This window comes from Schistocerca cancellata, chromosome 3 (assembly GCF_023864275.1).
Source record: "Schistocerca cancellata isolate TAMUIC-IGC-003103 chromosome 3, iqSchCanc2.1, whole genome shotgun sequence".
Taxonomy (NCBI): Eukaryota; Metazoa; Arthropoda; class Insecta; order Orthoptera; family Acrididae; genus Schistocerca; species Schistocerca cancellata.
In genome coordinates this window covers 286,151,449-286,223,537 of record NC_064628.1, presented here as the reverse complement: position 1 = coordinate 286,223,537, position 72,089 = coordinate 286,151,449, and the positions used below count along the sequence as shown (strand labels likewise).

Below are 72,089 nucleotides of genomic sequence, written 5' to 3'. Positions count from 1 at the left end.
GTGATGGGACAGATGACTGATCCATCTAACAAGGGGTGTCCGAAAAGTGTCCCACCAATTTCAATGCATTTGTCAATGCATTGGAGTATGTGTTGTGTCGCACATCGAACATCATCTTGGAAGATTTTAATGCAGGCAACACCACAGTTGATGTGACCAAGTTCTTCATGTGTGTCCACCTTCATAGCATACACAGCCCCTTTAACCAACCCCATTAACAGAACTCTAATTGGGTTATTGGGTGATCTTTCAGGCTAGTTAATGGGTCCACCTTGGCAAATGTACCACTGAGGAAAAGTGTTATTCAGATACTGGGATATTTGTCTGGAACAATGAATTGGTGATCCATCATGTTGCAGGTACATTTGCCGTCATTGCTCTAATATCATGTCTTCCAAAAGTGTGGTAGGTCTATTAGGAAATGTGTGTACACTGCAGCTATCATGTGATTTAGCAGAAACATAGGCCCTATCACCAGGTCATCAACCATACTGCACCAGACCTTCACCGAGAACCTAACTTGGAATCTTGTTCCCTAGTGTCATGTGGGTTCTCCACTGGCCACGGATGAGAACTGCAAGTATTCATGTTACCATTGCCTTATCTGCAAATAAAGTTTTTTGCATGATGGTCTGTGCACAGACAACCAGTCACAAAATTTTTGTCTTCTTACTGAGTCACCGGCATGCAGATGTTCGCTGGGCTGCACAAGGAATGGGTACAAGCTCTTGAACTGTAATGTACGCCAAACTAGCACTTACAGAATATCGACCTGATGGTTAATGCACTGTGTGCTGGTGGCGGGACTCAAGTGTACCATTGCAATAATTTCTTCTCTATCCTCAACTGACTGGACGTCCACACGTTCTGATGTTACCTGTATGCTGGGTAGCGTTCCAGATTTATGTAACGTTTAAAAAACTCTGGGAAATACCCTGGCACAGGGGGTTCATCGGTCAGCGAAATGTCTCTGGTACCCTGTCACAGCTGCACGGTCACCACTATTACAGTACCTGTACACAAACATTAGGGCTGTGTATTCTATATGGGTGAACATTAGCAGCATGTTGGTATTCATGGACACAAACATTAGCAGCATGTTGGTATTCATGGACACAATGTATTTGTTAATTTAAACGACACTCAAGTATGACATGCACACAGCATTACAACTGCTCACTAATCCAACCCACGATTGCAAACTTAGTGTATGCAGCTGTTACCTTGGTGCAAACTCACAATGCTGCCATCTGTTGGAGAACCCCCACACCTCTTGTAGGATGGATCAGTCATCCATCCCACCATTATTCTGCCCATCATAGCGCCAACACAGTATTTCGATAAGTAATATTCACACCTGTCTTCATAATCATTCTTGAATGGGTTTAGTCTTTAATCCACTCTAGATACGTAATAGAATAACTTCACGAATTGTGTGATATTTTTCTTGAATCATATATATATATGGATAGCTGATGCCAGTAGGAATATATATATATATATATATATATATATATATATATATATATATATATATATATATATATATATGACGGGTTGATGCAAAACTTTTTGTATATATATTTACAGTCCCTTTGACTTTTCAGAGGTGTTGGTGTCACTAAACCCACCCAAAGATGTAAACGACCATGCATGAGCAGTGCCTATTAGATGGAGGGGTTCCAACAGCCGATCAGTTCCAGTCATTCCACCAGGAAGGAAGCACACAGCTCGTTTTGTCTGTAGTTCAACCATGCCTAGATGGCTCAACTTCACTCCCGACGTCCATGGCGAGGTCCATCTTTGCAAACACTACACTATGCAGCGCGATACAGATGGGCCCAACAACATGCAGAATGGACTGCTCTGGATTGGCATCACGTTCCCTTCACCGATGAATGTCGCATATGCCTTTAACCAGACAATCATCGGAGATGTCGTTGGAGGCAACCTGGTCAGGCTGAACACCTTAGACACACTGTCTAGCGAGTGCAGCAATGTGGTGGTTCCCTGCTGTTTTGGGGTGGCAGTATGTGGGGCCGACGTACGCCTCTGGTGGTCATGGAAGGCGCAGTTATGGCTGTACGATACGTGAATGCCATCCTCCAACCGATAGTGCAACCATATTGGCAGCATATTGGCAAGGCATTCGTCTTCATGGACGACAATTTGCGCCTCCATCGTCCACATCTTGTGAATGACTTCCTTCAGGATAACGACATCGCTCGACTAGAGTGGCTAGCATGTTCTCCAGACATGAACCCTATCGAACATGCCTGGGATAGATTGAAGAGGGCTGTTTACGGACGACGTGACCCACCAACCACTCCGAGGGATCTACGCCGAATCACCATTGAGGAATGGGACAATCTGGACCAACAGCGCCTTGATCAACTTGTGAAAAGTATGCCACAACGAATACAGGCTTGCATCGATGTAAGAGGACGTCCTACTGGGTGTTAGAGGTTCCAGTGTGTACAGCAGTCTGGACCACCATCTTTGAAGGTCTCGCTGTATGGTTGTACAACATGCAATGTGTGGTTTTCATGAGCAATAAACAAGGCGAACAGGACGGAAATGATGTTTATGTTGATCTCTATTCTAATTTTCTGTACAGGTTCCGGAACTCTCGGAACAGAGGTGATGCAAAACTGTTTGTGATGTGTATGTATGTATATGGTGTATCTGAAATGAATGTAGAAAATGAGAGGGCTGGTAGAACGGGTGATAACAAGCATATTTTGCATAACAGTCTATGTCTGCATCTCTTAGTATGCGCACTAGGTGTCATTGAAGAGTGTGGTGTACTGTGACGAGGGTAGGCACACAGCACGCCATCCGAGCTGACGTGGTAGCAGGTCTGCAGGGCAACGATTTCAGTGTGTTTTTGACATCAAGTTAAAAGGGACGTCAGGTTGAAGTTTTATGATCTGTATTCGGCAACGCTTTAGTCGACATAGTTTCAGATATTCCAGGTGGGACAACTCTGTGGGTTGTCTGCTCCTTACTAGGATTTGAACGCATTGCCTTTGTCTGTGCAAATGCCTGCTTGATAGGTGTTGCATAGAGGTCAGCACCTGTGCACTCTATGGAGTCTGGTTTGCCCTACATCAGTCTGTCATCAAACGGGAACACACTTGTGTTTGTTACTAAGTGGATCAGACAAGAAACTAAGTGCTGTTCTTGGGAGGAAATGGCAGACATGCACTATGCTGAGATACGTTTTCCACTGGCACGTTCTTGTACTGGCACATTTGTATTTAGGGCCTATGTCGAAACTCTATGTATTCATTTTTGGCTGCAGGTGTGAAGGCCTTGACAGATGTGGTCATCAATACAGAGAGTGTACACCAGTGCTTGAAGAGGAGGCGTTAGCACTACTGGAAAACACACACTCAACAAGCTCACAGTGTGTGGCTCGGGAAACGGGTGAAAGCTATTCCACAATTTAGCGTGTGTGGCATGAAGATGATTTGCTACCCAACTGCCTTCAGAAGGTTCAGTTCCTTAACCCAGACGATTTTCCACGTCGAATTGAATTCTGCCAGTGATTTTTGCAAAGGTGTGCCATTCAATCAGGCTTTCTGAACTGTGTACTTTTTATGCATAAGGCATCCTTTATATGAAAGAGTAAAATCAACATGTATGGACACAAGGAAACCCACATGCCTTCTTTGTTCATGGTCACTAAGATCGATTCACTGTCAGCATTTGGGCCAGCTTGGTAGACGGCAATCTGGTCGGTCCATACATGTTCCCCTGGCAACTGAATGCAAATAGATTATCTTTTTATGCGAAACACTGTCAGACTTGTTGGAATATGTTCCACTGAACGTGCGCCAGCGAATGCGGTATTAACACGATGGTGCACCTGTGCACTTCGCACATGCAGTGCAAATGCATTTGGATGAAACATCTGGTGAGAACTGGATAGAGCGTGGTGGGCTGGTGGCATGGTATGCACATTCCCCCAACGTGATGCCCAGTGATTGTTCTTCTGGGGTCACCTGAAATCTGTTGTCTGTGAAATCCTCATTGCGACTGACGAAGAGCTGATAGCTCGTATTATGGCAGCCTGCGATGCAATTTCCACTTTACCAGGAGTGTTCGAAAGAGTGCAACAGCCACCCCAGCGTCTTTGCACAGCGTGCATTCAAGCAGTAGGGCGTAATGTTGAGTACTTTTTGTAACTGTTTTCAAATAAAGATCTACAAAACTTCACCTCAATTTCTCATTTAGCTTGATGCCACAAATGCATTGAAAACGTTGCCCTGCAGACCTGCTACCATGATGGCTTGGATGGTATGCTGTGTGTCTCCTCTATGGTGGCGCACAACACTACGTCTACATCTACATACATACTCCGCAATCCACCATACGGTGCTTGGCGGAGGGTACCTCGTACCACAACTAGCATCTTCTCTCCCTGTTCCACTCCCAAACAGAACGAGGGAAAAATGACTGCCTATATGCCACTGTACGAGCCCTAATCTCTCTATCTTATCTTTGTGGTCTTTCCGCGAAATGTAAGTTGGCGGCAGTAAAACTGTACTGCAGTCAGCCTCAAATGCTGATTCTCTAAATTTCCTCAGTAGCGATTCACGAAAAGAACGCCTCCTTTCCTCTAGAGACTCCCACCCGAGTTCCTGAAGCATTTCCGTAACACTCACGTGATGATCAAACCTACCAGTAACAAATCTAGCAGCCCGCCTCTGAATTGCTTCTATGTCCTCCCACAATCCGACCTGACAGGGATCCCAAACGCTCGAGCATTACTCAAGAATAGGTCTTATTAGTGTTTTATAATCGGTCTCCTTTACAGATGAACCACATCTTCCCAGAATTCTACCAATGAACCGAAGACGACTATCCGTCTTCCCCACAACTGCCATTACATGCTTGTCCCACTTCATATCGCTCTGCAGTGTTACGACCAAATATTTAATCGACGTGACTGTGTCAAGCGCTCACTACTAATTGAGTATTCAAACATTACGGGATTCTTTTTCCTATTCATATGCATTAATTTACATTCATCTATATTTAGAGTTAGCTGCCATTCTTTACACCAATCACAAATCCTGTCCAAGTCATCTTGTATCCTTCTACAGTCACTCAACGACAACAACTTACCGTACACCACAGCATCATCAGCAAACAGCCGCACATTGCTATCCACCCTATCCAAAAGATCATTTATGTAGATAGAAAACAACAGCGGACCTACCACACTTCCCTGGGGCACTCCAGATGATACCCTCACCTCCGATAAACACTCACCATCGAGGACAACGTACTGGGTTCCATTACTTAAGAAGTCACTCACATATTTGGGAACCAATCCCATATGCTCGTACCTTAGTTAGGAGTCTGTAGTGGGGCACAGTGTCAAACGCTTTCCAGAAGTCAAGGAATATGGCATCCATCTGATACCCTTCATCCATGGTTCGCAAGATATCATCTGAAAAAAGGGCGAGTTGCGCTTCGCAGGAGCGAAACCAATGCTGATGCTTGGACAGCAACTTCCCTGTCTCAAGAAACTTCATTATATTCGAACTGAGAATATATTCGATAATCCTGCAACAAACCGATGTTAAGGATATTGGTCTGTAATTTTGAGGATCCGTCCTTCTGCCCTTCTTATATACAGGCGTCACCTGCGCTTTTTTACAGTCGCTTGGGACTTTACGTTGGGCAAGAGATTCGCGATAAATGCAAGCTAAGTAAGGAGCCAATGCAGTAGAGTACTCTCTGTAAAACTGAATTGGAATCCCATCAGGACCTGGCGATTTATTTATTTTCAACCCATTCAGCTGCTTCACAACCCCAGGGATGTCTATCACTATGTCCTCCATACGGGAATCTGTATGCGACTCAAATGGCGGTATGTTTGTACGATCCTCCTGCGTGAAAGATTTCTCAAATGCTAAATTTAAAATTTCAGCTTTCGTTTTGTCGTCTTCCGTTGCCAGGCCAGACTGATCAGTGAGTGACTGGATGGAAGCCTGTTCAATGATGCCTAGTGCCATTCACTACACATGGGTTGCTATGTGAAATATGCATATGACCTACTCTGCTAGCCCTCTCAGTTTCTACATTTATTTCATATACATCCTGTACATATATATATGCGTAAGATGGTGAACATTAATAAAACGGATAAACTGCAGGGTTGGTTCCTGACTGGAAATAGAAGAAAAAAAAGTCTTATGAACATATGTCAGAACTTCATCATTGGCACGGCAGATGGCGCTGATGAAAGACATGTCATGTGTTCTTTGTGTGTTGCAGGCTGTGTGATAGCTGCAGTGTACTGTAAGCAACAGAATTGTCTGGTATTCATGTTAGGAACAAGCTGAAATGGTGTTTGTGTACGGCCAAGCAGATGAAACTGGTCGAGAGGCAGCAAGCTATACCAAAACAAATACCCTCACAGACACCAACCATAGCACACAACATTTCAAGCCCTTTTTGGGCATTTGAGTGATCATGGCTCCTTTCAGACAGATGAACATGCAGGGAGGAGGTGGGCTGTACGTGCACCAGATCTGGAGAAATGGGTTCTGCAGGATATTGAGACAAACCCTGGTATAAGATCCAGGCACCAACATGGTGTAATCCAAAGTATGATTATGTGTACCTTTTATGGCAACTGCTATTATCCGTAACACTTGCAATGAGTATAATGTTTATTAGCAGCCTCCCTCTATGGGAAGGATTTTGTTGATGGTTTTTGCATCAGAACATCATAATTATGGGCTTTCTTTCATCAGTCCTTTTACCAATGAAGCAACTGTAATAGGATGACCGGAGTGGTGACGTGATCGGGGTTGTAGGGCATGGCTAGGTAAAAGAAAGTGGCTGTTTTTAGCAATATTCCATTTATTGTTGGTTCTTACAATCATTTTCCGGTAGCTCAGCCCCACCGCTCGTGTCGTGGTAGAGACGTGCTGATGCACGCAGTCCAGGGAACGCAACGCCGTGCTCGGTCAGTGGCTGTGCAGGTGGTAGGAGGTTAGCAGCACGAGGCCCGGCCCAGCGCGCCTCCTGCAGAGGCTGCGGCTCGTGACGACGCTGGGAGTCGCCGGTGCAGAAGCGGTCAACGCCCTCCACCGGCCGGTCCTCAGGGACAACGTCACTGATGACGACGATGTACAGCGATTGAACTCCCAATCGGTTGAACCGATGCTGATGCCCAACTCTGGTGCCCTTACATAGTGCAGACCGCTGCTGAATCCGCCGGTTACGCGGCGCCGTGTTTATTAGAACATTCTCAATGAGTTGGCTAACACAACCGTGCCACACGCGGCCCGTGCCTGCGTAATTCTGCTAATGCTGCGTTCTGGCTGTTGATGGCTGCCACGCACGTACACACATACCGACGCTCGTTGCAAACCTGTGTCATCTGCATAACGTGCCGGCCAGCCTTTGTCCGCCGTCTGCCGTGAGGCTGGCGCATCGCACACTGAAACACACTAAATCACAATTTCGCACCATATTTCCAAAAAATAATCCCTTGTCATCTACACAACCTTTACTACAACTGGCACCATAGATCTGCATAAGGGTCACCTGTGGGCTACAGAAACGTATTCGGAAATGGTTGAGGTGTCTCATCAGCATCAGCTGAGCATCCATGTGCGGGCAGGGATTCTTGGCGACCACATACTTTGACGTGTTATTATTCCGCAATGCCTCAATGGAGGAATGTACGTGAACTTCCAGTGAAATACTCTCGTTGGGCTGCTTGAGAATGTGCCTTTTGCAGTATGATAGGTTATGTGATTTCTGCATGACAAAGCACCACCCCAGTTCTACATTACTGTTCGCTGAAACCTCAACAACATCTTCCACAGACATAGGATACAAAGTTGAAGCCCTGTAGCCTGACCTGCTAGATAACCAGACTTAAACCCCCGGATTTTTATCTCTGCGGGCATCGGAAGAGTGTAGCATATATTGGACTGATTCCTGATGTGCAGATGCTTCGACAGCATGTTCACAACACCTTGGGCACTATTCAGAGATAGGCCAGAACATGTGAAAGAGCAGCTATTCATGATGCAACATGTGAACCCGTGTGTTACATCCCATGGAGGCAATTTTGAACATCTGTTGTGACATGTATCCGATGGAGCTCTGTATTGGTTTCTGGGACGATTGGTTATCGTTGTACGCACACTGTCTGTTACTGGACGCATGTTCATAGAGATTTCTTTCAGTCAGGAATCTGTCCCTGAGGCAATAGCACACATTTTCACGACATTCGGTACTTCAAAAGAAAGTTATGAAAATTATTACACTCAGGAAAACTGACCCACTGCAGACCATTGCTTATTGAATTAAAAATATTAACTGTAATAAACTTGTACATTTACATTGTTCTCTTGTCTACAAAGAATAAGTCATTAGGAAGCCAGCTGAGATGGGATTTTGGCCGAGCGGTTCTAGGCGCTATAGTCTGGAACCGCGCGACCGCTACGGTCGCAGGTTCGAATCCTGCCTCGGGCATGGATGTGTGTGATGTCTTTAGGTTAGTTAGGTTTAAGTAGTTCTAAGTTCTAGGGGACTGATGACCTCAGAAGTTAAGTCCCATAGTGCTCAGAGCCATTTGAACCATTTTTTTGAGATGGGATTTACACTCTCTTTACTAGAAATGATACATATATTGACATACCTTACTGTAACGTTTCTAAATCATAGACAGCTATGAAGTAGTAGGTATGAAAATGTTCAACAAAACGCCTCTAGAGTGGACAGAGGCTCCATTCGACTTATTAAAGCACAATGTGTACAGTAGGTTATCCATAAATTCTTTTTAGTCTGCTGATTAATTTTATGAATATGAAAATGTGACAGAATAGTGGTAACTGGTTGGAGAGTTGTAACCTTACTGTTCCATGCCTCACCAATAAATTTTCAGTCTCTTCATTAGTTTCAAAAGCTTCGAGAGGCGTAATATACACAATTTTTTTTTTTTTTTACTTACCTTCATTTTCTCGTTGTTGACTGCAGTATGTCTAGGGACAAATTCTTAAGGCTGCAATTTTGACTTTGTTGGTTCCAGTTAATTTTCTTATTTAATACTTGTTTTTTCGGTTTATATATCTTGTTTGTTGTTGTTGTAGGCGAGACAGACCAGTTGCCAGACGCCAATTCTGATGGGGACAATGACATGCCTTGATGTGTCACACAAAGGACCACTGAACTAGAGGAGGAGGAAAGGCGCTGTGGTCTAGCCCTATCAGATGATGATGATGATGACTTCTTTGAGGGTGTGGTGAATTCCCCCGGTGAAGTGTTAAAGCCTTGGAGCCAGAACGAAAAAAGTAATTACTCAGTCTGCTTCCAACCTTGTGATAGAATACTTCCTTTCACTGCGCCAGCAGCAGTAAGCAATGTACTTAACTATTATTTATTTTACCTCTTCTTCCACAGTGGTCGCGCCTCCACAGCCGCAACACAGTGCGGCGCACATACCAGTGGTGGCTAAACCTTCTTCCCCCCAAAAGCGGTGCCCAATAAGGCAGGCATCGCCTATAAGGGCACTGCTAGTCACCGCGAGGGAAGCCGCCGCCGCCCTGGCGAGCAATGTACCACCATCCCTCAAGCTACTGGGTCTGGTCTGCAGCAGCAACAGCATTGGGAACCACTACTGCAGCCTGGCTGTTCCCATCAGTCTGACCCAGTAGCACCGCAGTATCCTCCTCTGTTATCATCATCATCATCATCATCATCATATCAGCCTAATCAGAATCGGAGTAAACGCGAGGTATGTGTGCCTTGGTGCATACCGACTTGCCCCTCTCCAGCACCAACAACAACGGGGTGGAAGCAGAACAGCATTAACAGTAGTAGAGAAGATCCTGTGGCTAGTGGCAGTTCTCTCTCCCGTCCTTTTAGTGAAGGACATCAGGTCAGTGATACCGTACAGCAGTTAGAATACTCAGTGAGTGCAGACGCCTTTGAGGAGCTTATCTCGTTCACGAGGATTGAGAACCCAGCAGGAGAGTACCGTGACCCTGTTGTTTTCCTAAGGGCGTGCCTACCTGTCAGTGAAACGGAGCTTCTCAAAGTAGTCAATGATCTGCGGTATCCCGCTATTAAATGCAGTGCGGGGCTGTGCATCAAGCTATCGGCCCCCCGCCCCCAAGACTTGATCTGGTGTTGAAGTGACAACTCTTCATTACCTTTTGGGGGGGGGGGGGGGGGGAATGGCGTGATAACGGAGAGCTCGTCAATCGCCGAGTCGTTTTGTAAATCCACCTAGAATGCTACACTGGACCAGCTTTCACAGATGGAGGTCAGATGGTCAGCTAAAGCACTCAGCCAAATACTACACCTGGACATCCATACACATATCTATGATCCTGTAAATGGAGGGTCTAGCTATATCAAGGTACCTAAAGATATAGCTAACAAGAACGTCCCAGTATATACCAAGAAGGTAATAATATTCGTTTGTGTTATAACTTTGATGGTATCGAGTTCTCTATCAAGATCCAGAACATACCTAAATTTACTGCGCAGAATACGGAAATATCGGTTCATGTTTATGGCCTGGAGAAGAAAAGCAAGTCAGATGAGCAAGACAAGCACACTGTCGTCGGCCCCCTCCATTTCTCAAAATTTGTCAGTGAGCTTGAGTTGTATGTAAACAAGCTGCGCTCCTCTGAAGGTGATAATTACCACTATGTTTGGATCAAAGACATATCCTGACTCCTTTCCTCCCAACTATCAACTGATCATCGTGTAAAGCACATTTGCTTAAGGTGCCTGAATTATTTCTCCTCAGACAAGTTATTAGCGGCGCATCTAGTAGACTGTGCTTCCCAGGCCCTGGCATGTGTTGTTATACCTACTGAGGAAAATAAATGAAGTTTAAGAATCTTCACCACCAAGAGTGATGCCTGTTTGTAGTGTACACCGACTTTGAATGCCTCCTGGCTCCTTTGACCCACTGTGAAGGTGGCGTACCAAACTGTGTGGTCCTATGATTCCAGTCTTGTGTCAGGGATAACCCTGCAGTTTGGTTGCTGACTGAGCTCGAAAACCTTACATGGGAGGTTGATAAGCTTTACAGAAACAACGTTCCCATGATCAAATCGAAGGAGAATGTAGATTTGTATAGTGAGTGAAGTATCGTTGTAATTCTTCTGACGGTTGCAGCTCACCAAATGAGTCGAAATAGTAGACTATATCCGCATTTTTGATGACATATGACACCCAATGGGTGCGGGGCGACCAGCAACATCTAAATTCACAATACTACATTCACCAGTTTTCCACATAGTCTTCGGTAATGCATCTCACACAAACACACCACAGAATCTTGAAATGTTGAAATTTTTTCTGACAAACTTAAGAAGATCAGTATTTGTGAGTGGTCGATCTGGTAAGACCGCTAATGTTTTTTTTTTTTTTTAATTTATCAATAGATCAAACCCTTTCCTGTACGGTTTCAAGTACAGTACTTTTCCGATGGCTGCAGCTTCCATCATGTGGTTATGTCTTCTTGCCTCTTCTAACGGTGCTAGAGAGTTTTGCACGTTCTCGACCGTTCGAGCAATAGCTGCATAACCACCAGCGAGGGACCCTACTGTCGAGAGTGTGGACAGGGTTGGGATGAGGAATGGAAGAAAATAGCCAGATATCCTAGATATTGGTATAATTAGAGGTGTTTTTACTGATCTTCTTCTGCTTTTTCGCGCACTTTTCTGCTTCCGTGTGTTTTTAGCTGCAGACATCGCTGTCGGGATACAGTTCTTCAAACAGCTATGCTTCCCGCCCTTCTTCTTCTTGTTAGTGCACAGCGTGCAGCATTCATAACTCGCTTGAAATTCATCACTCCTATACCCAACTTAATTTTTCCACTCATGGTTTTATCAACTGCAAATGCTGCGATGTGTTGACCTATACCATATCCTTTCTTCTCCGTATCGCCTTAGCCTTATGATCTAAAATCCTATCTGCAATGTGACGATTTGAGAGTTCTTTATTTGCAGCGTATGCAGTGTCATGTTCCATCCACGCTTCGTCGAGCAGATTAACCCCCTTATCACTGCATGCCAAGCATTTCTGAAGCTTTGTTCCAGGTCCACAGTAGTTATATCCTGGAATGTGTAATTCCACTGGCAGTTTGTCTAGAATACCACCACTTCCTCTAATGTGTCTCCTAACATGCATGTTATACTGCTACAGTGGTTGTGGACTGCACTCTCCCCTTACATACCAAATCGTTAGCATCAATCCAGCTGTTTTGTGCTGCAGGAAAACCAAGCCATTTCACTAGTGCTATATTTCCTCGACGTCTTATGAGTCTCTCCACGAGAAACGCATCTGGTTCAGAACTCTTCTGCATTTCCTCAGTGTAGAAGCAACCAGGAATTTCTTTACCTTTACTATCCTTCAAGATGTAAGCTCTAGGATTCGTTCTTTGCACCTTTGAAACTGTAAATATCTCTGTTGACCAGTTCAGTAGGTATGGTTTCTCAAATGCTATATTGTGTTTTGAGATGCATACCAAATCACCTACATTAAATTTCTGACTGCGTGGATGCAGTATTTCAATGTGATATTACACCGTATCCACGAGTCCATTGTCACGAATGTCGAGTGGTCTCATTTTTATTGTGCTATGTTTGGTTCCATTATACTGAGCAATTATTTCTGAGAGAATATCTGTCCATTTGTATGAGCAGCATTCGACCTTTTATTGTTCTTTTCAGACGCTCCACGATACTTGCCTTCAGGTGACTGAATGTTGAGTAGTGATATATTCTGTACCGCTGCATCACGGTCTTGAAATACCTATTGCAAAACTCTCCACCATGATCGGTTTGGAAAGTTTTCTGGGCATCGATTCGTCCCTGTCTGTAACAAATGCTCAAACACATCCGTGACATTTCTACCCATTTTTGTTTTAACAGGTAATGCCCTTGGCATATTCGGAGAATGTATCAATATCCATTAAAATACACTCCTGGAAATTGAAATAAGAACACCGTGAATTCATTGTCCCAGGAAGGGGAAACTTTATTGATACATTCCTGGGGTCAGATACATCACATGATCACACTGACAGAACCACAGGCACATAGACACAGGCAACAGAGCATGCACAATGTCGGCACTAGTACAGTGTATATCCACCTTTCGCAGCAATGCAGGCTGCTATTCTCCCATGGAGACGATCGTAGAGATGCTGGATGTAGTCCTGTGGAACGGCTTGCCATGCCATTTCCACCTGGCGCCTCAGTTGGACCAGCGTTCGTGCTGGACGTGCAGACCGCGTGAGACGACGCTTCATCCAGTCCCAAACATGCTCAATGGGGGACAGATCCGGAGATCTTGCTGGCCAGGGTAGTTGACTTACACCTTCTAGAGCACGTTGGGTGGCACGGGATACATGCAGACGTGCATTGTCCTGTTGGAACAGCAAGTTCCCTTGCCGGTCTAGGAATGGTAGAACGACGGGTTCGATGACGGTTTGGATGTACCGTCCACTATTCAGTGTCCCCTCGACGATCACCAGTGGTGTACGGCCAGTGTAGGGGATCGCTCCCCACACCATGATGCCGGGTGTTGGCCCTGTGTGCCTCGGTCGTATGCAGTCCTGATTGTGGCGCTCACCTGCACGGCGCCAAACACGCATACGACCATCATTGGCACCAAGGCAGAAGCGACTCTCATCGCTGAAGACGACACGTCTCCATTCGTCCCTCCATTCACGCCTGTCGCGACACCACTGGAGGCGGGCTGCACGATGTTGGGGCGTGAGCGGAAGACGGCCTAACGGTGTGCGGGACCGTAGCCCAGCTTCATGGAGACGGTTGCGAATGGTCCTCGCCGATACCCCAGGAGCAACAGTGTCCCTAATTTGCTGGGAAGTGGCGGTGCGGTCCCGTACGGCACTGCGTAGGATCCTACGGTCTTGGCGTGCATCCGTCCGTCGCTGCGGTCCGGTCCCAGGTCGACGGGCACGTGCACCTTCCGCCGACCACTGGCGACAACATCGATGTACTGTGGAGACCTCACGCCCCACGTGTTGAGCAATTCGGCGGTACGTCCACCCGGCCTCCCGCATGCCCACTATACGCCCTCGCTCAAAGTCCGTCAACTGCACATACGGTTCACGTCCACGCTGTCGCGGCATGCTACCAGTGTTAAAGACTGCGATGGAGCTCCGTATGCCACGTCAAACTGGCTGACACTGACGGCGGCGGTGCACAAATGCTGCACAGCTAGCGCCATTCGACGGCCAACACCGCGGTTCCTGGTGTGTCCGCTGTGCCGTGCGTGTGATCATTGCTTGTACAGCCCTCTCGCAGTGTCCGGAGCAAGTATGGTGGGTCTGACACACCGGTGTCAATGTGTTCTTTTTTCCATTTCCAGGAGTGTATATTTGAATCTATTATTCTCATGTAAATATTCCATCATATCTACATGATCAGCTTGCCATAAGTCATCCAAACCTTTAATCATAATGTGCCTACGAGGGTATGTTTTGAATGCTGGTTTGTGCAGTTCTCGAACTACTGTCTCCGTACTTATTCAATAACACCTCTCTCTCTCTTAGCTCAGAGATGACTGAAACAGCCTCATTCGAATGAGGTGTATTACTGCAGCAGCTGATGCCATGAGCAGCTGTAGTCGATCTATTAGTTCGTTGGGATCGTCATAATATATCTACACTGTGGGATTCGATTGTTCACTGCTTTATGCTCAACGTCAAGACCGTGACCGTTGCTGATGGTGTCGTTTTAACCTTCAAGCATTGGTTTTATAATGTTTTTTTATTTCTTGTTGCTCAGGCTTTTCGTGATCTTGTGTACACTAGTCATGTGCAGTATTTCACGGTACATTTCCCTATCATTAATTGAATAATTTATAGGTTTTTTTTGGTAGGTCTTAGGAAAATTAGATTCATTAAGCCAGGTGTTCTCTGAAACCGCCTATCACCAATCTGTATTGTGTCATCAGTTACATTTATAGGATGCATTCCTAACATGTACAGTCTCCCACTGCTACCGCTGAATGTTCTGTCTACCTGACCAGGGACATGATGGATAATGAATTAGTCAATGGCAACACCATCAATAACGATGGTGTTACCATTGACTAATTCATTATATATCATGTGCCTGGTCAGATAGTGGTGTGGTTTTGTTTTTGCTGAGAGCTGCCTGAGAGATTCAGTATCCGGCTTAAAGGTCTCTGTTAGTGTTTGCTGTCGATCCATATGCCATAACCTTAGCAACTGAAATTTCGCACGAACTGCTTTGCTCTCTTGAATCACTTTCTACTTCGTTGACATCTCAGTGTATACTAATCAGACATCTTTGCAGCATGAGGCTTTATATATCTGCTCTTCTTCTTCCTCATAGTACATACCTGCTCCTCTCAATAGCCTCGACCTTTTCAATTAAGCCTATTACTTCCTTACCCATTTCATTAACTAACTCATTTAACACACTGACCATTGTTAGAAGAGGTTGGTAATACGTCTGTAATTCCCTGCACATACCTCCAACTTTATGCAAAATAGCCTGAATTTTCGCATCCATGTACAGGTGCATGTTCTATCTGTGTTCAGCCATTCTTTTGGGTTGAGAGCTAGACATTCGCGCGAATTTGTCCATGGTGCAGGGTATACTGATGTACTAACCTCTCTTACCAGGCCATATATACAGAAACCCTTGAAAGTTTCTTCTGTACCTGCCATCATTCAGTTTTCTTGTCTTATCAGTAATGAGGAACCCACACTGTGAATGATTCCATTAATTAGCACATATCTTTACAAAATCATTGAACGACATGTCAGTTCCTACATGTGCCTGATAATTGTGTTTTAAATTCAGATTGTCTTGTTTGAAGGATATAATGAGATTTACATTATCCATAACCAATTGTTTAGTGATTCTGGAATATGTTTGGCTTAGATAAAATACATCAGCACCCATGTGACAACCGAAAAAGAAATATTTTCGAATTTGTTCTTGGTTTTCCACAGCAACATCGTCAAATATGAAGACAGTGTTTGGCTTTGCTTTTTCAGGTGTGTGTGTGGGGAGGGGGGGGGGGAGAATATCCACACTTTCACTGAATGTCGTGTATATAACATCATCTACACCGCGCATTATCTCCTGTAATAACTGATAGTTGGGCTGAAACAGTGTTTTTGAGAATAACAGACATGTTCAAATCAGACTCCATCTACATGTGTTAGCAGTGTCATGAGGACATTAGTCTTGCCACAATTGGATGGACCTACAATAATTGTTCGTATATTATCAGGAAAGAGTATTCCAGTCTTCTTCTTGTACAGGTCTCGTTTTACATCTTCGCAGGACCAGTCACTGACAACAAAGTCCTTGTGATGAGAATGTTTCATACACCCTGCCATGATACTAACTACACCAGATACTGACAAGCAGTTGGCATATATAGAAAGATACACTTGAAGGGATGGTAATAGTATGTGTAGCCACTAGTAGAGGGCCAATTAGTTAGTGTGGGTTGCCTACATCAGGAGCAGGTATCCACTCAGGGGCGAACCTATTGTTCTCCATTGAATGACAGGCACTTAACCTATTGTCCTATTAAGTGGTTTTCCATGTCACCGCCCTTAACCTATTGATTGACTACTTAATTAAGTTCATCACTTAGTTAACCTCTGCTCATCTGGTAAATCTCCATCCCCCCATCCTCCCCTCCCCCAGAAAAATGGTGGAAGTTCAAATTCGAACAGGATAATGCTTTACACCATGGTTATCTCTACTAACCTAAGAAAATCGTGGGAAGATAGGTCACTTGGGCTACCCCCACTAACCTTAGTCACTCAACTGCAACCTCTTCCTAGGAACTGCCGACATGCTTGAATTTTAGTGGTAAAGATAGGTCAATTCGTGTATCTCTAGTAAGCTAAGAAAATGGCGCGAAAGAAAGGACACTTGGACTAGCCTCAGTCACCCGACCGCCAACTCCTCCTAAGGATTCGTGGGAAAAGGACGCGACCAGTGCTGGACATAAGTCTTTATTTTGTACACATCAGTCTTTAAACAATTTCATGCAGCACAGCCATCCAGTGTGTTCACCATGAGGTCCGGACTCCAACTGACCTAGTACACAGTACCACCACCAGAGGGTGCTCTCATCTGTGATGTTATCCAAGATGGTGGGGGAAATGGCGGGAAACAGTGTGTTCGCCATGAGGTCCAGACTCAAACTGACCAAGTACACAGTACCACCAACAGAGGGCGTTGTAGTCCATCTCATTACGTGATCCAAGCTGGCGGCCATGACATCAACTGATGACGCAAGTATCATTATCCAAGATGACAGCAAACAGTGTATTCACCACGAGGTCTGGAGTTAGTACACAGTACCATAAGCAGAGGGCGTTGCTGTCCACTTTGTGCCACAATCCAAGATGGTGGGGGGAAATGGCGGGAAAACGACTCTGCCTGTGCTGGCATGAGTCTTTATTTTGCAGGCTGTGTCTCCACCATGAGATCTAGACTCCAACTGACCTAGTACACAGTACTGCCACCAGAGAATGCTGTCATCTCTCCTGTGACATAATCCAAGATGGTGGTCTGGGGGGGGGGGGGAATGGTGCGAAAATGACTCAGCTTGCGCTGGGTTGCTGGATAGAGTAAGGAAGGAGTGTACTTTATTTATTTTGGAACAATTTATTTAGGGTTGGAGTATATTTATTACACTGATACAAAACAGACACACTGACGTGCCTGGGGTCACGCCACACAGCCCACTGACCTGTGAACTATTCCTAAATAACGCTCTGCAGACAAGCAACCAACTCCTAATTTATCAAAATAATTCAGTACAGACCTGCAAACTGCTCCTAAATAATGCAGTACAAAGATCTGCAGACACAAAATGAACTCGTAAACTGTATAAATAATGCATAGCGCAGCCTACAGACCTGCTGACAAAATAATGCAACAGACATGCAATCAACACGCACAAGCACCGTACACCACCCCCTGTCCAGTAGAGCACACAGGAGGCTAGCGACAGCCCCCGTGAAGTAACACAGCTGTCAGCTGTCAAACTACACACAGGTACTTGGTACTTGGTACCTGAGAAATTCCTTTCCAAATACGTGATCACCTAGGCGTCATTGATGACATTACTGGATGCACGCATCATCACAGCCACGAGCCACCGCTGGACGCAAGTGAAAGTTGCCTCTATTTTCGAGTATACAGTCACTGTTATACTGATGTCACAGAACTCACGCAGACCCCCATATGTGAGACACATCCGGGCAGCACTTGTCTTTACCGTTGATGACAGAATAGCACAGGTTGCTTTCCCCCTAGCGATACTAACAGAACATACGAGCTGCGTTCAGCTGTGCGTACCCACCCCTGCATGACTGACAGCTCGCCGCGAAATGCCCACATGGCCACTCGCCATGTTATTCTGATGTCACATGGCTTTGTAAAAAATAAGAACCAAGTCGACCCTTTTGGGAATTCTATATTGTCTCACAAATTGTTAACGCTCGCTTTTGTAGGAGTTTTCGTGTTGTCCCAGCTTGTATGCACGACGGAAATTCTAGCCCTAACAGAACCTGTTTACGAAAATAGCGCAGAATAACATCGAATGCACGCTTCCCAGCGCTCCTAACGTGAAACCCTTCCCGCTCTCAGCATATGCAAATGTTCTCACCGCTGTGTAGAGGCTCCTATAACACAACGCAAAGGATGTGAATGAATCGAGCCTTATGATTGGCTCTTATCGAATTTACCCACCTAATTACTGATGCTGCCGGTATGGAAGCACCATCCACCTTTTCTTTCTGGGACTTTCAGTGGTAAAATTATTTTGCACAGATCGCTAAATTGCATTGACAGTTAAACCCGCAAAGCTGGCTACAGATCATCAAATACATACAAGACTCACAAGAATATTGGAAGCCTGGAAGATATTTACCAGTGTAGCTACAATTAAATATTACGATTGCTGCTACAGTCTGACACCGGTCGATGTACAGGTAATGCCTCCTCTTGACGACTGTGCTTCTGGAATGAATTTCAGTATCTACAGCGCAAATAATTTCCCATATAAAAAATCTCTCTCATACCCTCACGGTTATCGATGTGCTGAACCAATACATCGCTCATGATAGGACACACAGTCATCCTCTCTAGTCATGCCACAATATAAACCACAGTAACTTTACTGTGCAATATATACACAGCTTACACAACATAAGTCACAGTAACTTTACAATACAATATACACACATTTTACACAAACAGTGCAGTTATCTTTTATATCTGTACAACACCTAAAAAAATTATGTATGCCAGAATCACACCGGCTATATGTCATGATGCTCCTCAGTCCTAGGGAAGCACTGTCAGCCTTTTCTTTCTTTCTACAGATGTGACATTCAGCGGCAATAAACTATTTTACACTGATCATCATATTGCACCGACAACTAACCCTCGTAAAGTGCCATACATATAGTCAAATACCGAAAGACTCTTACTCAATTACACTGCTCTCACACTGAGGACAGGAGCTTGAATATTAGAGTGTGAACCCGATCTCCAACCCAGCAATATATCACCGAATACCATGTTGATGTAGTAAACATACATTTCATATCCCCTGCCATACAAAATCATCCCTTTTACATAAGAGCACCCTCAGCAGACCGAAGTCGCTCTCACAACTGTTCTACAAATCTGGGATCGTTTTCCCTCACCACAAACACATTACTGTTCCTGCTCCGAATCTGCTTCCTTGTTTGCTCGTTTTTCTACACACATCTGCAGACTTGGGGATTACAAGAACACATGTATTTTCGCATGGTTCGTCATAATATTAGACCATTTTCATGGTACTTCTCGATATCAAGCATTAGGCAGCATCCCGCCGATCGCTAGTGCAACATAATTCCCAAGATGTAGTCTGGATATTATTTCTCTACAAACCCCAAACTTTACCAAGGTGCGGCATGCTGTAAACCACTGAGAAATTAGAAACAAATAGAGGAAACTGATATTTCCACTCTTAAATACCGATATCGTTGATGTAACAGATTCCAAACCATCCCTATAATTTACAAGCCAACTAAGGTCTTTCCCATGTCTAGAGAACAGGCAAACGTGTCTTCCACATGCTAGATGCACACACCACAATCGATCTTCTCTCAACTAAATAAAGGCGCGAAATGTGCAGAAGCAGCCGACCAAACAATTTACATGGGAGGGAATAACAGTCCAGTGCAAATGCACCTCCATACACAATTTTCTCAAATTTTCACTTGATCACGAAAGCCGCCCAACACATACTGAATATTGGTTCGTATTCGGTTGTCTAGATGACAGCAAAGTTAACTCATATACATTCCTACACTCCAACAGGTCTCTGCATTCGGACGGCTGCTGCCGTTAGCGGGAAACGTGAATCATTCCCATCACAGGCCATGCATACATGGAATCATTCTAGAAAACCAGTCACATATATGTTTTATCATTATACTTACAATCAAATGTTATGATCATGGTCTCAATTTAATGGCAGTCGACAATGAGCAAAGAATTGGAAATACACCCTGCTGAAGGCTGTGGCTCTGGAAATGGAAATATCTGTACATTTCTTACCTCTGGACATAGTCATCTTCTTTACACATATCAGAACACAAACACATACATTATAAGCCTGATGCTTCGGTGCCTAGGTGACTTCTGTATCAGATGAAGTTAGTGGGGCTTTTACAGTTCGTAATTTTTCATGTTGGGGGTGTAGAGAATAACGATGATAACAGGTTGGGCTGATTGATTTGAATGGACACAGATCTGCTTCGGACTATAGTATCTGTATCTAGTTTGGAGATGTACCACATCATGCACATTACTTAGGAGCAGTTTGCAGGCCTGTACTGAAATTATTTTTATAAATTAGGAGTTGGTTGCGTGCTGCAGAGCGTTATTTAGGAATAGTTCACAGGTCAGTGGGCTGTGTGGCGTGACCCCAGGCACGTCAGAGTGTTTGTTTTGTATCAATGTAATAAATATGCTCCATCCATAAATAAATTATTCCAGAATAAATAAAGTACACACCTTCCTTACTCTATCCAGCAGCCCAGCGCAAGCTGAGTCATTTTCGCACCATTTTCCCCCTCCAGACCACCATCTTGCACTGCCTGCAAAATAAAGACTCATGTCCAGCACAGGCAGAGTCGTTTTCCCGCCATTTCCCCCCACCATCTTGGATTATGGCACAAAACAAACGACAGCACCTTCTGCTGGTGGTACTGTGTACTAGATCCAGACTTCGTGGTGAACACACTGTTTGCCGCCATCTTGGATAACGATACTTCTGTCATCAGTTGATGTCATGGCTGCCAACTTGAATTACGTAATGGGATGGACTACCGTGCCCTCTGGTGGTGGTACTGTGTACTTGGTCAGTTTAAGTCCGGATCTCGTGTTGAGCACACTGTCTCCCGCCGTTTCCCCCCACCATCTTGGATTAAATCACAGATGTGGGTACCCTCTGTTGGTGGTACTGTGTACTAGGTCAGTTGGAGTCCGGACCTCATGGTGAACACACTGGATGGCTGTGCTGCATGAAATTGTTTAAAGACTGATGTGTACAAAATAAAGACTTATGTCCAGCACTGGTTGAGTCCTTTTCCCATGAATCCTTAGGAGGAGTTGGCGATCGGGTGACTGAGGCTAGTCCAAGTGTCCTTTCTTTCGCGCCATTTTCTTAGCTTCCTAGAGATACACGAATTGACCTATCTTTACCGACAAAATTCAAACATGGCGCCAGTTCCTAGGAAGAGGTTGCGGTCGAGTGACTAAGGTTAGTAGGAGTAGACCAAGTGACCTATCTTCCCACGATTTTCTTAGGTTAGTAGAGATAACCATGGTGTGTAGCATTATCCTGTTCGAATTTGAACTTCCACCATTTTTCTGGGGGAGGGGAGGATGGGGGGATGGAGGTTTACCAGATGAGTAGAGGTTAATTAATTGATGAACTTAATTAAGTAGTCAATCAAATTGATAGTAGTGACAGGGGGGTCTATTCCAACAACTCAGACCTGAAAATGTACCTCTAGCAGTGAGGGGGTTGGGGGAGGGGGTGGGGGAACAATAGGTTAAGGGCAGTGACATGGAAAAGCACTTAACAGAACAATAGGTTAACTCACACCTGAAAGTGTACCTGTAGCAACGAGGGGTGGGGAGTTTCCTGAAAGGGGGAGGGGAGTGAGAGGGTGGGGGGGACAATAGGTTAAGGGCTGTGACACGGAAAACCACTTAACAGGACAATAGGTTAAGTACTCCTGATGTAGGCAACCCCACTAACAAAATGGCCCAGCACCCCTGTCCTGAGGGTATAGTAAAGTGGGAGGGGCAGGGGAGCAATTGGTTAAGTGCAGCAACATGGAGAACCACTTAATAACAGAACAATAGTTAAGTACCTGTCAATGAAAGGAGACCAATAGGTTCGCCCCTGAGTGCATACTTGCCCCTGATGTAGGCAACCTTCACTAACAAAATAGCCCAGAACGAAGGTAGTCCCTCTGCTGCCACTATGGCTCCCTCATTTAGCCAACTGAGCTGTATTGGCTACACAGAGAAATCGGCTATATATCTTTTACTCATGAAGAGTAACTTGATCACTCATTTTGTCAATGACTGATGAGGAGATGTTTGGGGTAACTGTCTGCTGCTGCATCATTATAGGTGTAGCATTGAAAAATAATGATATAAATATGTGTAATGAGAGAGGTATGGCATAAAACACAAACACAGTTTGAGATTATATATACATGCATTATTTATTTAAATATGCATCGGATGCACTATTTCAAAAAAAATCATCAGACTTTTCCTTTAGCTTCTTCTTTGTACCTGGACAGTATTTCCCAAAGAAAGCGTCTTGATATGCAATAAATTCTGCACCTATCTCCCTCAAGTCAATGGATGCCTCACTGTACTCAGGTTTTTCACAGGCACATTTAATCTGTCTCTCTTTCAGTTCAGCGTTCATGTGCAAACAAAGGTACTGCTCCAGATCTTCAACATGTACTCTATGCACACGTAGGAAGTTTACAACATTGCTGTATGCAGAGTCCATGCTCAGCAAACAACGATCCAATCTCTCCAATGCAAGATGTAGCACAGTATCCAGATCGTATAAGTTCATAACTGAGGCGTGCCATAGATAAACACACTTGTCACTTGATTTCACACATAGTGCAGAGCCATCATATACTGTTGTAATAGATAGTGTCATACCAGAAAGGTGAATGTCTGGGGGGGAAAAGAGTTGGACAATACCCTGTAGCTATCTGCTGATTGATATAGGCTCTGCATGGCATATTTCGTCCCAGTTGAACTCATAAATTGGCATTAAACGTCTTTTGATGCATTTTCAATTTCTGTTGTCACATGCAACCCCCAGATATTATGTGCTTCTACACCAACGTTCACACGTTTCATTCCACAGGGGGTTAAATTGTATCTAGAACTGAAAAGCATGGGTATACTTTGTGCCTTCTTATCCACAGCTCTGCACACTACCCCTGCACTAGCACAGAGATGTTCTGCTGGGATGGGTCATGTGTTGGTGACCAGTACTGTCCTCCATCTTGCTGTTGTTTAGGACCACCAACATCGTTAGATGTGTTGGAAGCAGACTGTGTCCTCGTCACACAAATCAATGAGTGGGACACACAACAACAGCTCCTTGTCCTGATTCAGCAAATGGGCTATGTGTGCTACAAGATACCATGTGGTCGCTACAGGTTCAGGCATGCTGGAGGTTGTTGTTGCTGCAGGTTCAGAGGCCAGTGCAGGTCTCGACAAGATGGCAGCCGAGGTTGCTACAGGTTTGGATGTGGCATAGGTCAGCATGTCGGTGCTCGACCCTGCAGGCTTGGACGCATCGAGGACTAAATTTGGAAATTTGCAGTAAGGTCTTATGGAACCAAATTGCTGAGGTCATCAGTCCCTAAGCTTACACACTATTGAATCTAACTTAAACTAACTTACACTAAGGACAACACAAACACCCATGCTCAAGGGATGAATCGAACCTCCGATGTGGGGAGCCACACGGACCATGACAAGGTGCCTCAGATCGCATGGCTACCCACACGGTGCGTTGAGGGCTTCTGGTGAACGAAGACGAGGAAGCATTACATATGGACCAATATGTAAAAACAATCAATAATAATAATAATAATGCTAACCACAGACAAACAGGTGATAGTGTGTACTTACATTTTACATTTCTTCTATTCTGCGGGGCTGTGTTGGATTGCGACTGCTGGTGAGACTTCATGGTTCTTCTTCTTCTTCTTCTGCTGCTGCTGCTGGCTGACTGAGAGAGACTGAGGTCCCAGAGCTGCTGAGCCTGCCCTATACCCACACCAATGACTTTACCAAATACTGGCATCCTACAGGCTGAAATCTGACACGTGACTGGATTTAGGGCTACTATTGATTCCCGCCATTTTTCCCAGACCGCCATCTTGGATTACGTCACAGGAGGGACGACACTGCTCTCTGGTGGCAATACTGTGTACTAGGTCAGTTGGACTCTGGACCTCATGGTGAACACAATGGATGGATCTACTGCCTATGACAACACAAGTTGTTTAAATAAACACTGCATGCAAAATAAAGACTTACATCCATCCTATCCAACAGCCCAATACAAGCTGAGTCCTCTTCCCATCAGTTCCAAGGAAGAGGTGGTGGTCAGATGACTTAGGTTAGTGGAGACAGCCCCAGTGACCTTTATCCCCATCATTTCCTTATGCTGATGGAGTTAGCCCAAGTGACCTTTTTCCCACCACAATTTGAACTTCCTGCCATGACGATATTGGATGTTGCCACATCTATCGCCGCCATATTGGATCCGCTATTTTGAATAAATTTGGCAACAGTGGAGAGTGGGGCCATACGGAAGTTGCCTTACTACTTTGAGCATCACTCTAAAAACATCAAAATTCAGTGTAGAAACATGCAGCAACTCATTACCTACAGATTACATGGAAACTTTTTGTTAGTTATTGGTCTCTGTATAAGTGAATATTATTATTGTTATTTTACATGATAATGAATCATCAGTTCATTCACTACGGCGGTGAATATTTTTAAATTAGTTATAAATTAGTCATAAAAGGAAGTCTTGCGTAAAATGCATGTTTTTGCGTAAAACTTGCGACATAATCATTACAAATCACCTAAAATCATTACAGCATAAAGAAAAATTTTCCGGCGTACAGAAAAAAATTCAAGTTTGAAACAACTGTGTCATAAGAATGGAAGACGACAGGATAAAGGAATTAATTATGAATTATTACCTAGTGGGAAGATTTTTAAAACGACCGAGAAAGATGTGGAACGATCAATAATTTCAACCAACAGGGTGTAACAGGTAAATCCCTAATAAATGGAGAAACAATAACAAAAAGAATTTGTTTGCATTTGTGCTTTGTTTATTGCTTTAGCATAATTTGCAAGAAACTGTGATTCCGAAACATACAACACTTTAAAAACACTATTCCGAAAATTTTGGAAGTTCATGTGTCACGTTATTAATTTAAGAATTGCAAAAGCAACAAACTCTCACAACTTTGACAGCGTCATCATTCACACAACTTAAAATAAGGGTGCCCTCATGATTATCAATATTGTTTTCATCTTGATTCCTCTGCAGTTCACAACTAAGTGCCTAGCAGAGGCTTCATCGAATCACCTTCAAGCTATTTCCCGGCCGTTCCGTCATAGAAAAGTGGGCGGGAAAAATGAACACTTAAATCTTTCCGAACCCTGATTTTTGTTATTTTATTATGATGATCTTTTCTCCCTATGTAGGTGGGCGCCAATAACATATTTTCAATTTCGTAGGAGAAAGTTGGTGATCGAAATTCCATGACAAGGTCCTGCTGCAACAAAGATCACCTTTCTTTAGTAACTACTACCCCAATTCACGTACCGTACCCTTGGCATTCTTTCCCCTATTTTGCGATACTAGAAAACAAACTGCCCTTCTTTTGACGTTTTCGGTGTCCTCCATCAATCCTATCTTCTGCGGATGCCACACCATGCAACAGTACTCCAGAAGAGGACAGAAAAGCGTACTTTAAGCAGTCTCTTTAGTAGACGTGTTGAATTTTATGTGTATTGTGCCAATAAATCGCAATTTTTGGGCCGCTTTCCTCACAACATTCTGCTGTTGTTGTTGTGGTCTTCAGTCCAGAGACTGGTTTGATGCAACTCTCCATGCTACTCTATCCTGTGCAAGCCTCTTCATCTCTGAGTAACTTCTGTAACCTACATACTTCTGAATCAGCTTAGTGTATTCATCTCTTAGTCTCCCTCTACGATTTTTACCCTCCACGCTTCCCTCCAGTACTAAATTGGTGATCCCTTGATGCCTCAGAAGGTGTCCTACCGACCAATCCCTTCTTCTAATCAAGGTGTGCCACAAATTCCTCTTCTCTCCCATTCTGTTCAATACCTCCTCGTTATTTACGTGATCTACCCATCTAATCTTCAACATTCTTCTGTAGCACCACATTCCAAAAGCATGTATTCTCGTCTTGTCTAAACTATTTATCATCCATATTTCACTTCCATACGTGGCTCCACTCCATACAAATACTTTCAGAAAGGACTTCCTCACACTTAAATCTATGCTCGTTGTTAAACAAATTTCTCTTCTTCAGAAACGCTCTCCTTGCCATAGCCAGTCTACATTTTATATCCTCTCTACTTCGACCGTTATCAGATATTTTGCTTCCCAAATATCAAAACTCTTCTACTACTTAAAGTGTCCCATAGCCTCAGCATCACCTCATTTGATTCGACTACATTCCATTATCGTCGTTTTGCTTTTTTTATGTTCATCTTATATCTTCAAGACACTGCCCACTCCATTCAACTGCTCTTTCAGGTCCTTTGCTGTCTCTGACTGAATTACAATGTTGTCGGCAAACCTCAAAGTTTTTATTCTCCGTGGATTTTAATTCCTACTCCAAATTTTTCTTTTGTTTTCTGTACTGCATGCTCAATATACAGATTGAATAACATCAGGGATGGGCTACAACACTATCTCACTCCCTTCTCAATCACTGCTTCCCTTTCATGTCCCTCGACTCTTATAATCGCCATCTGGTTTCTGTACTAAATATAAATAGCCTTTCGCTCCCTGTTTTTCACCCTTGCAACCTTCAGAATTTGAGAGAGAGTATTCCAGTCAACATTATCAAAAGCTTTCTCTAAATCTACAAATGCTAGAAACGTAGGTTTACCTTTCCTTAACCTGTCTTCTAAGAAAAGTCATAGGCTCAGTATTGCCTTGCGAACTCCAATCTATCGGAGGAATTCAAGCTGATCTTCCCTGAGGTCGGCTTCTACCAGTTTTTCCATTCGTCCGTAAAGAATTCGTGATAGTATTTGGCAACCGTGACTTATTAAACTGTTAGTTCGGTAATTTTCACACCTGTCAACATCTGCTTTCTTTGGAATTGGAATTGTTACATTCTTCTTGAAATCTGAGGGTATTTCGCTTGTCTCATATATCTTGTTCACCAGATGGTATAGTTTTGTTATGGCAGGCTCTCCCAAGGCTATCAGTAGTTCTAATGGAATGTTGTCCACTCCCGGGACCTTGTTTCGACTTACACTACGTGATCAAAAGTATCCGGACGCCTGGCTGAAAATGACTTAAAAGTTCGTGGCGCCCTCCATCAGTAACGCTGGAATTCAGTATGGTGTTGGCCTATCCTCTGCCTTGATAACGGCTTCCACTCTCGCAGGCATACGTTCAATCAGGTGCTCGAAGGTTTCTTGGGGAATGGCTCCCCATTCTTCGCAGAGTACTGCACTGAGGAGAGATATCGAAGTCGGTCGATGAGGCCTGTCAGGAAGTTGGTGTTCCAAAACATCCCAGAGATGTTCTATAGAATTCAGGTCAGGACTATGTGCAGGCCAGTCCATTACAGGGATGTTATTGTCGTGTAAGCACTCCACTACCGGCCGTGCATTATGAATAAACTGTGTTGAAAGATGCAATCGCCATCCCCGAACTGCTCTTCAACAGTGAAAAGCAAGAAGGTGCTTAAAACATCAATGTAGGACTGTGCTATAATAGTGCCACGAAAACAACAAGGCCTGCAAGCCCCTTCCATAAGAAACACGACACACCATAACACCACCGCCTCCAAATTTTTCTGTTGGCACTAAACACGCTGGCAGATGACGTTCACCAGGCATTCGCCATACCCACACCCTGCCATCGATCACCACATTGTGTACCGTCATTCGTCACTCCACACAACGTTTTTCCTCGTTTCAATAGTCTAATGTTTACGCTCCTTACACCAAGCGAGGCGTCGTTTGGCATTTACCGGTGTGATATGTGGCTTATGAGCAGCCTCTCGACCATAAAATCCAAGTTTTCTCACCTCCCGCCGAACTGTCATAGTACTTGCAGTTGATCCTTATGCAGTTTGGAATTCCTGAGTGATGGTCTGGATAGATGTTTGCCTATTACACATTACGACATTGATTGCCTCTTTCCATGACCATGGAGTCTTCTCCTTAATTTGGTCCCACGGAACAATAAATAAATAAATAAATAAAACGACCCTCTTCCACTCTCGGCAGTCTCTGTCAGTCAGCAGACGAGGTCGGAGTGTACGCTTTTGTGCTGAACATGACCCTTCACGTTTCCATTTCACTATCACATCGGAAACAGTGGACCTAGGGATGTTTAGAAGTGTGGAAATCTCGCGTACAGACGTATGACACAAGTGACACTCAATCACCTGACCACTTTCGAAGTCCGTGAGTTCTGCGGAGCACCCCATTCTGCTCTCTCACGATGTCTAATGACTACTGTGGTCTCTGATATGGAGTACCTGGTAGTAGGTGGCAGCACAATGCACCTAATATGAAAAACGTATGTTTTTGGTGGTGTCCGGATACTTTTGATAGCATAGTGCACGTCTTTCAGTGCTCTGCCCAATTCTTCGCACAGTATCACATCTCCCGTATCATTTTCGTCTATGTTCTCTTCCATTTCCATAATATTGCCCTCAAGTACAACGCCCTTGTATAGGCCCTCTATACACCTCTTCCCACCTTTCTACTTCCCCTTCTATGCTGATTACTGGTTTTCCATCTGAGCTCTTTATATTCATAAAGGTGGTTTTCTTTTCTCCTAAGGTCTCTTTAATTTCCTGTCGGCAGTATTTATCTTACCCCTAGTGATACATGTTTCTACATCCTTACATTTGTTCTCTAGCCATCCATGCTTAGCCATTTTGCTCTTTCTGTTGATCTCGTTTTTGAGTCATTTGTATTCCTTTTCGTCTGCTTTGTTTTTCATCAATTACATTCAGTGTCTCGTACGTCACCCAAGGATTTCTAGTAGCCCACGTCTTTTTATCTATTTGCTCCTCTGCTGCCTTCGCTATTTCATCTCTCAAAGCTACCCATTCTTCTTCTACTGTATTTCTTTCCATTGTTCTTGTTAATCGTTCCCTAACGCTCTCTCTGAAACTCTCTAGAACCTCTGGTTCTTTCAGTTTATCCAGGTCCCATCTTTTTAAATTTCTACCTTTTTGTTGTTTCTTCAGTTTCAATCTACACTTCATAACCAATAAATTGTGGTCAGAGTCCACATCTGCCCCTGTAAATGTCTTACAATTTAAAATCTGATTCCTAAATCTCTGCCTTACCGTTACATAATCAATGTGAAACCTACCAGTGTCTCCGGGCCTCTTCCACATATACAATCTTCTCTCATGATTCTTAAACCATGATTAAATTATGCTCTGTGCAAAATTCCGCCAGGCAGCTTCCTCTTTCATTCCTCACCCCCATTCACCAACGACTTTTTCTTCTCTGTCTTTCCCTGCTATCGAATTCCAGTCCACCATGACTGTTAAATTTTCGTCTCCCTTAACTATCTGAATTATTTCTTTTATCGCATCATATATTTCTCGAATCTCTTCATCACATACGGAGCTAGTTGGCATATACAGGGTTATTACAAATGATTGAAGCGATTTCACAGCTCTACAATAACTTTATTATTTGAGATATTTTCACAATGCTTTGCACACATATACAAAAACTCAAAAAGTTTTTTTAGGCATTCACCAATGTTCGATATGTGCCCCTTTAGTGATTCGGCAGACATCAAACCGATAATCAAGTTTCTCCCACACTCGGCGCAGCATGTCTCCATCAATGAGTTCGAAAGCATCGTCGATGCGAGCTCGCAGTTCTGGCACGTTTCTTGGTAGAGAAGGTTTAAACACTGAATCTTTCACATAACCCCACAGAAAGAAATCGCATGGGGTTAAGTCGGGAGAGCGTGGAGGCCATGACATGAATTGTTGATCATGATATCCATCACGACCGATCCATCGGTTTTCCAATCTCCTGTTTAAGAAATGCTTCTGCTTTAGCCTTTTCCGTAAGATTTTCCAAACCGTCGGCTGTGGTACGTTTAGCTCCCTGCTTGCTTTATTCGTCGACTTCCGAGGACTGCGCGTGAAACTTGCCCGCACGCGTTCAACCGTTTTTTCGCTCACTGCAGGCCGACCCGTTGATTTCCCCTTACAGAGGCATCCAGAAGCTTTAAACTGCGCATACCATCGCCGAATGGAGTTAGCAGTTGGTGGATCTTTGTTGAACTTCGTCCTGAAATGTCGTTGCACTGTTATGACTGACTGATGTGAGTGCATTTCAAGCACGACATACGCTTTCTCGGCTCCTGTCGTCATTTTGTCTCACTGCACTCTCGAGCGCTCTGGCGGCAGAAACCTGAAGTGGGGCTTCAGCCGAACAAAACTTTATGAGTTTTTCTACGTATCTGTAATGTGTCGTGACCATATGTCAATGAACGGAGCTACAGTGAATTTATGAAATCGCTTCAATCATTTGTAATCGCCCTGTACACTTGTACTGCTGTGGTAGGCGTGGGCTTCATGTATGTCTTTGCTACAATAATGCGTTCACTATGAAGTTCGTAGTAGGTTATCTGCGTTCCTATTTTTTATTCATTATTAAACCTATTCCTGCATTAACCATATTTGATTTTGTGTTTATATCCCTTTATTCACCTGACCAGAAATCTTATTCCTCCTGCCACCAAGCTTCACTAATTCCTACTATATCTAACTTTAAACTATCCATTTCCATTTTTAAATTTTGTAATTTGCCTGTTTGATTAAGAGATCTGACATTCCACACTCCGATCCGTAGAACGTCAGTTTTGTTTCTCCTGATTACATCTTCCTGAGTAGTCCCCGCCCGGAGATCCGAATGGGGGCTATATTACCTCTCGAATATTTTACTCAAGAGGACGCCGTCATCATTTAACCATATAGTAAGGCTGTATGCCCTCGGGAAAAGTTACGGCTGTAGTTTCCCCTTGCTTTCAGCTGTTCACAGTACCAGTACAGCAAGGCCGTTTTGATTGATGTTAGAAGGCCAAATCAGTCAGTCATCCAGACTGTTGCCCCTGCAACTACTGAAAAGGCTGCTGCCCCTGTTCAGGAACCATACGTTTGTCTGGGCTCTCAACAGATATCCCTCCGTTATGGTTGCATATACGGTACGGCTATCTGTATCGCTGAGGCACGAAAACCTCCCCACCAACGGCAAGCTCCGTGGGTCATGGGGGGGAATCCTGAAGTATGGAATCGAATTCTTAGCACCACTGTTATGAACACAGGTTTTCCCGACTATGGCTGTCAGTGTGTAAACGGGCGGAGTGGGAGGGGTGGGACGAATGCTCTTTACTTCACCTGTTTCCTCCTCCGTTCGTGATAATCGGTTGTTGACATGAAGACGGTTATACGCTCGTGGAACTTTCTTGTGTCACGAAGTTCAGTCAGATTTGACTCGCCAATAACTTCCAGATTGATAATGCGTAAGGAATGATTGAGTCCACAGCGGATCGATCATTTCAGTTTGTGTTTGTCGTGCAGTATTTGTTTTTGCTATTACATCACGGTACCACTGCAAGCGCACGCGCCTGATTGCTATGAATCAACTTTGTGTACAGTAAAGCTAGAAACTGGTGTAGGGTGTAAAGGCGTTTAGTTAGGACGTTGATGCTGAAGTCATTGTGAAGAGCTTGCGGAGAACTGCTGGGACCCAAACTGAGTCAATAAAAAAATATTCCCCAGGATATAACAGAAAATAGGCATTAAATTGAAAAAAAAATTAATGAAAGATGTCGTTTCGTATGACTCGTAAATATGCTCTGAATTGTAGGAAAAGCAAGTCAGAGAAAAATTAGTGGTGAATAGAATCTTAAAAACTGCAATACCGAGCGAAATTACGAGGTTGGTCCATCGGGTCAGCCAGTGAAAATCCGGGCTTGTGATTTATGTATTGTGTAGCCATTATACTACTACTCTGTGTAAACGGTTCATGAAAGACATTCATCATTAAATTACGTATTAATACGCAACACTTGTTTTGATTTTATGCCGAGATTTTCGTAAACAATCTACAGCGTGGATCTGAACCGGGTACACTGATTTTTTTTCTGTTCTTCCCTTTCAGTTCTTTCCTTATCCAAATTCGTATGTTTTGCCGATTCTAACGTAGATGTGTTTGTTGTTGTCGGCATGAACGGTCAAAATGGGAGCCTTTTCTTGGCTGGAATATTCTCCGCAGACGGCCAGAAAGCATTTCAGCGGTGCAACTGAACAGTATCCTGTGTTAAGCACAATTGCAGTTTTCTTTAACTCTTCTCAGTTTTCATGGTAATTTTCCGAAAGCTGACTGAGCAACTTTGAAACTTATGTTTCTAAGAATGTAAACTCTCTTAGTAAAATGTTCTCGGGGGGGGGGGGGGGGGGGGGGGGCGGGAGTCATGACCTCCCCCCACCCTTTGAATCCGCGCCTGACCCTAGCTGTCCTTGCAAGGAAAGTGATGAAGTAAGTTAGCTTATCTGAATTCAGTGCCACATTACACAAGTGGCGGCAAATTTAATTTGTGTGCGGGGAGGTGCATGTTACACAGCGATATCAAGTTATAAGAAGACTTATAATGAGACTTATATTTTATGTTGTCGATAAGAGATTAATGCGTATTATGTAGTGCTATTGACTGGTGTAATTATCATAGGGTCTACTGCTCCTATTAAAAGTAGTCTTTCGCGTTTCGTCGTAAGGCCTGACAGTGGGGAGCGAGCGTAGCCAACCTTGCAGCGTGCGACAAGCTATCTTTCTATCCATTTCGTTCTAAACATTCTCACATTACACTAACCTCACCTGTTCAGTGTAAGGAATTCCTCTCAGAAAATCTAAAATGTTGACTGACATTAGGGTTAAATTACTTGCTGCTAAAAACGTGTGCTGGACGTTCACTTGTGCATCTGCATGGCGGATCCCATTCGTTCTCAGCTATTGGCCAACCTGCGCTTCGCACACCCGAGCTCATTTGTCCATTTATCGATGAAAATAGTGCGTAAAATGTGATTGGCGAAAATACATTTTGTTACATGTTCCTCCGCATCTGTTCTGTGACAGGAGTACGTCAGAAGATAGTGAATCGAGGAGAAGTACGGCCTGTTTTCACTTGGAATTCGTGAACGAGGAACAAAATGGATCTTCGGAAAAGAGTTACAGATTGGTTTTCGCGAATGAGAAGCTGGAAAACAGGAACTGGAACTCAAGCTGAGGCATCTGTTGCTGTTGTTGACGATGATCCAGATTTGGAAAGAACTCTTTGGCGCTTTGAACCGTATGTCATGAAAGTTCAGAGCGTTTTAATATGGGAAAATCCAGTGATCAGTGTGTTTTGTGTCGTAGTGGTCAACATTTTATTTTGGTAAGGTGATGTCAGTAACTTTGAGTCAATCGTGCGCTTAAAACAAAAGTGTGTATTTTTATTGTTGTGGTTATTGTACACAGGTTGGTTGTCAATTTCCAGTGGCGTTTTTATGGCCTTTTGTTCACTCTTGCCCTTACAGCAATTCTTTACGACGTGTGGGCACAGAAATGTTGGCCAGAAATATCAGAATCCTTGTCGGAAAAGACGAGACGCACTTTGCAAGTTCCACCCATGCAAACAAGGTAAAGTTTTGAAAATTGTGCTGACTGCTTGTATTTCTAAATATTTACGAAATATTTGTGTTTTTCTTGGTAGGTGCGTTGCTCACTGTGGATATTATAATGTTTTGATAGAACGTTGCGCTGTATATATCGAATGAAATTTCAAGGGATCGAAACGCTCTTCTTATTTATTTATTTTCGGACGTCATTAAATAACAACCACTCCCCGCATTCATTTATTGATTATTATTGTTGTTTTTCATAGCAGTGGCTCACAAGTGTAAGTACGTAAACATAATGTTCACCGACGAGAACGATAATTTTTTTTGGCCCAGTAAGTCCTTCTCATGATGAATATTCAGCACCATTAAATCTTTTAAAAGATTCTCAAATCCCCGTTATTTATTTCTTAATTTATGTAACAGTTAAGTTATATTCCGCCGTTACATTCCGTGCCCATCAGAACAAAGGCCGCTGTAGTGGTGTCGTGAATCAGAAATTTTTGGATTCGTAAAGTTACAAGCTACAAAGACAGTCGCAGCTAAATAAATTCAGGATACTAGCCTTTGCCTTAAAAATGGAATAGAGAATAATAATAATAATAATAATAATAATAATAATAATAATAATAATAATAATAATGGTTAATGTTTAATGTTAGTTTCATTCCCACAGTGGATGTGGATGTCTTATGAATATTTTAGAAATCATTATTCAGGAATTCAACATTAGGAATGTAAATGGAATAAACAGTGCTTGTATGAAAATAAGGCAGTGGTATTGAGAAAATATTTATTGTAGAGTGACGTCTGACGGATGTGAATAGCACAAGAAAAGAAGAGTGGGCAAGAATGTGACAGTGATGTTTGCATTTTTACTGGAAGAGGATAGTGTTGTTTATAAGGTCACTTCAGACACTTGTATATGAAATGTTATGCCATCTCAGCTTTGTCGTATATTATCAAACAATTGGAAACTTTAAAAGTGGTGCACTATCTTATTTAGGGCTTACAGAATTTACAAATGACTGTGTAGCGGCTAGTTGATAGGTCTGTAAACGCATTGAAGGTGACAGACAGTTTACATTTACAAGTGTACCTCGTGTAGTTAAGAGCATACTCAGTTAGGGGCAGGGGAGGGCACCTACACCTCTATACTGTAAAAGAGAGTGACGAGAATTTTCACAAACTATACTTATATCCTGTCCTGCCAGGCTGACAGATTAATCAGTTCTAAGAAAACCAGGAGATGTAATGGACGCTGACTAGTAGAAAGTGCACTCGAGAGCCATTTGTTGTGAGATCTCAAATAATGATTCATAGCAAAATTACTATGAATCCCCCCTCCCCAAGCTCATATCCTGGGTATGCTCTTGTCTGTGGTTTTGCCTATAGGCCTATTGGGAGATAAAATCTTTCAGGTAATGGTACACAAATAAATAATTGGTGATAACACATCCATCTTTTTATTTATTCTATATATTAATTTTTTCAGAGCATTAACTGTTCCAGAGATAAGTCACTACCTGAGCCAAGCTCAGTCTATGTTGCGAGACTACTACATCTGGTTAAAAAATATGAGAGATGACCAGCCAGGCATGGTAAGATAAAATATTTTGTACTGCATCTTTAACTAGTGCTGTTCACTTGCTTTCCTTGGTTTTAATTGATGACTGATAACTCATCATTTTTCCTTCCTTCCAATTTGTTCCTACACTTTTGATGTTCATTTATCTTACTTAGTCCCTCCTCTAGCAATGTTGCTGCCTACTTTAATTTCAACAAATTTCTCACAATTCAGTTAGTTTTATGTTCAATTTGACATTTAAATTATTAGCTGTGTACAGCATATTTTCATGTAGAATACTTATGAAATTACAGGAACTCATTGACTAATAAAATATATCAAGTAATGTAGTGCTGTTTGTATTACTACTATTTCTTTGGGTGCAACATTTGGCTAGCCTTGTATAACCTTGTATCTTGGTGACAGATATTTCTTGCCTCCTTCTTTATAGGCTATATAACTGTACTTTTACTTAAGACCAAGAGAACATTGATCTGGTAGATGAATAGTTGAAAAGAACAGATCTCCACATAAAAGATGGCTTTTTAAAAGCAGGGGATACATGTTTCAAGCAGAGGAATTATATTAATGTATTATAGAACAACTTACAGTTTTGTTTCTTAAATGATGGTGACATAAGGGGAGCAGCATGAAATGGCTTTCTCATTTAATATAATAAACATAAGACACTTCAGAAAGCTGCTGTAAGTGTGTGGTAATGTTGCTGTAGCTTGTGCTACATTGTTCAGGTGGTTCCAGAAATTTTTTGGACTATGCAGACTAAGCCCTTGTGGTCTTTCAGGCGTGACTCTCACAGACATTAACTTCAGTACAGTTGAATAATGCTACAGACTTTGTGTGGCAGTTTCTTCATAATAGAAATGGAAATGAGCGTTTGGGGTCATTGGCCGAGGGGGGGGGGGGGGTGGGCTTGCAGGACAGGTCCGGCCGCCCCGGTGCAGGTCTTATTACATTCGACGCAACACTGGGCAACCTGCATGCTGGATGGGGATGAAATGATGATGAAGACAACACAACACTGAGTTCCTGAGCAGAGAAAGTCTCCGACCCAGCCAGGAATCGAAGCCGGACCCATAGAACGGCAATCCATCATGCTAACCACTCTGCTGTTGGGGTGGACAATTTCATCATAATTAAGTGTGATGATACCAGTATGGCCATTGCTTGTGCCTATAGAGTACAAATCTTGCACCAAGCAAGGTGGTGCAGCAATTAACGTGCTGGAGGACTCATCATTCAGGAAGATGATGGAACAAATCCACATCCAGCCATCTGGATTTATGTTCTCCCTGAATTCCCTATATTGCTCTGGTCAAATGATGGGATGGTTCGTTTGGAGAGGGCATGTCTAATCTTCCTTCCTTCAGTTTGTAGAGACCCTTTAAGAAAAGGTTGAATGAGCAGAAACATAAGAGTTGCTGCAGTTATTAGAAGGATCATTTTATTGAAATCTATTATCACCAAAGAAGAATTGTAGCTGTATTTAGAGGGGGGGGATGTTGTTTTGAAGCTGTGCTGAGTGGATTTTCTGGAATTCCAAGAGCAATGAATAATTAGCATGAAGTGCTTGAAAACTACCCAAACAAGCTTATTCTGAACATAGAAACTGAATAATTTGTGTCTGCAAGAAGAAAGGGAGGTGGGGGAGAGGCATTTGTTCTTCTTGGTCTTCCCCACTTTTTAGTTTGTGTACATGGTAAACTCTATTTTCGTCTTGAGTGTTACTTTTTCTTAATAGATCTGATGTTAGATGACAGCTGAATTTGTTGTCCATGATATTATTTCTTCATTCTTGATAACACATATTTTTTTGTACTTTCTTCTTTACAGTTTTGTTGCTTGATGTGTGCAAGTTTCTTGGTTCTTACTGTTATCGGCCGTACTGTTCCGGGCTGTGTTATTGGCTATATACTGATAATGACTGTTATGGTTGGTCCTGGTGTCTGCATTCATGTTTTACCTCCAACTGCAGTACAGAAGCTGAAAAATTTTTGTGTATCATTTAAGGAGAAAGGAAGAGGTGAGTGTATTAAGTGATTTAAGCTACATCTGTTTCAAAGAATATAGAAATTTGAGGTATTTTGTTGTCAGCAGATAGAATTTTTTCCCGTGTAGTTTTTTGCACATTTTGGCCATTTGTAATTTTTTGTACAACATAAAATGAAATATAAAATATTAATTCTTGTGTACAACATAAAATGAAATATAAAACAGGTTAGTTGAGAAATTGTATGAAGGGTAAATGTTAAATATGATTTTGGGTACATATTTTACAGTTAACTAACATGAAACTATTTAGAATTATATTACAGTAAATAAGTCTATTTCCTTGAAGTTGTTGTATCCACACAAGCACCAGAAAGTGCACAGATTACACAAAGTGAATTCTTAAAATTAACTGAAATTGTGGCCAGTTTGTAAGAATCATTAAGTCTTGGTTTGAGTTGCTTTCTGAAGAATTTGTGTAATCTGTAGAAACAGTGGTCAGTTAAATATCCCTTCAAACTGACTGTAAAGCATTTTAAAGCATTGGGAGACTTAATGTCGTGAGACAACATGTTGTAAATATGTTTATTATAATGCAATGTCATTCTCTGACTGAAGCTATTTTTCAGTGGAAATTCCAGGTAAGAATTTCAACAATGTAGGAAAAGATAGATTGCTACTAACTGTAAAGAAGACACGTCAACACATGAAAAGGCAAGCACACCTCCCGCACACGACTGGCAACTCTAGCATCTTGTGCCGGAGTGTGTTCTACACGTGTTAATAAAAAATATGTCTCTAATAGGCAGAGTCATTATTAAACATTGCTGCTTTAGTTGTGAGTAGTGAAGCAAACTACACCATACACTTATCTAAAATATTAAATGAGCTTATTTAAAGGATGCAACCTACATAAGCAGCATTCAGTAAGAAGTTGGTGTACATAATGCTTCAGTTACTTTGACAGGCCTACTTCTGACCAGAGGAAGTTGTAACTTGCATCTGAAAGTTATTTCTAAACTATCACAGTAAGATTCAGTACATCAACAGCTAGAGTGTATTTAAAAATTAGCTACACTTTTGCTCATTTCTAGTACAGCAACATCATGAAATATTACAGTAGTTTGTTTTAAAATCTAAATCCATCTGTTGCTGCTCCTAACGATTAGGAATAATTATTAGTGTCAAGTATGTTTGTACCACATTAATGATGTTGTAAAAGTGATGTTTCCTGTGAGCTGTTGTTGTTGGTGGTGGTGGTGGTGGTGCAGCAGCTCACTATGCCAGCCTATCCCCTGCAAGCCTCTTCATCTATGAATAGTTACTGCAACCTATATTCATGTGAATCTGCTTTCCTTCTGATTTTTACCAAATCGACAATTTCTTGATGCATCAGGATTTATTTTATCAGTTGATCCCATCTTTTTGTAGAGTTCCTTTTCCCCCTGATTCAGTGCTTTTTCTTTAGTTACACGTTCCACCCATCTAATCTTCAACATTCATCTTTAGCATTACATTTCAAAAGCTTCTGTTCTCTTCTGGTGTAAACCGTTTATAGTCCATGTTTCACTTGCATACATTCTAGATAAATAACTTCAAAAAAGTCTTCCTCACACTTAATTTTGTACTAGATGTTAACAAATTTCTCTTTTGCTGAAATACTTTTCCTGCTGTTGTCAGTCTGCATGTTGTGTCCCCTCTATTTCTGGCATCATCCATTATTTTGCTGCCCAAATCACAAAACTCATCTACTACTTATAGGCCTTATTCTCTAATCTGATTTCCTCAGCATCACCAATTATAATTTGACAAAATTACATAACTTTGTTTTACTTTTGTCAGATGTTCTTCTTATCACATATTTTCAAGACACTATCGATTCCTTTCAGCAACACTTCGCGATCTCTGACAGAATTACAGTGTCATTGGCAAACATCGTCTCTCTGAAATTTAATTCCCCTTCAGAATTTCTCCTTGATTTCCTCTGCTGCTTCCTCAGTGTATGGTTGGAATAATGTAGGGCTATAGAGCACAACCCAGTCTCATTCCTTTATCAAATTTTCCCTTTCATATCCTTAGTCCTTTCACTCTTTATAACTGCAGTCCAATTTCTGCACAAGTTATAAATAACATTTTGTACTCTGTTTTTTATCCCTGCCACTTGGACTCATTAAGCAGCATTTGTTGGATAGCCTCACAGACAGCACTTTGAAGAAAAAGGGTGGTGGTCGTCAGATTTAGAGGAAGTTGAGATTTTTTGCACTTTAAGAGAAGGCATGTCAGTGTACTAAATGAGAAGACAAGTGTCAAAGTGACATTTAGTGATGTCCTCCTTGAGAAGCAGCCACCAACTTATTCTACTTAGTGGCATTAGGTTTTAATGTTTCCTGTTGATCATTTCATAAGGATGTGCAATATTGGTGTTTGGGATTTGCCAGGACTTTACATGTAACATTCAAAGAGTTTGTGGTAGACAGTAGCGTCATTGGGGGCTGTGATATATGCATTTCAGGATAGTAGAATCTTTGGTAGGTGAAGGTAGCTGCCAGCAGTTTACAGCTGAGCCTTATGAGAGTATAATGTGGCAACATGAGATATTTAAGCGATTTCCCTGTTCGACAGTGCATGTGTGCTGCCAGCTTTTTACTCCTGACATTGCCTAATGCCATAGAAACTTTAAGGTATGTCATACTACAGCTTAGTATAGATATTCAGATGGTTGTCAGTATTTGTAGTACTGCGATGTATTGATTTGTGTGCTTGTTTTATAGCACTTGATAATGGGTAATGTTGTTCTGAAACTTGTTGCGGTAAATATGTCACACATTTCACAACTGGTGTTTAATGTTCTCAGTACAGGATAATGTAACTTACATGTAACTTCACTATGTGATTACTCTGCTATCCACAATAAAGTGTCTGGCAGAGGGTTCAGTGAACCACCTTCAAGCTGTCTCTGTTTCACTCTCGAACAGCATGCGGGAAACATGAGCACTTAAATTTTACTTTGCGAGCCCTGATTTCTCTTATTTTATTGTGATGATCATTTCGCCCTATGTAGGTGGGTGCCAACAGAATGTTTTCGCAATCGGAGGAGGAAACTGGTGATTGAAATTTCATGAGAAGATCCCGTCGCACGAAAAATGCCTTTGTTTTAACGATTGCCAATCCAATTCACATATCATGTCTGTCACACTATCTCCCCTATTTTGTGATAATACAAAACGAACTGCTGATAAACGTCTTCATAGATTTTCATGTAACAGCTTAATTCATGTCACACTGAAACAACTTCGTCTATGAATGTGCACAAGAAATAAATCTGTAGATACATCTTGATGTATTCAGCCATAACAAAAGTGCAGTGTCTGTGTTTCATACAAGGTCGGTTCCATAAGTAATGTGACCAAATTCATAAAAAATCATTTATTGAATATATTCATACAAATAATCAAAAATTTTCAAAATAGCCCCCTCTTGTGTCGATACACTTCTGGAGGCGGTGTTTCCATGCCTTTTCCGGAATGTCCTTTAGAGCTGATGTAACATGCGCTTGGATGCTTTCAATCTTGTCCCAATGTTTTCCTTCCATGATTCCTTTTAACCGAGGAAAAAAAGTCAGCGGGAGCCAGGTCAGGACTGTAGGGAGGCTGGGGAACCGAAGGGGTCTTGGTCCTGGCCAGGAAGTCATTGACAATGAAGGCGCTGCGACTTGGTGTGTTGTCGTGGTGAACTTTCCACGTGTCCTTGATGTCGTTTTGGCAGTGTGAGACCTTCCTTTTCAGTCTTTTGAGCACTTTCAAGTAGAAAGCTGAGTTCATTGTAGTACCGGTAGGTATGAATTCGTGGTGGACAATGCCTCTGATGTCAAAAAAGAAGACAATGAGCATGGTTTTGATCCTGGACTTGCTCATGCGTGCCTTCTTGGGATGGGGCGACAATGGGATGTGCCTCTCTGAACTCTACCTTTTTGTCTCAGGGTCGTACTCAAAAATCCACAACTCGTCACCAGTGATAACTGAGTTTCATTTTCACACATTTCCAACATTTGTCAGCACCAAAGCATACGCATGTGCTTGTGTTCGTCAGTCAACACTTTTGGGACGAGTTTGGCACACGCCTTTCTCATGTTCAAATCTTTGGTCATAATGCGGAAAACTGTTGTTTTTGACGTGTTTAGAGTTTGTGCTATCAATTGAAGGCTCAGCCGTCTGTCAGAGTTCAAACAATCGCGCACACGCGTCATATTTTCATCAACTCGTGAGGTTGATGGCCGTCCACTGCGAGGTTCGTAGGTGATCTCTCGGCCCTCCATGAATGACTTGTGTCATCGGAAAACTTGTGATTTGGACAAGCATTCGGTCCCAAGGGCATGCTGAATAATGGAAATGTTTTGGTAGCAGACTTCCCAAGTTTAACACTAAATCTGCTAGCGTACCATTTGCTCTACAGAATGATCCATTGTGCTGTGTTACATAAACTCAAAACAAGGTTGACAGAAATGCACGTCCTGACTCTTGACAGCTCGCAGCCGAATGAGACAAAGAGCGTTTTGAACTAACACCCCCCTCCACTTAGCCCAGCCGGTTACAACACGCTGGGGTGTACCGTTGCGTCAGAAAAAAAATGGTCTCATTACTTATTGAACACACTCTGTATGTGACCTGTCCTATTGGTCACACAGACAGAGATTCATTACAAAATTGCTTATCACATCCTGGCTAATTTGATGTTAGAAAATTGTGTTATGTAAATCTTGATCAATTTGAGGAAGGAGCCATTCTTGCACCAGTGTGAGCTATGCTGCATTCATAACCATGTTTTCATTTGTGAGTGTTTTTTACAAAACTCTTCCATTTTCAGGGAGTTATTTTTGTGCTCGACAGTTGGATGGGGATCATGCAAGCCTTAAAAGAAACTTTCCTATTATGTTTAAAAGTTCCCCCATAGCTCAAATTTGCACTTGACAGTAAACTGTTACTTTCTTTGTAGTCATGCTAAGAGTCTGCTTCAGTTGTAGTCAGTGTGGTTGGAACATCAATCCCTCAGTGCACACCATACTTACGTTCTTTACGTTGAAGTTCTCTGTTTGTCTCCAGGTTGATTTCTTTTGGCTCAAAAGACTCCTTAATTTGTGTGGTATTCTCTGCCAGTGAACATAGTCAACTTGTGCTTTCACTGTTGCACTGATCATCTTATCATATTGTTTGTTCAATCTCAAACAGTCTTTCACAGTGGAGGTAACGTGTTGATATGACGAAAAAATGCATACTTCACTATATTTGCCAATTTCATGTTATTCAGCCCATGAATATCATAAAATCTTGTGCTTATATTGCCGTCTTTCTCACAGCTGAAGCTGTTGTGCACTAAATGTGTTTCTACTAATTGAAACTCCATCAGAACTCAAGTTGTGCCATTTGAAAATGTGAGAACATCCATTTTCAGATGATACACAGTTATTCCAAATCAGATTTATGCTTCAGAGTGAGGAAAAATTTTAAATTGATTACATAATTTTAAATCTATCTGTGTTTGTTTAATGTAGTATCATTTGTAGATGTACAGTATCGCTGGTTACTGCTATCTCTTTTATTGTGCTTTTTATAATGGTGCAAAGATTGTGTCATTCGTTCAAACTCTTTGTAATCCTATGAACTAAAACATGCCAATTTCTTATGTCTTGCTCTTTCTCCTGCAGGCATTCCAGTTTGGAGTCCATTACTTCTGTGAGGCCATCAATACATCACATCCTCTCCCACCCTCTTCTTGCACCTTTGATTCTCCCCCAGCATTAACATATGCCTTCTCATAATCTGCTCAAAGTAGATCAGTTATTGTTTCAGTATCAGATCTTCCAAGGAGCAATCTGATTTTATTTGCTGTAATACTAATCTGCTTGTTCTGTTTGCACTCTGTAGAACTCTTAAGGAGTTGCCTCCAACACAACAATTTGAAAGTGTCTTTTGTGTGCCATTCCAGGTCTCACATCCTTATATGAACATAGAAACTCTCTCTAGGCTCATTCCACGCCAAAAGCAGGGGTCAGGAAGTAATTTTAGATGGAGTCAGGATACTTTTGGAAACTTTTTATCAAGGCCCATAAAAATCATCATATTCCTTAGTAATTTTTTATTTTAATTTTTACTCACAAAAAATATGAATTACAATATATAGGCATATTTGTATTTAAAAGTCAATGGGAGAAATTTTGCACTGAAGTGCCAAAGAAACTGGTATAGGCATGCATATTCAAATACAGAGATATGTAAACAGAATGCGGCGCTGTGATCAGTAACGCCTATATAAGACAACAAGTGTCTGGCGCAGTTGTTAGGTCAGTTGCTACAATGGCAAGCTACCAAAATTTAAGTGAGTTTGAATGTGGTGTTATAGTTTGCGCGCAAGTGATGGGACGCAGCATCTCCGAGGTAGCGATGAAGTGGGGATTTTCCCATACGACCATTTCATGAGTGTACCATGAATATCAGGAATCCAGTAAAACATCTAATCTCTTGCATCACTGAGGCCAGAAAAAGATCCTGTAAGAACAGGATCGATGACGACTGAAGAGAATCGTTCAATGTGACAGAAGTGCAATCCTTCCACAAATTGCTGCATATTTCAATGCTGGGCCATCAACAAGTGTCAGCATGCGAACCATTCAATGAAACGTCATGGATATGGACTTTTGAAGCCAAAGGCTATGTACACTTGATGACTGCATGACACAAAGCTTTATGCGTCGCCTGGGCCCATCAGCACTGACATTGGACTGTTGATGACTGGAAACATGTTGCCTGGTCAGACAAGTCTCATTTCAAATTGTATCAAACGGATGGATGCGTATGGGTATGGAGACAACCTCTTGACACGATGGATCCTGCATGTCAGCAGGGGACTGTTCAAGCCGGTGGAGGCTCCATAATGGTGTGGGACGTGTGCAGTTGGAGTGACATGGGGACCCCTGATACATCTAGATACTGCTCTGACAGGTGACACATACTTAAAACAGCCTGTCAGATCACCTGTATCCATTCATGTCCATTGTGCATCCTGACTGACTTGGGCAATTCCAGCAGGACAATACAACAGTCCACGTGCCCCGAATTACGACAGAGTGGCTCTAGGAACACACTTCTGATGGCTACCAAACTCACCAGAAAAGAACATTATTGAACATATCGGGGATGCTTTGAAACATGCTTTTCAGAAGAGATCTACACCTGTTCAGAAGAGATATCCACCCTCTTCTATTCTTTTAGATTTTTGTGGACAGCCCTGCAGGATTCATGGTGTCAGTTCCCTCTGGCACTACTTCAGACTTTAGTTGAGTTCATACCATGTCGTGTTACAGCACTTCTGTGTGCTCGCAGGGCTCCTCCACAATATTAGGCAAGTGTACCAGTTTCTTTGGCTCTTCAGTGTATTTGCAGTCTTGAATCATTTTCTTAAAGTTAGGTTCACGTGACGCACAGCATTATGCGAATAATGTCTTCAAAGAGGGGGGGGGGGCATTAATCTTGAGCAATACCTGTTATTCAAAAAATTCATTTTTGAAAATAAAATTTCACAAATATATGTGGAGCCAAACATAGTAACCATGTATATGGCTAATTTTTTTGCAGTTCTTATATTTTTCTGGGAAATGTTAATTCTAAAATTCTTTGGTAGATGCAGTTTTATATATTTGCAAGAAAACGTCTTCCTGCAAGTCTGTTAACTCCATTTGGAGTGAAGGCTTTGAAAGGCAGAACAATCGTGCAGCCAGCTCCGCCTATTTTGCTGCTGGTGAAACTTCAAACAGCAATTTAAAGAACCTCGACAGCTTCTCTATCTTCAATATTGCTGAAAATCCATTCTTAAGATCTGACATAAAATTTGGGAATATTGAAATGTCTATTTCAGAATTACTTTTATATTTAAAAATTGTTGGAAAGTGAAGTAGTTCTTGACTTGCAATGCCTTTTTCGAAGATATCCTACTTGTGACAGAAAGAAGACACACTTTTTATCAGATCACATAGTAATTTCCCATTTCCTTGTAGCTGGGTATTGAGTGCATTTAAATGTTTCAGAATGCCTTTCAAGAAAACCGCACCTGGCATACTGCATTGGTTTGCTAGCAACTCCATGGTTTATTGTGTCTTGTGAATCAAAGTTTTCTAAGAAAGACGTTACTTCTTCTCTTATTTGCTGAAAATGTTCAATCACTTGACCTTTACTTACAAGGGGAGGCCGGCAATTGTGAAATTCAGATTCGATTCATACTGCGCATAATAAAAGCTCATGGCCAGAGGTGTCATGTGGCAAAGCACCAAGATGCACTTCTCAGCCGTTGTCGAGAAAATCGACAGTTAAAAGAAACGTTTGCGGTGAAATACTCTCTACGATTAATGATTTCCTACAGCGTCGTGGCGCAGCGGTAAGCGCTGGAGTTCGTAATCCGAAGGTCGCCGGATCGAATCTCGGGACATGCAATTTATTTTTATTATTATTTTTTGTAATATATATATATATATATATATATATATATATATATATATATATATATATATATATAAACTATTAATGAATTGCTTATGCATGTTGGTGAAGGCGGATCGCTCTACAATTGTACCGCCTCCATTTTTCCGTTTGTTTAACAGGGTGTACCAAAGCTCTCCCATCCGCACTGATTTTCGACGATGTTACAAGTTGCGCTAGGGACCGCATCTACCTTCTTTCGAAGTTGGCACGCAACTACGCTGTTATGCGGCGGCTCGTTTCGGCCCATTCAACATCTGTCCTTCAAGTGTAACGAGCGAGTAACGGAGTTTATATTTCATACCTGCCACAGCAAGTTTGTGTTCGTGGGGTCTCTATTCTAATTCGAACGTTTGACTTACGCTATACGTATTCGTTTCGGAATATCGTTTCTACGTCTTCCGTTAACTATACGTGGTTAACATTAGGAAGACAATTAATAACCTTTGTGAAATACAATTTTGTTTGGGGAAAACGTAATGATGTTCGAAGTCGCCAGTTTTTCCACGACAAACGACTTTCAACAACTTATTATATGCATAATTGTTGCAACTGATGGCCGGGAATTATATATATATATATATATATATATATATATATATATATTTGAATTACAAAAAACAAATACTAAAAAAAAAAATGGTTGAATGGTTCAGGATTCGAACCGGCGACCTTCGGATTACGAACCCCAGCGCTTACCGCTGCACCACGACGCTGTGGAAAACTTTTACTCTTAGAGAGTATTTCACCGCAGCGGTTTCTTTTTAACTGTCGATTTTCTCGACAACGGCTGAGAAGTGCATCTTGGTGCTTTGCCACATGACACCTCTGGCCATGAGCTTTTATTATGCGCAGTATGAATCGAATCTGAATTTCACAATTGCCGGCCTCTCCTTGTTAGCCAACAAACATTTCTGCACTGTAATAAATCAGAATGCACTGAATCGCACTCGGAAAGAAACTCTTTAACTATCTGTGCTGAAGAGCATAATAAGACCTCATAAAGTTAATAAACTTGATCAATCTGTCCATTACTTCTTTCGGCCACACTAAGTTTTCCACAAGGGCTGCCTGGTGAAATATGCACAGGTAAGTTAGAAGTCCAGCAACCTCATCTTTGATTCTATTTACTAGCCGTTGTTCTCTGCTGATCATTGCTGGGGCCCTGGCAGTTGAAAGAACATTTTACCATAATCGTTGTTGACTTTTGTCAGGAAGTCATCAAAAGTCTTGAATAAATCTTCTCTGCAAGTCTTACCTTTCAGTGGCAATATTATTAGCCACACTTACCTAGATTCTTTACTTTCAGTGTACAAAAATCGCACAAAAATGGACATGTGTTCTTCGTCAACAATATGGCATGATTCATGTAGTGCTATGGCATAGAAAGGTGCCTCCTGCAGAAGTTCGATCAAACTAGTTTTATTGTCAGCAGCCAATATTTCGGTTCTTCTTGTATTACTTATTGCCAACAATGGAATACCTTGAATTGTGGCAACAACATCCTTCTTCTCTTCATAAAGTGCCATGGCCACTTCTAACATTCATTTTTTTACTATCTCAGACAGTGAAAATGGCTTCTGGTGTCTATTAAGTGTCCAACACACATCCAGCGCTGCATCTGCAGGTTTTCTTTGCTCGCTCATCAAGCAAATTAGGAAGGCGATATTTTTAAGATGCTAAATATGCCTGGAATTTTTCTTAGTGAACTTCATGGCCCAGAGGAAAATTTTTGTGGAACTGCTGATGAGTTGTTTCTTAGTGTCGCTTTAAATTTGCACTTTTAACAGGAGTGACAGTTCTGTTGCACGAGACAAACTGGAACAGCTCCAAACCTATAAGGTAGTGTAAAACAATATTGTTAAGTCCACTCAGTCAAAAACTTCCTATTTTCACTATTAATTTCATGCTTTTTAGGATCCATATAATCCAAAGAAAACATTATAAGTCTCGATAACAGTGAAACGCTCTGTATGAGATCACAACTACTACTGTCGAAGTGGTGATAAAAATTGTTTGCTTTGAAATGCCCAGCAAACAAGACATGCTGATACACCCACCACAAAGGAGTTACTTCTGTGTCAAAGTGTACACTGCCCCACACCAAAGGAGCTGCACTGCAGAGGAGGCACTTCATTGTCAAAGATTGCCACTGCCAACTGAAGTCACCCAAAGTCTCATAAAGTAGCTTAAAGCTGTCGTTCGATCTAAGAGCACAGAAAATGGTGTATAAATGAACACCCCTTCTCCGATTTAATAGAGGTTTCAGAGGTTGCCAGAGTCTGAAATCTCTTTATAACATTTCTTTGTTTATTGGAATAAAATTCTCGTGTTGCATTTGAATGTACAGAGCTTTTACATGGACCGACATAATATACTGCGTCATCCGGCCAGCTTGCTCCCTTCTGCCCCCACTCTTCAGTGCTCTCCCCTGTGGTGCGTAGCATAGCAACCATGTATTTAATCTACCTATAACTAACTATTAAGAATTATAATTATTCAGCAGCTAATTTTACACTAAGAGAAAAATTAGAAGGATAGCGCTCAAATTGTTATCTGCAGAAAAATATTTTTCAAATAATTTGAATATGCAATTTATAATTTCAATTTTTTTTTTGCCGTGTCAGTTTTTGACCTACCGCAGTCTGGACCTGGACCTGGACCTGGACCTGGACTGTGGTCTGCCAGTTGCCGGCTGCTGGTCTGGAGGTTCCGCATGCCCATCACAGATTTTGGTGAAATTTTCTGTGAACATTCACACGTGTTCCCAACGAACATTGATAAAGTTTCATGATCACTATTTCAATACATCTGGAGATACAGTCATTTGTATGACCACATATCGTAACCATCAACAATGCACCTGCGAGTTTTTGGCAACTTTGAGGTGTAATATTCCCAGCAATATTTTCCTGAAAGGAACAAAACTAAGCCATCTTGTACAACTTTATATTTAAAAAATTTCCTGAGCAATTTTCATATGGACAATTTTGAGGAAGGTTGGTCAAAAAAAGCAGACACACTAAAAAGTGAAGTTTAGCTTTTTATATCTCTGGAAGTAATTATGGGATAAACCTGAAAACTTTTCACATAGCAACTTACCGATATAAATTCTTAGAATGTACAATTTCATTCTGTTACTTCTTCCAATAGTTAACAAATTGAGGGAAGAGTTGAAGATTTTTCTAGAAACACCAAAAAATGGCTATTTTTGGCCCACTTTTACAAGAAAGAATTGTCTGCAAACTTTTTAAAACCATTTTCATTAGAAAGACTATGTACTAAACCACCCAAAAACTAGACTTGGTTTCATTTTCATTAGAAAGACTATGTACTAAACCACCCAAAAACTAGACTTGGTTTTGCAGTGTGAGCAAATAAAGGCCCTAAAAACTGACAAGGTGGAGTGCATTAAAGAGGGCCCATATTCCGGTGGTACTCAAATTAAGTCTGACATTTTTTATTATGGTCTAAAATTGTTTGGTACTCACTTGGGAAGGCAATATCGAAAGGCTTGATGACTGGGAAGTGAGGTAAAGAATAACTTGAAAAACTGAAAAAAGGGCTGTCTTTTGTCATGGCTCATCACGACACATTTCAGTCTGTCTTTCTGCTATAACTACAGAATTAAACTGGCTATAAACTTCACAGTTTAATTGTATAGTACCATGAAGATCATGGTAGTAAAATTGTTGCATAATAGCAGCCCAATTGTATAAATACCCTTCGGGTTTTACGCCATTACAGCATTGTGAAAATTTTGAAACTCATAGCAATCTTCCGGACATTTTTTGCAATGTAGTCATGTTACAGAGAATTACTAGCATTTCTTTCATTGTGTGATGTTATTGATGTGCTAGTTTAATTTTGATTTAAGGTATAGTATAGTTTGTATTAGTGTAGTTCGCAGTTTATTTGGAACATTAGTGTGCTGATGAAAGATTGTATACCTGATTTGCTGTGGTCCTTGGTGACTCAACCACTGCTGGTTCCTTTCAAAGTGAGAAAACCATTATTGCCATTGCCATTATGGCCACACCCAATACCTGAGCAACAGCAGCCATAGCTAGGTTTCTTTACCACAGGTTCCCAAGCCTTATAAGGATTTCTTTCCACAGGATCCCAAGCTGAGAGGCCAAAGTTAGAAGATGTTTCTTTTAGGATTTTAAGCTTATGTTTACTTCAGGCTGCTTAAAAGTTTTATATGTTTCATTAATTTGCTGTAGCATGTCATGAGGAAAACTATATTGCCAACCAGATGATGTCACTGATAGGGTTTTTTGGAAAGAAGTTTTGGTAAGACAGAATCCAAGAAACTCTACTTTTCAAATGTGATTACTGAAAATTATTAGAGCCACAAAAAAAGAGAAAACTATTCTTTTTATTGGATTCCTTGTTCAATTTCATTTTTTATAAACTAATTTTGTAGAGCTGAATGCTCTAGAGATGTCTAAAAACAAAAGATGCTACTTTTTCTAAAACATAATAAGATAATGCTAGATTTAATTTGAGTACCACCAGAATATGGGCCCATTTTCAATGCACATCCAAAGTCACCTTTTTGTAAGGGTTTATATGCTCACAAGACAAAAACCAAATATAGTTTTTTGGTTGGCTTAGAACATGGTATATGTAATGAAAATGGTGTAAAGAGTTTGCAGAAGACTCTGTCTCGTAAAAGTGGATGAAAAATAGCAATTTTTATAAAAATTGTTAACTTTGTCTTTAATTTGTAAACTATTGGACAGAAGTAGGAAAATGAAATTTTATATTTCTATTTTTATATTTTATATTCCTTGTATTGGTAAATTACTAACATGAAAAGTTTCATGTGTATCCTGTAATTATTTCAGGGATATAAAACATTAAACTTCACATTTTTCTTCAGTGTCAAATTACCCATATGAAATTTGCTCAGGAAATATATATATTTTTTATTGTTTTGCTTAAGAGAGCAAAAAAAGTTCTACAAGACGGCCTTCTTGTTTCTTTCAACAAAATATTGCTGAAGATGTTAGTCTCGAAGTTTCAGAAAACTCGTGGGTGCACTGTTGTTAGCTGCAGTACGACGTCAAACAGTTGACTAAACCTCTGCAAGGATTAAATTGGTGAAAGTAAATCAGTGTTCATTGGGAACATGTCTAAATGTTCATACAAAATTTCAGCAAAATCGGTGACGGTCATGCAGGAATGTTTCCTTTTAAAAGATTCCTCATCTTCCCCATTCTGTTATTCTGTTCAGCTTCTATTAATCACTGCATTTAAATTAATTTTGAATGAGTGTGTGTGCATGTGTGCACAGCATTGTCGTGGGGGAGGGGGGCAGTCATAAGTTAAATTATTTTGATTTGTTGCTGTGTTAATGGAGGAATCAAAACGCACCTGAAGAGGAAAAAATCTGCAAAAGATCGCAACAGCCAACAGCTTCCCCCTTTTTCATGATTTACTCTGCATTGTACAAAATAAACAAAAATACCAAGCTTCATAAAGGGTTATAATATATGCTCTACATCCTCGGTAAAGATTGGATTTCGGAATTTAGTGAGCAGCCCCTTCCGTTTAGAGTGCCATCTATCTGCAAGTGTGTCCCACTTCAAACTTTCCATGAGGTTTATATCTAAAAAGAAAGATGATGAGACTTACCAAACAAAAGTGCTGGCAGGTCGATAGACACACAAACAAACACAAACATACACACAAAATTCAAACTTTCGCAACAAACGGTTGCTTCGTCAGGAAAGAGGGAAGGAGAGGGAAAGACGAAAGGATGTGGGTTTTAAGGGAGAGGGTAAGGAGTCATTCCAATCCCGGGAGCGGAAAGACTTACCTTAGGGAGGAAAAAAGGACAGGTATATATATACACACACACACACACACACACACACACACACACACACACACACACACACACACACACACACATCCATCCGCATATACACAGACACAAGCAGACATTTGTGAAGGCAAAGAGTTTGGGCAGAGATGTCAGTCGAGGCGGAAGTACAGAGGCAAAGATGTTGTTGAAAGACAAGTGAGGTATGAGCGGCGTCAAATTGAAATTAGAAATTAGCGGAGATTGAGGCCTGGCGGATAGCGAGAAGAGAGGATATGCTGAAGGGCAAGTTCCCATCTCCGGAGTTCTGACAGGTTGGTGTTAGTGGGAAGTATCCAGATAACCCGGACGGTGTAACACTGTGCCAAGATGTGTTGGCCGTGCACCAAGGCATGTTTAGCCACTGGGTGATCCTCATTACCAGTGTCCGCCGCTCGTGGTCTCGCGGTAGCGTTCTCGCTTCCCGAGCACGGGGTCCCGGGTTCGATTCCCGGCGGGGTCAGGGATTTTCACCTGCCTCGAGATGACTGGGTGTTTGTGTTGTCCTCATCATTTCATCATCATCCAGGAAAGTGGCGAAATTTGACTGAGCAAAGATTGGGTAATTGTACGGGCGCTGATAACCACGCAGTTGAGCGCCCCACAAACCAAAAATCATCACACATCATCATCATTACCAGCAAACACTGTCTGCCTGTGTCCATTCATGCGAATGGACAGTTTGTTGCTGGTCATTCCCTCACAGAAGGCTTCACAGTGTAGGCAGGTCAGTTGGTAAATCACGTGGGTGCTTTCACACGTGGCTCTGCCTTTGATCGTGTACACCTTCCGGGTTACAGGACTGGAGTAGGTGGTGGTGGGAGGGTGCATGGGACAGGTTTTACACCGGGGGCAGTTACAAGGGTAGGAGCCAGAGGGTAGAAACACACTCGTGATGGCTAAATGTACCAGTCACGAATCTTGCCGCTTTTCTTTGGACCTTCTCAGTCTCTTGAATCAGACCCAACTGGTAAGGGTCCAATACATATGAACAATACTCTCTACCGTAAACAAGTTTTTGAAAGCTAGGCTAAGAGTTTTGGCCTTCTGTTCATCATAATCAGTTACATTACCCATACTGTAAGCAAGATAAGGTATTGAATTATTTGTAGTGTTCATAGATTTTACGTCCGACCAAAATTTTTTGGGGCTATTTTTAGAATCTGCAGATAAAATATTGCTTTCAAATTCGTTAAAAGAATCTCTCATTGTCCTCCTGAGAGCTGCTTTCATTTCACATAATTTCTGTTTGTCAGCGGGGCAGTGATTACGTTTAAAATGACTGTGCAAAATTCTCTGCTTTCTCAGCAACTTCCTAATATGTTTGTTGTACAAATGTGGATCCTTTCCCTCCCCTATATTTTTGCTAGGCACATACTTCTCTAGCACATGGTGGACAATACCGTAAAATTCTGACCAAAGATGCTCAATATCTTTGTGTCCTGTCGTGAATGCTTGGAGCTGACTATGAAGATATTCATGAATGGCACTTTTATTTGCTTCCCAAACAAGAAAACTCCACGCTGTTTCTTTGGTGTTTTTGCAACTTCCACTGACATAGAAACCACAACGACATTATAGTCGCTAAGACCTTCTTCTAGATTAACGTCCTCAAAACGATCAAGTCTGTTTGTCACCAAGAAATCTAACATGTTCCCCTCTCGAGTTGGTTTTCTAACCAATTGCTCAAGGTTATATATTGAGAGTGCTCCTAGAATAACTTCACACAAAAAGATATGACGACAGAAACACTCAACAAATGACTTGAAAGTGAATTAATAAAATCATTCAGGTATTTCTTTAATATTCTTAAAAACAATCCTAGGATTGATCTGAAGAAATAAGTAGTCACTTTACTGATAGGTAAATTTCTATGCTCATTTCCTGTGATTGTTTGTTAATGTTTTTCTTTTTATCAAGCGAAAGTAAATAATGCTCTTAAAAAGTACATGCAAGTACAGTTTACTATCACATTTCCTAGTATTCTAGGACAAATAACATGACTAACTATTAATTTACACTGGTTTGTATTACAGTGAAGGTATCAGTAAGATGCTGTAGCTCAGAGAAAGCAATTGTTACATTTAAGATAAGATGTTGCAAGCATACAACACAATGGAGTGTGTTTTCCAGAAAATGTGGAGTACATGATAAACAAATGTAGATTATGATCTGCAGCAGCAAATATTTAGTGGTGACATACATTATTCTATTCGTTTTACAATCACAGGCCTTTGTTATTTTGGAATGAATATAATGTTATTACAGTAATAATTGTAAATTATCTCCATGCAGCTCCAAATCTGGCTGCAAGCATATCCACTGGTTCTCAGAGTCCCACAAATGTTCGTGCAATGTCAGTGGTGAAATTGTAAATAGGGTATTTTCTTGCAACATGTGGGAGTTTCCTTGATAACAAATCATTCTCCCAGTAATTCAGAGCATGGGGGAGGATATGATGTATGAATAACTGAAAAACACAAATAATTAAGATATTTTCAAGTATTTATTGAGGACAATGTCTTGTGGACAGGTAATAGCGGCATCGGCTGATGGGTGCATGCACTCAGGCAAGTCGTCTTCCACTGCTAATTTGGTTTAACATCTGCCACTGCCCCTAGCAGCCAGCAAGCCATGATATCAGTTCCCATGTGCACGACACACGTGCCTTTTTTTAGTTGCACAAATGTCTCCCAACCAGGTAATTGGCACATGAATAATTGGGAGTACACTGTAATTGTCTTCAGTTAACCTCGGAAATAAAAATAAATGAGTGCAAATGTCACTGTATGTTTTACAATGCCATCTTATTGAACTGAAGCATTAATAATTTTTCATCAGTTAACTCCCCTCCCCCCCTCTCCACCACAGACTCATGAATGATTTCACTATAATAATTGGAAAGTATACTATGCAGAAAATAGTGACACAGTATTTGTCTACTGAATATTGCAAGCCACACAGCAATTTTTTTTATCATAAAGTGGAATTTCATGGATAGCATATGGGCTGTTGACAAACAGTATGCAGGGGATCTTTACTGGAAGTTATTTTCACAACTTCCAGTTGCAGAGTACCTTTCCTTGACCCTACCAACATCAAAAACGCATTTGGAATGACATTACATATACATTACATTACATATACACGATTAACACAGATAAGCTCCTGAATCACAATTGTCCTATGCATCATCATGATGCCATTTATTCTACGTTGCACAGCAGGAAAAGAAAAAAAAGCCTCTATGGTTTGGGAGGGACAAAGCTTCAGGTGGGGAGCTTGGTGTCGAGCAGCAGTGTGTGTGAAGATTTCAATGTACATCTTGAAGTTCATAAAAAAAAAATACAGATAGTCATGCAACATGCATATTTATTGTGTACAGCATGACCATACTTATTTTATACAAGAAAGAGTAATTTAGTTTTTTACTAGAATTGAATAATTGCAGTCAACAGGGATTTGTCATATTACACACATTTGTATAATGTGGCTATGGTCCTTTTTCTGGTATTTCTAGAACAACTTTATTTTAAAGTGGCTAACGTATTCCAAATTATTATTATATTACAGTCTACCCTAAATCACTCATCCACTGGTTCTGTCACTTCATGGTTAACTTGTAATACTTCCTTTTCAATATCCTCATGTCAAAACTACAATGAGATCCAAATCAGAAGGCTTCAGTGAAGTACAATGCTTAGTACCACAAGCAAGTTTATTACTCATACAGCCAGAACAGAACTGAACTCCTGTACAGTGTGTGCAGATGTTTATACAGACATTGAATATTCCAGAATATACAAACATAATATATTTCAAGAACATCCCAGAAATGACCAATACTAAATAACAAATACTATATGGAGGACAACACATTTGAATTTGTGACCTGTCCCACAGCTTGCAGCATTGCTCTCAGTCCTGGAGAAACAGCAAGCCGATGTTTCAGAAGTTCTGATTACAGCAGCCTGGATCTCGACCTTGTCAGTGGTCCTCTGTATGGTGGTGCTGCCAGATCCTTCATCTGGTTGTATTTTTTTATCCTCTTAACTGTGGTGAGAACTGAAGGTAGCTTTTCCCATCGAACTTCGGCAATTGTCAAATGGATCTTCAGTTTCCTTCAGCCTCCCATCATCTCGACTATTTTAGGATGTCATATGGAGATTGTGGATGACTTCTGTGGTTTTTTTGATGAAGGGTCTTAATCCTTGGCTTCATATGCAACATTTGAGTGACAAAGAATATAATGTAGCCCGAAGTAGTGCTTTAGTTACTTTTGCGATAGTCCCATTCTCCGCACAGCCTAAAAATAACAAAGTGACTTGGACTGAGTCTCACTGGTCAGTGCTTTGCACTGTATAGCACTCTTAGTCCTTCACCATCCTGGGTCCTACAAGCCAGCTATCTTGTTTCTTCAGGCTAGGTGTTGAAGTGTTTCCGTAGTCATCCTGAGTAGCATCCAGCTGAAACAAAAACAGTACATCTGTTGTTTTTTCGGTCTTGGAGCAGAAAAAAATGGTGTGGAGGCCTGCTTCACAGTGTTATAAGTGAATCTAATGACAGGTAGTATTGTATCTCAATCTGTCTGTTCGACATCAGTGTACATCGGGTCCATATTTGCCAGCATCTTATTAAAATGTTCTGTGATGCCATTCGTCTGTGGATGGTAGGTAGTTACCACTCTGTAATAATGTCACAAGGTGGAATTAGCTTTGATACTAGCCTTGACAGGAAAATCTGATCACAATCAGAGATAATCGGACAGGATGCTCGATACTTCAGAATGATGTCTTCTAGAATGAACTTTGGAATTTCTGGAGCTTGGTCAGTTGGCACAGCTTTAGTGACAGCATAGCAGGTGAGGTATTCAGTGCACATTATTATCCATAAATTCCCATTTTCTGACTACAGAAACCTCCCCAAAAGGTCATTTCAAATTTGTTGGAATGGTGTTGCTTCAGGTTGGATTGGTACCATATACCCCATAGGTAGCTATGGCACGTGCTTCCATCAGTGTAATTCCTTACAGTGGCTCACATTGTGTTTACAGATCAATAAATACCTGCACCTGATTCTGTATAGGGCATTCATGAACCCCAGGTGACCAGATGTTGGAGTGTGATGGAAAAACTTCAGGATAGCTGGCCATAGGTGAGCTGGGATGATGACCAGTGATTTCTGCTGCTTTTAATCATAGCTCTTCTTGTGCATTGCTCCATTATTATCCTTTTGTCTCTCCCTTCTCCTGCAAGGCTTCTTTGGTTTCCAGCAATGCTGGACCTTTCCTCTGTTCAGCAGCAAAATCATTTAATGCAGTGATGACTGATTTCATCCACACTGCTGCGTTCCACCAAAGGATTCATTGAAAGACTGTCACCACCATTGTGTTTGCAACCTCTTTTATATACCACTGTGACAGTGTACACCTGAAGGGTCAATGCCCATCACCCCAGATGACCTGGTGGATCCTTTAGGCTAGTGAGCTCCCCAGAGAGAACGGTGGTCTGTCATAAAAAGTGAGGGTTTGGAAAATACTCCAGAAGCATAAGCTATCACCTCTTCAGCACTTTCCTGAATTTTTACTAGAACTGCCCATGTTCCTAAATTACTAGCATCAGAATGAAGTTCAGTCTCGGCATTCTTGTCATACAATGCTAGCACTGGAGAAGATATTGGCGCCTTCTAGAGAACAAAGTTAGATACTTCTCACACCTCATTCCTGGAAAATGTGGCATCTGTCAGCAATAGTTACGGCAACGGACATCACACATATGTCAAGGAGTCAGAAAAATCTGCTGTCATTTTCTCAGGGTCTGGATGGATTCCATTGCTATTCACTAGGTGCTCCATGTTTTTCCTTTCTTGGACAATGAAGAGGCACTGATTCGGATTTCTATATCTAAATGTACATCCATACTCTGCAAACCACCTCACTGTGTGTGGCGGAGGATACCTTGAGTACCTCTATCGGTTCTCCCTTCTATTCCAGTCTCGTATTGTTCGTGGAAAGAAGGACTGTTGGTATGCCTCTGTGTGGACTCTAATCTCTCTGATTTTATCCTCATGGTCTCTTCGCGAGATATACGTAGGAGGGAGCAAAAGCCCGTACTGAGCTACTAAGCGTCTCTCCTGCAAAATCTTTCACTGGAGTTTATCTATCATCTCCGTAACGCTTATGATCCTGTAACGAAGCACACTGCTCTCCGTTGGATCTTTTCTATCTCTTCTATCAACCCTATCTGGTATGGATCCCAGACTGGTGAGCAGTATTCAAGCAGTGGGCGAACAAGTGTACTGTAACGTACTTCCTTTGTTTTCGGATTGCATTTCCTTAGGATTCTTCCACTGAATCTGACTGGCATCTGCTTTACCGACGGTCAACTTTATATGATCATTCCATTTTAAATCACTCCTAATGCCTACTCCCAGATAATTTATGAAATTAGCTGCTTCCAGTTGCTGACCTGCTGTATTGTAGCTAAATGATAAGGGATCTTTCTTTCTATGTATTCACAGCACATTACACTTGTCTACACTGAGATTCAATTGCCATTCCCTGCACCGTCAATTCGCTGCAGATCCTCCTGCATTTCAGTACAATTTTCCATTGTTACAACCTCTCGATATACCACAGCATCATCCGCAAAAAGCCTCAGTGAACTTCCGATGTTATCCACAAGGTCAATTATGTATATTGTGAACAGCAATGATCCTACGACACTCCCCTGCGGCACACCTGAAATCACTCTTACTTTGGAAGACTTCTCTCCATTGAGAATGACATGCTGGATTCTGTTATCTAGAAACTCTTCAATCCAATCACACAATTGGTCTGATAGTCCATATTTAGGTGGAGACCTGCTGTCTGAACACACTTCAACATTGTTGTCAGTTGGCTTAGATGTGGTGATGTCATTTTGCAGCATCTTCTCTACTTCCTCTTGGATTTTCTGTTCTTCACTCAGTAACATCCTATATGATCACTTGCTAATTGGTGGACGATCCCTAGTGTTGATATGGAGTTTTATTATTGGCTGCTTGGTCTGTCTTTTCTTCACTCCAGATTTGAAAACATCCAATGATGCAGAACAGCTGTCACACTCCGATGATGTTTCTCGGTCAGGCCAGATCCTATTGACATTTAGATAGTAGCTTCCTTCCTTCGTTGTCTTTTGTCGTAGCAAAGCCTGATACTTTGTCAAAGGCACTAAGTTGCCCTTCCTGTCCTAAGCACATACCTTTAGGGATGAGTTGTAGATGTTCATGGCAGTGACAAAGAGTTCTCATTGACCTCCTACAGTGGTCATGATCATTCGCTGGCATTTCTTTTATGAGCCACTTTTTTGCAGTTGATAAGAACTTCAGAGTTTTAACTGAGCATCTCAATTGAAGACTGGAACTCATCTCATTGATGATGGCTAGATAATGTTGTCTTCTGCAGCAACATGCAGAGCGATCTATGGTATTTGCTTGTTGGAATAGTTTCGTCAGTCCGGTAGCTCTGACCTTCCACAGTCTGTGACAGCTTGTGATGCTTGCAAGAAGTTCAGTTCCAGAATAGCCTTATGACCACATTTCACTAAAATGATAAATTCGAAAAGCTGTATTGTCTTGATAGTTACTCTTAAATCACGTGTTCCTGTTGGCTGGACCATTTCCCATCAGTAACCTTCAGAAAAATTGCATTGTAGAACATAGCTTTCTTAGCTGACAACAATAAGCAGCCAACATTACAGAGAAAGGAGCCTCTCAAATGATTAGTGCCCAGACAAGTTGGCAGTCAATGATGTCAGTGAGATTTTGTGACGTCCTGGTGACTTGTCTCCGGAAGATTTTCATGTGCGGCAGTCTCACCTGTACATGGTCACCTGAATTAGTTTTTGTAAATTCAGCATCTAGGTGACGGTGTGCTGAGGAGCAACCTCATCCAGGATTCAGTGACGGGCTTCAGGTAGACTATAATCGTGTGCAGTTGATGGCCAGAATAGAACTATTGTGCGGTTGACGTCGTATAGTGTAACAACCGCCAAACACTTGTCTTCTCTCTCTCTCTCTCTCTCTCTCTCTCTCTCTCTCTCTCTCTCTCTCTCTCAGCAATAGTGTACAACGTGTCCAGCAAGATGCACACACCGAAAACATATCAGCATGTTTTTCTCCATTGTGTTTTTCTTTGGGGCATCATACTTGGCGGAGGTGTTGGTTGTTCCTAAGTTGTCCACATGCTAGGGTGTCATTTGATGGTTGTGACATAAGTTAGAGTTGAAGTCCATTCTTCCTGGTGCGTTTCTCTATTGGCAGGGCTTGGTGCCAGAGATTGATACACCTCCTCTTCATCATTCTCTATTACTTTCTAACATGTGAGGTCAGTGTTCATGGCTGCTATCCCTTTTGCACTGGGTGTGATATTTCTGGCTTGCATGTGCTGCTCTCTCTCTCTCTCTCTCTCTCTCTCTCTCTCTCTCTCTCTCTCTCCCTCCCCCTCCCTCCCTCCCCCCCCCCCCCCTTAACTACCTGATATCTAAGAGAGGCAAGCTCATTGTGGTCTTCTTCAACTGTCACATTGTCCACATTCGGCAGTCAGTCATACCTCTTTCTTCCACCCTTTTCTGTTGCATTTCGTCAATTTGCTGGTGCCAGTTCAAGAATTCCTCTCTGATTATGACATCCTTTACCAGAAGAGCCTGTGGTACTTGGCTTTTGTGAGTTCTTTCAGCAAGTGTGAGGTTTTGTCATCCTCTGTCGGTTCCAAGTCACTTACCACCACCACCACCACCACCACCACCACCACCACCACCAGCCATAACAGTTCGCAACAAATGGAATAAAAATTCATAGAATAACTTGTTACGAACATGTTTAACTCTCGCATTGTTACGAACATGTTTAATTCTCGCATTGGCTACGACATTCGCAGCAGAGCACTGAGAACACTATTGAGTGCTCATTTCACCAAGCAGCGACAGAACACACACACATAAGACTGTTGTGCTTGGCAAGCTTTCGGAGCCAATGGCTCCTTCTTGAGGCATAAGGGTTGAAGGGTGAACGAAAATGACTAGAGAGGTCTAGGAAAAGAGGTAGATTTTGGGAAAGTCACCCAGAACCGTGGGTCAGGGGAGACTTACTGTTACCCCTCCAGTCCTTTTCCTTTATCTTTCTTCCTTCCCCTTAAACCCTCCTGCCAGAAGAAGGAGCCACTGGCTCTGAAAGCTTGCCAGTCACAACAGTCTTTTAAGTGTCTGTGTTCTGCCACCGCTTGGTGAGTAGATTTCTTGAAAATTTTGCTGATATCTCTGTCCTGGAGGTTTAGAATTACCCTACTTGTACAGGTAGAGTCCAGTCTGAGGTGAAAACATAGTTTATAAAGTGACATAGCAAGCTGTAAACTGTCTCGATAATACAGAAGGGTTTTGGGAACCCCATTTCTAGTACTGAAGCACATGCAAACTTTTTGTGCAGTTAAGTCCAGGCAGAGGTGTAAAATTAGTTTTGTGCTATTTCAGTTTCACATAAGTAAATTATCAGTATTTTACTAAGCCATAAAGTTCTTCACACATGAATGACTTGCCCTGCTGTGATAGGGAAAAGAAGAGAACCAGTGGAAAAATGCTCCTATCAGAGCATAAAAAAAGGCGAATATACTCCTGTTAAGACTCTGACTGAAAAAAGTGGTACCAGCTGCCTCATTCTACCTTCCCAGCACCTTTTTGGATAAATTTTTAAATTAGGACATGCAAAAAAAAAATCACACATTTTGTATGCTGAGAGAGGAGGACCAGTGGCAGTGGGAATGAGATGGAAAAGTAATAAATACTGGAAGATGGTGGACAGTAGTTGTGTTATGGAAAGAGTGAAGGAGACAATGGTAAGGGACACAGTGGCAGTGGAACATAGTTGATATAGACGGAACAGTGTTAGGAAGAAAGTGAAGGAGACAGTGCCAATGGGAGAGGAGTAAAGAGGAGGAGGAAGTGGAAGTGTGTGAGAGCCAGTAGTAATGAGAGACAGAGTATATGACAATGATAGGGAGGAAGAGAGAGATAGTGGCATGAGAAGTGACAGCAGCAATGGGGAGGAATGAATGACATGGTAGTAGCAATAAAAGAGAGCAAGAGAGAGAGAGAGAGAGAGAGAGAGACATGACAGTGAGAGACACACAAAGATATGATGACAGCAAGTTGGGATGAATAAGTGAGAGAGAGAGAGAGAGAGAGAGAGGCCAAGTGGGAGTGGCTGGGTATGAGCGATTCCTAGTGGCTGTGAACGACTTGTAGTTAGAGGAGCTTGTGGGAATGAGAGGTGAGTTGTATGTTAAAGAGAATTTCAACGTGTTTGCATGCCATAATATTTTGGAAAATTTTTAAAGATGCAGAGGAAGTTATTAAGAGGCAGTGTGTTTTAAACAAGAGCATATTTGCCTTTTTTGCGCTCTGATAGGAGTATTTTTCCACTGGTTCTCTTTTTCTCCACGCACAAGGTGAATGTTTCTCTCTTATTTAACTCGGGTTTCCTGCAGGAATGCCTACCTCCATTAAACTTTCTGGGAATTATTTTCACTGAACAGGTCTGCACACTGTATAGTTGAGGCATATGGGAATAGACAAGCATGTAGATAAAACATAACTATTCACTTGGTGTGTGTGTGTGTGTGTGTGTGTGTGTGTGTGTGTGTGTGTGTGGGCGCACGCGGGGGAGAGAGAGAGAGAGAGAGAGAGAGATGAATACTTGTATTTGCATTATTACCAGTGCTGGCAGAATCATGTTGGCACTCATCAAATTAGTAATTGTGTAATTAAGTGAAATATTACTACTTTTAGATACAGACAGTGAAGTAGAAGATTACTTGCCGGAGCAGACGGGGGAAAATTTGGCACTGCTACAGCAAGCAGGAGAACCAGTTGAAGATGAACAGCAGGATGATTCTGTTATTCCAGAGGAGTTTGGACTTGAACTAGAGATGAGTGGTAATGATCCAACAGGTCAGTATGATTATATTCTCTGAGGAAATGTTGAACTATTTCATTTACTTTGGCCCCCCCCTCACACCCTATGTTTCTGCTGCAAAACAGGATCAGATTATAGTTTCAAGAAAAACATCTGTTACTGGCTGATCTTAACAAAACATGCACTCCCACTTTCCGCTTACTGCCTCACCTTATTCCTGGGATTGAACTGAAATTTAACAACCAGTGAAAAAAGATTTATTGGCGAGTCTTAATCACTTATATATATCAGTCATGTGTATTTCATCTGTCAGTTACATCATATCCCAAACAAAATTTACACACATTGTCACCGTTAATGTTGGAGAAGATTTCTAGCGTTGTGTACCATATAAGCAGCATATCCAAATTTATAAAAAAACACACATTCACTATGCTACCCTGGATTATAGAATGATAATACTTCTTAATCATTATCAGTTAAGACCAGAATTAACAGAGCATACAGCAAAAACATTGCAGAAATTCTAGATTACTCTGTGCACAGCAGTCTACTAAATGATAGCTCAGTATTATGAAGACATTTAAACTTCATTATACAACAGAAACAAAGAATGCAGGAAGAAGTGTGTGAAGTTCCCTTCAGTTCTACTAATCCTAGAATTCCTCTAAACTAATTTCATAATCTTGATGTGCTCGTACTTGACATTTCTGGTCCCTCTGTTTCTAACATACACCTTGCATTCCATCAGGTACCATTGATTCTGTGAATGCACAGGATTTCGTGCTAGCCATTATGTTGATATGCAAAACTCACTTACACTTAAAGTAATTTCTTACTGAAAATAAGAACAGCAAGCAGTCACTGTTGATTATACTCATTCAGAATGGAGCCAGTAGTGATTTTTAACTGACAGGGTAATCTTCACTCAGATATTTTCAAATATCCACCATCTCCCAATGTCAGTTTTTTTTTTTTTTTATAAAACTCCGTGTTTGTACAAAGACCATTTTCAAATGCAGTGCAGTGTGAAATCTGTGCAATTTTTCCCATAAATTTCTTCTAGTTTGTAGATCATATCACAATAGAAAATGATAAACAAATGTTTGTCATTTATTATTATTACTTATTTTACTAATGTTTTGATCAGTATTGCAGGTAGCTGTCATAAGGGTACTTATTACCACTGGGGGCAGGTAACTGTAGCTCAAATTTACTGTCTTTACACTTGCCCCTATAGTTCCTTAAAATGAATGTATGTAACATTCTTCATATAATTGAATATCAAGAGTTGAGTGGAAGAGAGCTGAGGCTCTTCATTGATAGTAATTTAAGATTTAATTTTAATGGCTCACATCAGAGAATCAGGAGAGAACTGCTAATGTGAAGCAGTGCTTTTCTCAGTACATTCTTTGCCAGTTAGGACAGGTCAGTAGATGTGCCTTCAATGGAAGTGTTTATAGATGAACATGGTGGGCAGCCTTGTGACCTCAGTGTGTTCCATATGCTTTACCATTGCCAGCTGAGACAATGAGATTATGTAGCCATCATCAGCTTCAATATTGGAATGCTGCTTTATTATCTTGATAGGCCCTCATGCCATTTTACTATATGATATTATCTGTGATGGAAAATAATTATATGGGAAGCAAAATTCTACAGACATACTATGCAATTATATTTCTGTATACTTATTTTAACAGTAGATGCTTTTAAAGTTATATGCAGATTATTTGTTTAATTAGTAATTTCTATGTAAACTGAGTACTTTTTCACGTGTTTAATTGACTGTTCATTTATGTAGCCCCAGATTCGTTGGTGACACAGACTTCTTTTGTAACTGGAATGAATGCAATGCCATCCCACGAGGAGGGAAGTACAGATGGTCTCGACATTAGTGACTTTGATTTGTCAGCACCACCATCACAACATGGAACTAACGATGGTGATCTGCGCACAAAACAAGAACTAGAAATTGAACATTCAGACACAGATGAGGATGACATTGGAGAAATTCATTTTCAGAGTTCACACTTCAATGGTGACAGCTCTGAAGAAGAAGAGAAGGACTTCGTGCAGGGTCTTAGCTTTGATGCTGCCGAAGCAGACAAGACTGCAGGTCATCCAAGCAAGGCCACTGTGAGTGGAGGCCTGAGTGATATCTTGACATCAACTGCCGTGCAGGCTGTGGCGAGAAACATTGCAGATATTACTGCGATGGGACAGAGCTTAATTTCTACTGTGATAGGCACAGGTGCAGCTTCAGTTCAAGAAGCCAGTGCCCAAACTCCTCGGCAGCAGTCTAATGTTTCTTCTGTGAAACCTTCTGATCAGTGTTCCTCCTCATCTTCAGACAGTGATGACTTCGAGATGATTTCACAGGATGATCTCTCGTAACACATACTGCTCTATTTCATGTGTATGTTGTGTCCTTTTAATATCTGATCTTTATTTTGTAATATTTGCCCACTAATTGTATGGACAATTAATTTACAAAACTAGAAATATTTATACCAAAATAATTATTTTTTATTTCAGGACTTTTTGACAAAATTCAGTATTCTGAATACAAATTGTATTACATGATGATTTTTGTAACTTGGCAGCAATTGTAATCTAGAACCCAATAAAGTACTTAAAAATTTGTTGTGCCGTATATGCTGCAACAAATTATGCTTAAGTAAGAAAGAAACCTTTTCCCTTTCAGTGAAATTTGGACAATATGAATAATAAACTGAATGTGATGTGTTGCAAAAAAAAAAAGATAGAAATTAGTATTTTTCCAATTTCTACAAGATTGAATGTTTTAGTAGATTGAATATTAAAAAAGATTGTAAATATGTAAATACTCATGGAAAAAATACTTGATAGTTATTGCTGCTGTGCTTAGTGTTATGATTTTTGAGTGTTCCTTATGAATGTGAGATATTTTCCTGAATTGCTTCTGTCATTGTGATACTTTTAACATATCTTTTTATCAGATGAATTTATACAGCAGCACTCCAAAAGTCTGGCTGTAATTTATATTATGACAGTCTGTTTTGGGTAGCAGTATTTCTGTTATTTTTTTAAAACTTTTAGATCTGTTGAGTGTACATGTAGCTGCAGTATTGTTGTTTCCACTTTTTTATCAATAGTTACAGAGTAATTGACTGGTCCTATGGTATATCAATTTTTCTTAAGAGGAAGAAAATATTTATATATTGCAGAGAATTTTATTAGTGTTCCAGCATAGAAAGTAAAATGAATCACTCTCTGGAATTTGAAGTACAGCCTCCATATCCTCTCCTTTCCAAAAGCAGTGTGTAACTTATTTTTAAAAAAGTGTAATTTGTGTATTTTTTATTATAAGTGTGAAGTGAAAATGTTACCTGTAATTTTGTTGTAATACAGAATAAGTATTTGCTGTGATTGAAATATTTGTAAGAAAATAAAAGCTAATTTATTGAACTGTACATATATATCAGTTAAGTTGCCTCTTAAAGATTATTGTTCATACACACCCTGTAACTGTAACTATCATTCTCTTACACACACACACACACACACACACACACACACACACACACAACACCTTCCCCTCTTCCACCCAATTTCTGTTGAAAAATGTAGTGCACTAAACCCACAAGGTGGTACACTCAAATTATTTTGATCAGAAACAGAAAAAATATGTAAAGATAAAACATCCGAGGTGCAAATATACTTCTTGAGTTTGCAGCTGTATAACATTGTGAAAATGTTACTGTATTCAGGGTGTATTCGTGGAAGAGGAAAAAAAATTCCCAGTTAAAAATACACTTTCTCCCAGATGAAAATACACTCTTTCTGTGCTAAGTAACAGTATACTTTTCCTTGGAACTGTAGAACTTATCAAGCTTTCAGTGGTTGTGTTTTTATACACCGGTATAGAATTTCCCGGCACTTTAGAGAACGAAACCCAGGGGGGGAAAAAAACACGTTTTGGAAAGATGTCTGATGTGTAGCAACATGAACAGGGGTGTAAGCCAGTCTTACCTCATGTCAAGCGATCTTGCCAACTGACTACAGCGAATATTCAGCGCATAGGACACAAGATGTAGTCAGCCAATAACAACATAACTGTTAAGTAGTGCGAACACACAAATAGGAAAGATAATGATATAAATGAATATACATAGTGTTGCTACAAGAAAAGAAAAGCTTTCACGTGTAATATTGTTCTCTAAGATTAATAAGCTGCAAGAGAAGCTAACACACAAAGTTGGTATTTTTTGCGTGCATTACACTTTAAGGTATATCACACAAATGTGCCAGTAAAATTTTTGACAATTACGTAATTGTCTGGACTTCTGGGCTCGAAATTATTCTAAATGATCATCCTCAAGGAGGTGATTTTTGAACGAGAGTCAAACACTCTGTGATTTAAGAAATTCAACATACATTCGAGCACAGAGTTCATCTTGCATAAAAGGAAATTTACTTTGAAAGTAACACTTTTCAAACAACCATTCAGAATATTTTTCCATGACCTGATAGAAATAGGTTCGCTTCAGCAGTTGCCAGAGAGAGCCAGATAACACGTGTCACTGCGCTTGCACAGCTACGATGACGCAGGAAGCCTGTACGTTTGTATGTGTAAATCGTTAAAAGATCTTACATTGTCACAAAAGAAACAAGACCCTAGAGGATACTCAAAGAGCATGGGAGTTTGGTGAACCATACTAAAATGCATAATTCAGCTTAAAGTGCACATTTGTATGTCCAGATTCATACGTAAATTTTCTTGGAGCACCAGTACCGTGCTGTATTACCTCATGTTTGGTTTTTATTATGGCATAATGGCATACGTGCTAGAAGATGAAAATGTGCACTTGCAGCAAACAGTTGAAACTAGCCAATAGTGTGAAATTAAACACACAGCCTCAGCAGAAAAGATTAGTAAAAGTAAAATTTCTTTAACAAACCGACAAAAATAACTTCATTGTTCTGCAACGCGATTAATGCTTGACCGTCAGAAAGGTGGAAATAAAATCTGCAACATATTTTAGCCTTCTGTAATTACGTGAATGTATTTTAATTCCCTTGATAGCTCCCAGCCACAGAAATCAGTTTTGTTTCCATCTGATGTGAGAGCAATAAACGAAGATGAAAGAGCAAAATCACTTAATGTTAACACGGGTCACGTGGAGACTACCTCCGCACTACAAATGGATCTGAGCACTATGGGACTTAACATCTGAGGTCATCAGTCCCATAGAACTTAGAACTACTTAAACCTAACTAACCTAAGGACATCACACACATCCATGCTCAAGGCAGGATTCGAACCTATGACCATAGTGGTCGCACGGTTCCAGGCTGAAGTGCCTAGAACCGCTCGGCTACACTGGCCGGCTCCCCACTACAACTCAGACTGCTCTGTGCATCGGGTCCAGATCTACGATATTCCCGAACCAGGGCAATATTAGATAGTGATGCTCCCCCTCCCTCGAGCGTTTGAATCAGGATGCCAAAAATGTAAAAAATCGATCTTTCAAGAATATCTTCATTTTTTTAGTACGCATTTTTCTGAAGAGTCTGATACACAAAACATATATGTTCGAGGGAATGTAAGACGTGTTATTTGGTCATAGAGTGCCAAAGTGCAGTGCCACGCCTCTTCACACAGCATTCTTCCATCACACGTCTTTGTACTTCGGTCTGTGGAATTCAAACGTGCAATATTTTGTAATGGGTGCCATCAAACTATATTCAGGCCATAGGAAATTAAAATGTCCTGTAGTGCCTCTCCCGCTCCTAGTCGGCCGATTTGACATCCTGCCCCTCTTTTTTTAAAAAAAACAAACCTCGCAATTAATAGTGGATGGGATTATTTGTAACTGGCAGAACAGGAACTCTTCAAAAAATTTGCAGTCTTTACAGCCTAGTAGCTAATAACTTGTGGTTTTGTGCGACGTAAAATTAAATGTAGGATACATAAAACCAGTAAAGACAAGCAAAACAGTACACATTTCTTCAATCTTTAAGTCCTAGCATTTTTTTCTCACTTATCTTGCCACTGCTTTATATGGCATACTTTCCTTTCTGGGAAATAATCTATTATCTCATCAAAGTTTTGCTACATGAAAAAGCGATATATCGTTATCTAATACTAGAAAAGCTGTTAATACAAATAGTACCCAAGACTGGTGTGGTTTCTCGATCTGATTACGTATATTTTGTCATTGTCTGCTAGATAAAACGGAATAGGCCTGCCTATTATTGCAGCAATTGTTACACACACCAAACAAATGAGACTGTTTTGGGACAAATGGCCATTTTTATAATGCAACAGAATATAATTCATGAAGTACCAAGATCAAATACCTATTGGGCCTACTACAAGCGAAAAGTTTTATGTTAGGAAACAGTTTCGCATTTCATTCATGCTCTCTAGCTTCTGAAGCATGAGATTGAAAAGTGTTAGTACAAAATTTTTATATCAATTTGAAATTGTCTTATTCTTCCATAATTTGTGAGTCCCCGTTCCTTTTTCTTCCTTGTTCTAACAATCTTGTCATCACTAATTCTGTAACTATTTCTGCCAGTGTCAAAACTTATTCTCCAGTTAACTTCACTAACCCTGCCACAATCACCGATTTAGTTCTCCCGCATTTATTCTCCGTGTTCGTACAACAAGTTTTCCGCGATACTCTCAGAATAGAACTTTAGCGGCTGCTAGCCGGGGACTATGTAACTGGCCCTTACTATTGTAGCGGTCTGGTTAAAAATTTTCTGTCAAAATTTCATCTTCTTGGATACACGGAGAAGGTAATATGTAATCATCATTACCTGTTATTCCTGTTCGTCGTTTATTTCCACTCTGGTAATCTAAATCTATGGGTGTCACTAGTAATTATAACAACGCTGAAAATTTGCAAACCCAGTCAACCCACATAAACAGCAATTGGCATTCACCCGTTCGGCATTATTTCGCTCAGCTCGTATAGCCCCATCCCCCTTTGTCTGCCGGAAAGTTTATTTCTAGATGTGATATGGATTTTTCTGGCAGAGACATCACGTACACTATGCATGTTTTCAAAAATCAACTTATGATTCATTCAGAAATGAACTTAGAAGTTGTTCAAAAACCAACAGGGATGCGTTTCAAAATTATATGAATAAGCGATAGACCAATGTGCGCTGGATACTAGGCGCTTTGTGAAACACGGTCTTTTTCCTCCATGAAATTGCCGCCCGGGGCAAATACCCCGGTTTATCCCCGCTCCCTAGCTCCGGGCCTGTTGCGCATATTGAATCTCACAGCTTAGGCGCACCAGTAAATTTTTTGCATATAGCATCTGGCTGTTTGCTGCTATTGCTTATACTGCCATACTTCTGTAGCCAGAAGTGGGAGAAGGTACTACTCATACGCAACTCAACTGCACATGTGTGCGTGAGCTCACTCGCAACCGCTCAAACGGATCTAAAGCCTAGTTTACACGACGACACTGGGTTGCGCCACTCGTTGCGTGGAATGAGTTGCACGCAAATGGTTTCATATTTGACTGTCGATACGGTGAAACCAGTATACACTGCAAGTTTCATCGTTTTGTGGGTTCTAGAGTCGTGTCTGAAATGAAAGTTTTGGCAGGTGCATGTAGCATGAGTTGGGATGGAGTTAAAACTTGTTGCATGGAATCGTTGCATAAGAAAAAAATAAAAAATGTGTTTTGATTCATGACTGGATGAAGAAAAGACGTCAGCTCGGTTACTCAGCATTCTTACTGAAATAATTTGTAATAGAAGACCCAAGAAGTTCTTTTAATTATCTTAGAATGTCACCAGAACTGTTCACGTTTCTTCAAAATAGAGTTAATTTTGTGATAATGAATAAAGATGCACTTTGTCAGAACTGAAATTACATTTCAGCCTGTGTGCATTACAATCGATAACACTCTGCATGCTACAAGATGCGGATTTAGTTGATGACACTTTTTCACTAACACCAATAATTATTAACATTCCCAGTAATAATAATTAATGTTGACTGCAGTTATTATTCGAACAGGCCGCATAAGAAGAGAATGGTTTGCAAACTACTCTCTTGAAGATAGATCTGTACAGTGGCAATATTTCAAAATTCAAACATATGTGAATGGGGAGCACCGCTGCGACATTTTAAATAGATGAATATTGAATAAAGAGTGCAGCTTCTTGATTTGTGTAGCCTTACCTCCTGTCAACAATATTCCTTAAAAAAAAAAATTGTATATGTGCTTCTAATTCAATAAATTTTGCCCTAAAGCTCAGATATTGTCAAATATTCTGTGTTCTGATCGTACGTGAAGGGCGCAGGAGCAGCAATATATTGCTTATTTTTGTAATCAGCATCACTGAAATCCCACAAACACCTATGCAAAGCATAGATATCCAAAAAGTGAACATTATTCTCCGTTCCTCACTGCGTATTTCAGTTTGCCTACACACTACAAACACACATAACCTTAAAAAGTCATGCATCTAGTGTCGACAAAGTTGGAACATGCCGAAAGTGCTTAAGCCTAGTTTACACGATGACACTAGGTTGCAGGCAATTGTGCTACTAGCCACTGCACATGCACGTCACGCATTTGTGCGACTTTTTGGTGAAACTAAACATTTTCGGCGTGTTCTAACTTTGGCGACACTAGTTGCGTGAGTTTTGAGGTTATGTGTGGTCGTAGAGTGTAGCCAAACTGAAATATGAAGTGGGGAACAGAGAATAATGTTCGCTTTACATAGGTGTTTGTAGGATTTCAGTGATGCCAATTACAAAAATAGCACATGCCGCTGAGACCGTCATGTGCGATCATAACATAGATGCTTTGACAATAACTGAGGTGCAGGGCAAAATTTATTGAGTTCGCAGCACATATAAAACTGAATTAAGAAAAATACAAACAAGTATAATTATAGCTGTGGCAATGCTCTCGTCTACAAGACAGCAAGTTGGCCATCTCTTTGTTAAGGAATATTGTTGACAAGAGCGAAGACTATACTAATTCACGAAGCTGCATTCTTTATTCAATATTCATCTATTTAAAACGTCGCTGCAGTGCACCCCATTCACATATGTTT

At 41.3% G+C, this 72,089-nt stretch overlaps 1 protein-coding gene across 1 annotated transcript; it reads left to right on the top strand.

The window, feature by feature from the left end:
* The first annotated feature begins 33,484 nt into the window (after positions 1 to 33,484).
* On the top strand, positions 33,485 to 66,466 carry LOC126174962 (reticulophagy regulator 3-like). Its single transcript, XM_049921430.1, has 6 exons — positions 33,485 to 33,870; positions 33,954 to 34,115; positions 35,589 to 35,694; positions 37,512 to 37,701; positions 62,885 to 63,046; positions 64,816 to 66,466. Exons 1-6 carry the CDS (start codon positions 33,644 to 33,646, stop codon positions 65,406 to 65,408), a joined length of 1,440 nt encoding a protein of 479 aa, XP_049777387.1. The 5' UTR covers positions 33,485 to 33,643; the 3' UTR covers positions 65,409 to 66,466.
* Positions 66,467 to 72,089: the final 5,623 nt, after the last annotated feature.

Coding starts and splice junctions, on each gene's coding strand:
- LOC126174962 (XM_049921430.1), top strand. CDS start 33,644: ATGGATCTTCGGAAAAGAGTTACAGATTGGTTTTCGCGAATGAGAAGC. Junction 35,695..37,511: donor GAGATGACCAGCCAGGCATG/GTAAGATAAAAT, acceptor TCTTCTTTACAG/TTTTGTTGCTTGATGTGTGC. Junction 37,702..62,884: donor ATTTAAGGAGAAAGGAAGAG/GTGAGTGTATTA, acceptor TACTACTTTTAG/ATACAGACAGTGAAGTAGAA.